A 72,089-nucleotide genomic window follows, 5' to 3' on the forward strand; every position below is an offset into this window, starting at 1 on the left:
TCATCTTGCGAGGGAGTTTTCTTGTCGCAAATTCCTCGCTAATGAATTATAAGTATAGCCCTCGCAAATTCCTCGCAAATCCTTCGCAAATTAGGGAGGGAAAATTTTTTCGCTAATCCCTCGCAAACACTACAAGAGTTTTGCGGATTAGCGAGGGAATTTAGCGAGGAAATAGCTTGGATTTATATCCCTCGCTAAATTCCCTCACTAAATAGGAACATTTTACGACCAACCTTTATCTCCTCACAAATCCTTCGCTAAAGTTAGTGCTTATTTAGCGAGGAACTGAAGCCCTCGCAAATGCCTAGCAAATCCCTCTCCAAATTATGACCCAAAATAAAAAAAATTAATTTCTCATCTAGCGAGAGTTTTTTCTTGTCGCAAATCCCTCGCTAATGAGTTATAAGTATATCCCTCGCAAATCCCTTGCAAATCCCTCGCAAATTAGTGAGGGAAAAGTATTGTCGTTAATCCCTCGCAAATAAGAGATTACGTTGCTTGCACTACCCTAAAAAATGTCTCGCAAATTTAGAGAACAAAGTCCTGCAAATTGACTAATATTATCTAATATTTTTTAATTATTGAATATTTAAAAATATTTTTAGAATTATTAAATATTATCTAATATTAATTTTAAAAATTATTAAATATTATCTAATATAATCTATTAAATAAAATTTTTGATTAAAAGATAAATCATACAAATTTTTAGACTTAATTTATTGAATAAGAAATTCAATATATAACGTAATTACATTCATTAAATAACTCATTTAAGAGTTACTTTTAAAGTGACTGGATTTTTACTCATATATTTTTTAAAATCCACATATATATTACAAGAAAACATCCAAACCATATTCCAATTGGATGGTTTTTTTAACTTTCTTGCAACTAGTCCTTTCAGTGTAGTTAGTTCTCGCAAATCAAGCGACAAGTTCTTACGTAGCAGAGTAACATGCCATATTTGGATTTATAATATTATTTAACAAATTTTAAATTGAATTTCAGTCGTAGTTATCCATCAAAGTATTTTAAAATTCCTTCTCGCCATGGCATTTATGCTTTAAAAATTGATGTTCCAATGTGCATTCACCTCTATCATTATGACTAAGATTGGTTCATGCAGGCATAAATTAAAATTATTGTTACATTGACTATAAGATTTTAAGAATATGGTAGAGAATTATGCTTAAAATATAGAAAGGCCAATATGTTGCCTAATATTGTTTAATGAAGTTAAACTACAGCCGTTTAGAGTCTTAGAACTTCTTAGTGGTAATTAAATATGCTACGATTTTAACTTTCTTAAAGTCAAGATCAAAAAGGGAAAATAGGCAAAAAATATTAAAAAAGGTTAATTTTTTTTTAAATTATTTTCAATAAATATGGATGTGCATTCCAATTGGATGGCTGAAAGTGGAAAAAAGAAAAGAAAGACATGAACCGGTGAGTTGATAACTGAGACATTTTATATATTTATTTATTTATTTATTTTGGTGAGTAAAGGATGATAAAACGAAAAAGAAGAAAAGAAAAAATGTAAAAGGGAAGAGAAACATATGTAAAGGAAATGATAACTGAGGCATGGATACAGACAGAAGCCGGTAAAACCCAAGTGCCTTCACTCCTTCTCTCTCTCTGCCGCGGAGGTTAGGGTTTTCTCTGCTTCCAAATTTCTCGCTTCGTTTCACACCTTCACACCATTTTGCATACTCTGATTTCACTTTTTTAATTGCTCGCGTTTCTTGCAATTGCATCTTCAAGATTTTTTTATTTTTATTTTTTAGTATTTCAGCTTTTTAATTGCGTCGGAATGTGTTATTGGTTGAAAATTTGGATCCTCCGTGAGTGGTGCACCTTCACATCGGGGCTTTTAATTCTTTTGTACGGAAATGAGTTTTGCCTTTATTGTTCATTTAGGCCCTGTTTGCATAAAATTTTTAATAAGCACTTGGTTTTCCGTTAGTTAAATTTAGTTTATGTATAAGTTGAAATCACTGGCAGTGAGGGTTTTGAGTAGTTTGTATTTGATTAAGTGAGGACAAAGCTCTTTATTGATATTTAATTATCAATTAGCTCATGAAAATAATTTTTTATAACAAGTATACATCTATGGCCCCCACGTTGAATTTTGTTCTAATGATTGGAAGTGCATGATTTGTTATATTATTGCTTCTTCCTTCAGAGAGTTGTCATTATCAAATTATAAATATCTCTCTCTACCTATCCGGATCTCACCATATCAAATCCAGTTAGCTTCTCCTATTGTGACTACTCACAAAAGACATTTGATTAATCCAAAGGAAAAAGATGCATTCGCAAAAGACATTTGATGTTTACCCATTTTATATAATGGTTAAAGATAGTAAAAAAAATATAAAAAGTTGTATCTCGGGTAAACTGGACAATCACTATTTTATATCAATCTAAGGAAGGCCCAACAAAGCTTATGTGGGTTATTTTATTTTATTTTATTTTATTTTTAGAAAGAGCATTATGTTGTTGTTGTAAAATTTAACATTGATTATTTATTCTTTTGGTATTTCATAATATAAGAATTGTTTGTAACATGTTTAAAATGCTTAATTATTCTTTGACGGCTATTTATCATGGTGAAGCATACGTCAAATCGTCAATTATTGTTGTGGGTCATTTGAATCTGGCTTGACCACCCAAAGCAGTTAACTATAACATGTTCCATAACCGAACAGTTTAGTCACAAGTTCATATTTTACAATCAAGCCACATATATGGTTTTAAAAAATATATGTGAAATTTTCTAGTAATGAACTAAAAAATATCAAGTTTCTATCTGCAGTAAAAGATACTAATAGAACGGAATAGTCGGAAAGATAATGTTAAAAACCTTCTATTATATTAGAACCGTGTCTTCAACTTTAGCAGCTTCCTTTTCTTTTTCATTTTAAAACAGGCACAAGTTTATGTATAATGCACCAATATCTCTAAACATGGTTAAAGATGTTCCATTTATATATAGCCCTGATTTTTTCTAGTTCTTATAATTTCTTTTTGTTTTAAATAGTTCCTCTAATATTTGTTGTCACTTCTTTTGCTCCTACCCGTAATAACAAAAACTAAACACATATTTACTTGCTATTTGTATTAGGAACAGGCACATGGTAGGTCATTTCCAACGTTTTGCACGCTGTGTTCTGTTTTGTGTTGATTTTCTTATAGTAAGTTAAGGGCCACTCTTTGTTCAACTTTTGCAACTGGGGAGTGGGAATGTGGCCCTATATATAGTACAATACTTGCTACAGTATCACAAGTTATGACTACTTAATGGGGAGAAGAAACTTTTTGCGTTTATTTTTGACTTGCTTTCCTGGATTATACATACTATTTGATCTTTTCACCATGTATGGCAACGTTATCTAATGCTAGCTACATAAAAATCTCCCATTATTTTGTCTTCATTTTCAAATTTACTTTCCAAAATTTCCTTCTCAAATTGTTTTCTTAAAAGGGGTAGGAGAGTTTATTCCTAGACCCGCCACATAATTAGAGGCATATCATGTGAAAGACAAAATAGCGAGGGAAAAAAGAGCAAATAGCTAGGAAAATATAGCGAAGGAATAACGAGACAATTGCTAGGGAAATATTGCGAGGGAATAGCGAGATAATTGCTAGGGAAGTATTGCAAGGGAATAGCGAGATAATTGCTAGGGAAATGTTGCGAGGGAATAGCGAGAGAATTGCTAGGAAAATATTGCGAGGGAATAGCGAGAGAATTGCTAGGGAAATATTGCGAGGGAATAGCGCGGAAATTGCTAGGGAAATATTGCGAGGGAATAGCGAGAGAATTGCTAGGGAAATATTGTGAGGGAATAGCGAGAAAATTGCTAGGGAAATATTGCGAGGGAATAGCGAGACAATTGCTAGGGAAATATTGCTAGGGAATAGAGAAGGGTCTGCGAGGGATATTCAGCGAGGGAATTGCAAGGCTTTAGCTAAGAAATATAGTAAGGGAATAGAGAGGGGTTTGTGAGGGAACATTAGCGAGGGATTAGCTACAAATTAGAGAGGGATATTTTGCGACCCCTTAGCGAGGAAATAGCGGGGAAGCTTGACCGCAAATTAGCGAGCAAATAGAAAGCATCCTTAATATAATTAGCGAGGACCTTAGCGAGGGATTGGCGACGGATTTTGCGAGGGATTGGCGACGGATTAAATCCCTCGCTAATTAGCTACCTGTATTTAGCGAGGGAATGGTCTCTCGCAATTTCATCATTATTCCGTCGCAAATCTGATTAGCGAGAGATTAGAGAGGAAATAGCGAGGGAATAGTCCCTCGCTAATATGTAATTTTCTTGTAGTGCCAATTCTGTTGATTGTTCTGATTGCTCTGATCTTCTGTTTGTGCCACATTGGGATAATGTGTGATTTAAGTATGGGGGGAACTATTTTGGTTACATGCTTTTAGGGTTTATTTGTTATTTTAGGTTTTATGTTTAGGTGTTCTGTGCAATTTTGCATGTTTCTCTTTGATTTCTGGGTATTGATAGTTTGTAGGCACTTACTTCATTCTTGGATAGGAGTTTCTTAATACTATATGGTTTGAAATCCCTGTTTTTCTCTGCTTGGAAAGATGATTTTGAGGTTTGAGAGGTTGTTTTAATTGTGACAGATATACCCTGTGTGAGGATTTGAGCCACTCTCTGTTCTTTCTTGTGTTATGCCTCTTGATTGCTTGCACAGTTGCCTTGTCTTGACTCTCTTTGATACTTCTTGATTCACATGCATGTTTGGATATGATTAAGGCATTTTGATTCTCATAAGCCTCTAGCCAAATAAGCTTACCCTGAATTAACTCCTCTGATAACCCCTGCTAAGCCTATTTTCCCTTCTTTGTTTGAAGCTCATTACAAGCCTTAAGCGAAAAACCATGATTACCTTAACCTTAGGGAGTTTTGGAGCTTTGGAATTGTTTTGGGAATAAGTTCTTGAATAAGTGTGGGGGTGTGTGTATGTTTCATTGGATGATGTATATTGGCTAGTTGATTCCTTATGCTGTACATTTTACTTCTCTTCATATTATCTTATCTCATTTCAAATTTTCATGTGTACTGTTCACTATGTACTGTTCGTTTAAAAAATAAAAACAAAAACAAAACAAAACAAAACAAAAAAACAAAAAAAAAAAACAAAAAAACAAAAAAACAAAAAAAAACAAAAAAAACAAAAAACAAAAAAAAAACGAAAAAGAGAAGTTGTTTGAGGCAAGAGAAAGAGGATTGATTATCATAGTGGTCATTAGAGGTTTCTAGGTTTGTTTCTTGTGCGTATTCTTGACTTATTCCCCATCGCTCCTCTAGTTCATCTAGTTTGTAGTTACTTATCCATATATTATCCTCTACCCTGTCCTTGACCTCGTTACAACCCTAAAAAGACCTTCTGATCCTTATGTGCATGTTTATTGGGTGTTCATTTTAGAGGCTTGCCAAGTCTATCTGTGCTTGTTTTTCATGAGTGCTCTAAGAGTATACAGTTGCCCAGACACTTGAGAGATACAGTGATACAGTGCATCTTGTGAGGTTATGTTGCTTTTGATTCACCTCTTGTGCTGATTGATTATCTTGCCATGTTTTGACACTACAACATTTGTTATCTATGGCAACAATAAAAAACGTTGTTGAAAGCCAAAAATCCGTTCCTAAAAGTTTAAGGAACGGTTTGGCAACGGTTTTTCAAGCGTGGATTTATCAACCGTTGCCTATTTCAATATGCAACGGTTTTTTTGGCCTGTGCCCACGATGTCAAAAAAATCGTTACCTAAACTTTCAAGAACGGTTTTCATGATCTTCAATGGCAACGATTTTTTTTTTTTAATTTAAGGCAACACTATTAATTTTTAAAGAACGATTTTAGAAATGTAGTATATTTTTATAGGCAACACTTTTATGACCGTTGCTAGTGACATCAAGGAATATTTTTTTAAGGTTGTCAATGAGATAATATAGGTAACAATTTAGACTAAATTTAAGCTAAAATTTTGTAAATAGTGTCTAAATAAACGCCCAACGTTGTCTAAATTTAAAAATTTAGACTGAATTTAACATTTTTTTAATGTTGTCTAAAATATTGTCTAAATTTTACTTTATCGTGTGAAATCATATATATATAATACGCACCTATAATTATAATACAAATAGTATATTAAACAACTCATATTAATAAGAAGAACTATACATTATTTTGGATTGATAATCCTCTTGTACATCCTCTACTTCAAGAAGACATTTCTCATGTGCCCAATAAAAAAATTGATTTCACCCTCAAAAAATAATAAAACAAATTATAAGGCTAGTCATCCATCCATGTAAGTAACATCATTCAGTCTCTTCATCATCATAAGGCTAATCTTCATTATCAAGTCTTTCCTGCACATAAATATATTTTTTCACTTAGAAAACTTATAGAATTAATCCCCAATCAATCTCCAACAATTAAATGAGTTAAAGCTAGTTATACACAAGAAAACTTTTGTAACTGGTTTGGTATACACAAATGAAATGAATTAAAATATAATTTAGAACTTGACAAAGGAATAAATTATACCTTATCATGACCAGGATAGCAATTTTCTCAGGATATGACCATTCTGGGACTTTGAAATTTTCCAACTGCTTTTATAGGTGTCTTTGTCCACTTGTGAATCTGCTGATCCAGTTAGCATTCCAAAATAACTCTTATTTTCATGCGCTCTTTCTTCAACATATGAATCTATCAATGGGTCACAAAACCTGAATGACAATGAAAGGAAAAAAGGGTTGTTACCACAGCAAGAGCTCCCAAATGTCCAGAACAAAATTTTTGGGAAGCTTGTTCTTCAGACATTTTGTTCATTTGATTACTACATTAGAGAGTCATAGAATTCTGTCACCTTATGGTCAAAAAGTTTTGTTTGACCCATTTTACATGAAAAAAACACAGCTATATTTTCACAAAAGTGAAAAAAATAAAATCACTGGTATACTCTTTTCCTTTTTGGGGTAAAACCATGAGAGTATCTGGACCAATCCTCATTTAGGAGTAGAATCAGGGCTATAGTCTAAAATGCAAGAAAGGGGGTCCCTTAAAAAAAGGCATGTCATTTCTTGGTTAAGCCCTACTCATGAAAATAATAATGTTCACCGTTATCATACCCTCTATAATTCATATTACAAGTTACTTTAAGTGATTAGTGATTATCCAGAGCAATTGAAAATCATGCCTGTAAATTATGCAAATATCTATTCATCATCTGGAAGTGGAACACCTCAATGTTGCTTCTAGCTTTCTACCATTTCATTTCTGTATGTTAAACAAGCCATGCAACAGCCACATAATGTATATTATGAACTAGTTTTTTCCTTATGCATCTCATCATGTATATTATGCACTAAATACCATATAAGTTCATTTATCATGATTATTTTTTTGGTTTGGGACAGGGAATTCATGTAGTTAAGTCTCACAAATAAATTAATAAATAGGGAAATGTATATTGATATTAAACTCACGAGTCAAGTAATTTAAACCAATGTGCCTCTGACTCCTCAATATTTAGGCGAGGGGTGTTCCGCTGACACGGACTTGCAACTTACCATACATTCCTATTCTAGTATTATACAATCCTCCCCCATTAGTTAATTCACTAACACCACACACTACGCACCTCCATTATCAATTTGGAAAACAGCCCACTGCCCACATAAATGCTAATCACACAACAATCATGTCACAATACTATTAAAATATTCCTAGCACTCGTACAACAAATTAAATACAGCAGCTGGAGCAACAATTCACCCAAATTAAATACCCACACAAAAACGATGCCAATTCCATCAAACAAATTAATCAACATTCAATTACCCACAACCAAAATGCCGGAAACCCAAGAACAATCAAATTGCATGAATAATTAACTACGGGCAAAATTAAGCAGCAAGGAAAATGAATCATTAATCAACAAAAAACGAATTAAGGATTTGAACCACAACAACATCGTACCGTGTAGTAGCGCAGACAAGCTACTGTCGCCACCGGCTCGAAACGGGCTTTCGGCATTCGCGAAGGATGGTTGGACTCTTTTATTTGTTTAAAAATATGGATTGCTAGAATGACTTATTCTCAAACTGAGACCTTGTCAAACGAGCAATTTTATTAAAAGGCTCACCAATCCATGTTAATCCCAAGCGGGACCCTCCATGGATTAGCGGTTTTCATAAAAAGGAAGGGTTCATGGAGTCGCCACCAATGTTTTACTCAAAACATTGGAAAAAGAAGTTTAAGGCAATCGATTCAAAAAATCGACTTCGGCCATTATAACCAGAGTCGGGTAAGGGAGTCGGTTACGCGTGGGGAAGGTGTTAGCACCCCACAGCGCCCCTTTCGGGTTCCCTATGACAGATTATTTAACAATTATAGTGCAAAATTACTAAATTACCCCTATTTATTCTAAGCAATTATAAATTAACTATCTACATGATGACAGTTTAATTATGTACACACAGAAAGCGGTAAAAGAAGGGACTTTAAAGAGATAAACCTTTGAAGCGTGCTTTCTTATATATCTTGACAGAAATTGGGAAGCGTTTTGGCGTTCCCTCCCTCTACAAGACTGCTCGCTCTCTCCTAAAAAATAATTTTTGACTTGGAAATCCAATGGATTTCCCTTCGACTTAGTTTGAGACTCAAGCAAAATGCTCAGAACTCAAAAACTTCGTCGGATCAACTCTCCGAGTGATTTCTAGGCAGAGCACTGCTCAAAAAAACCCAGAATACTCAAGAAGAGGGTTAAAACTTAGTCCAAAAGTGTCCAATGACGTCCCATTGACGTCATATTTATAGGGATGAGGCTCAATACGGTTTATGAGGGTCAATACGGTCCGTATTGAAGTTTTGAACTACAATACGGCCGTATTGAATTCAATACGGCCGTATTGAAGTTCAAAAACCTCAATACGGCCGTATTGAAGTTCAGTGCAGCCGTATTGAGTTCAAAAACCTCAATACGGCCGTATTGAAGTTCAGTGCAGCCGCATTGAGTTCAATGCAGCCGTATTGAAGTTCAGAAACTTCAATACGGCCGTATTGAACTTCTGGGAGGCCGTATTGGGCTTCATTCCCTCCACTTTCTTATTTTTTGCTACTCTAAGACCTCTAAACCTACAGATTGTCATCCTAGGGTCTTCCAGGAGTCCTTTCGGCTGACTTTCCTTTGGTCTTCGAGAGTCTTCGAGTCTTATTTCCGACCCGGACAATTTTAGGGGTCTACAGCTGCCCCCCCTTTACTTAGTCGGACGGCCTTTTGGTGTACCGGCTGACAAGTAAAGGAGTTGACCCAATTGTCCGGGTGATGTGCCAACCTTCTGACTTGTAGCGTCTTCCGGTGGAAAATTGTTGAGTAGCCTCTCCAGGTTGTTGCATACCTCGGCGCTTCTGACAACCTCGGTAGCTAAGTTTACCCTCTCCAAGGTCAACTTCACTCGACGCCCGAGCCGGAAGTTGAACACCAACGTGCCTCTGACGACGCTGATGGTTGAGTACCGCCTCTCCAGGCCTAGCCTCACTCGACGCCCGAGCCGGAAGCTAGACACCAGTGTTAACATCACCGATGATTGAGTACTGCCTCTCCAGGCTCTGCTTCGGTTGTTTCTGACGACCTAGGCAGCTAAGTTTACCCTCTCCAGGGTCAACTTCACTCGACGCCCGAGCTGGAAGTTGAACACCAACGTGCCTCTGACGACGCTGATGGTTGAGTACCGCCTCTCCAGGCCTAGCCTCACTCGACGCCCGAGCCGGAAGCTAGACACCAGTGTTAACATCACTGATGATTGAGTACCGCCTCTCCAGGCTCTGCTTCGGTTGTTTCTGACGACCTAGGCAGCTAAGTTTACCCTCTCCAGGGTCAACTTCACTCGACGCCCGAGCCGGAAGTTGAACACCAACGTGCCTTTGACGACGCTGATGGTTGAGTACCGCCTCTCCAGGCCTAGCCTCACTCGACGCCCGAGCCGGAAGCTAGACACCAGTGTTAACATCACTGATGATTGAGTACCGCCTCTCCAGGCTCTGCTTCGGTTGTTTCTGACGACCTAGGCAGCTAAGTTTTTCCCTCTCCAGGGTCAACTTCACTCGACGCCCGAGCCGGAAGTTGAACACCAACGTGCCTTTGACGACGCTGATGGTTGAGTACCGCCTCTCCAGGCCCTGCCTCTTAACATGAGGTAGTTGAGTATCGCCTCTCCAGGCCCTGCCTCTTAACATTCAGCAGTTGAGTATTGCCTCTCCAGGCCCTGCCTCTTAACATTCAGCAGTTGAGTATCGCCTCTCCAGGCCCTGCCTCTTAACATTCGGCAGTGTGAGTTTACCCTCTCCAGGGTTTTGAGATGATTTTTGTCTCCACAGTCCACGATGCTGCTTCGACGGTTTTTCTGATTTTGTGCCGCTGAGGGCTGGATAACGCAGGGATCCGTCTAGGGGATGTGCAGTCATTCATAGGTTCCTGTGCCCCAACTTGCATTGCATTGTTGGTACCCATGGGGAATTTCTGACTCCTTGGGGTGTAGACACAGATGCTCTCTCTCTGAGTTGAGCGATGCCTTACGATTGGCTGACGTCCTTTGACGTTGTGGAGTATCCCGATTATCCTTATTCAGTGACTCTTTTGGATTTTCTGATTTTTGCTGCCTCTGTGTAGGCTGTTATCCGCTGGGGATTCTGGATGTTGATTTTTGATTAGCCTCTTCTGTTAGGCGGATCATCTTGACGCTTGATTTTTGGCTGAAAGCCGATTTCCACTTGGGGAATGGTTTATTGATTTTCTTTTTTGGATTTTCCTTTTTGTAGGAATGCCTCTTGAGTAGGCGACTGGGGATTTAGGGATCTTATGTATCCCAGAGTATTATTTAGGAAGCCTCTACAGGCTTAGACTCACTCAATGCCTGAGTTGGAGAGCTATCTTCCACTGAGGAAGTTTTAAGTCCTTTGACTGAATATTTTGCTTTGGATGATCGCGCTTCCATTGGGGATTTTTGCTGATCTTGGTTTAATAGCTTTCACTGGGGAATTTGGCCTGTGAGTGGAAGCTGAGATATCTCTGGGGAGTATTATTTCGGCGAGCCTTTCCAGGCTCAATTATTCTGAGAGAGTATTATTTCGGCAAGCCTCTCCAGGCTCAGTTATTCTGTGGGAGTATTGTTTCGGCAAGCCTCTCCAGGCTCAGTTATTCTGTGGGAGTATTGTTTCGGCAAGCCTCTCCAGGCTCAATTATTCTGCATGAGTATTGTTTCGGCAAGCCTCTCCAGGCTCAATTATTCTGTACGAGGCGATTGATTTTCTAAATCTTTTGCCTTTTTTGTCGTTTTTGGCTTTTTCTGTATTTTTTGCCTTTTTGTCATTTTTTTGGCTTTTTCTGTATTTTTGCCTTTTCTGTTGATTTGCGGCTTTTTCTGTTGACCGCTGCCATACACAAGCAATTTTTCCTATTTTCTATTTTATGCAATTGCCTCATGATAAGGTCTTTGAATGTGCAACTAATGTGTGTGATGCACAAATGCAAGTTTTATTATTTAATGTTTTTAGAAAAATGAATGGCTCTCCCTATCCTCCTTTTCTTGGAGGAATTTCTGTCATCGACGTGAGGGAATATTTTTGTGAGCCTTTTATGCAGGAGATTATGGATTTTATAGGAACCCCTCCAATTTTCTTTATTTGACCGATTATTAAGAGAGTTTCATACAATTTTTGAAACATCAATTTAGAGGCATAATCACATGGTCAAGAGAGAAAAGAAACAAATGGATATTTTATTTGATATTCAAAAATGTTTTTACAGAAAGATTTGCAAAGGGAATTTCTGAAGAATGGCTGGCCAAGGTGGGCTATTTATACACTTGGCTTAAACAATCATATCTGTAATTGTCGCTCTTCCCGTTCCCCTAGCTGCTTCGGGTGAGATGCCTGAGCCAGGAGTGTAGACACTGCAAGACGCTTGCTTCTAGAAGATAACCACATGAATCGCCTTTCGGTTTTCGATTCAAGTGATCGTTGCTTGCTTTATTTTTATGTCTTATTCTTTTGCCCCTAACTTTTGCCTAGGACGTATCCTAGCGGGGATAATTTTGCCTTTGTTTTGCCTAGTACCCTTGTACTGGCGGGCTTTTTGTTTTGCCCTAACTTTTGCCTAGGATGCCCTTTTTCGGGTTTTCATCCTAGCGGGCTTATGCAAGCAACGTCTTCAAGCATAATACTTCTTTACCACGTCGGCATTGACTGGGTATCGAAGTTCTTCTCCATCTATGTCTGTGAGGATCAATGCTCCTCCGGAGAAGGCTCGCTTCACCACGTATGGTCCTTCGTAATTCGGGGCCCACTTTCCGATTTTGTCCTTTTGGGCTGGTAGTAATTTCTTCATTACCAGCTCTCCCTCATGATAGACTCGAGGGTGGACTTTCTTGTCAAAAGCCCTTTTGATCTTTCTTTGATAGGCTTGACCATGGCATATGGCGTTCAGCCGTTTTTCTTCAATAAGGTTTAACTGGTCATATCGGCTTTGAACCCATTCTGCCTCGGAAAGTTTCGCTTCCATGATTACCCTTAGAGAAGGTATCTCAACTTCAACAGGCAAGACCGCCTCCATCCCATAAACGAGGGAGAATGGAGTAGCTCCTGTGGATGTGCGCACTGAAGTCCTGTATCCATGGAGAGCGAAAGGTAGCATCTCATGCCAGTCTTTGAATGAGACAACCATCTTTTGCACTATCTTCTTGATATTTTTATTGGCTGCCTCGACTGCCCCATTCATCTTTGGTCGATATGGGGAAGAGTTGTGGTGTTGGATCTTGAACTCTTGGCACAGTTCTTCCACCATCTTGTTATTTAGATTGGATCCATTATCAGTGATGATCTTATCGGGAATACCGTATCTGCATATAATGTTTTTTCTGATGAAGGACGTTACCACCTTTCGGGTCACATGAGCATACGATGTCGCTTCTACCCATTTGGTGAAATAATCAATGGCCACCAGGATGAATCTATGTCCATTGGATGCCTTTGGTTCGATGGGTCCAATAACATCCATGCCCCACATTGCAAATGGCCAAGGTGAAGCCAATACATTGAGTGGCGTTGGTGGGACATGAATATTGTCGGCATATGCTTGACATTTGTGGCATTTCCGAACGTACTGGTAACAGTCTCCTTCCATGGTCGACCAATAATATCCAGCCCTGAGGATCTTCTTAGCCATTGCGGGCCCGGGAATGTGGGTACCGAAAACCCCCTCATGAACTTCTTTGATCATGTTTTGAGCTTCAACTTGGTCTACACATCTCAACAAGACCGAGTCATAATTTTTCTTGTAGAGGGTTTCGCCGACTAGCAAAAATCCCATGGCCCTTCTTCGGATATGCTTCTTATCATTATTACTAGCCATATCAGGATATTCCCCTTTTGTCAAATATTGCTTGATGTCATGGAACCATGGATGATCATCAACTACTTCATCTATCAGAAGGCAAAACGCTTGCTTATCATGCCTCCGGATATTGATGATGGGCATTTCATGCTCATTATCCAAGGCGAACATTGATGATAGTGTGGCAAGAGCGTCGGCAAACTGATTTTCCTCCCTTGGAATGTATTCAAAGATGACACTTTGGAAGAGTTGTATCAAATCTTTGATGTGCTCAACATATGGTATCAATTTGGGATTTCGGACTTCCCATTCACCTCGTAATTGGTAGATGACTAGGGCCGAATCACCAAATACTTTGAGCTTTAGGATACCATTGTTGATGGCTGCTTGGATTCCCAACGCGCAAGCCTCGTATTCTGCCATATTGTTTGTACAATCGAAGTTGAGTCTTGCCGTTATGGGAATGTGTTTTCCTTGTGGAGAGATTAGCACTGTGCCAATCCCTCGTCCAAGCATGTTGGAGGCTCCATCAAAATACATGGTCCATGCATCATCTTTAAGCTCTTCATGTTGTAGATGCATTATATGCTCATCGGGGAAATCATCCTGAAGGGATTGGTAGTCATTGGTCGGCCCGTGTGCTAGGTAATCAGCTAGGGTACTGCCCTTGATGGCCTTTTGGGTGACATGTATGATGTCAAATTCTGATAATTGCACTTGCCATCGGGCAATCTTCCCAGTGATTATGGGTTTGTCGAACACATACTTAATTGGGTCCATTTTGGAAACCAACCAAGTAGTATGCCTAATCATATACTGCCTGAGCCTTTGTGTTGCCCATGCTAACGCGCAGCACGTCTTTTCTAGCGGCGTGTAGCGGGTTTCATAATCAAGAAACTTTTTGCTCAGGTAGTAGATGGCTTGTTCTTTCTTCCTTGTTTCATCTTGTTGTCCTAGCACAGCTCCCATGGACTCATCAAGTACCGTTAGATAGAGGATTAATGGTCTTCCCTCGACAGGTGGCACCAACACTGGTGGATTGGCCAAGCACTGTTTGATCTTATCGAAAGCTTGTTGACAATTCTCATCCCAAGTTTCGGAATGATTCTTGCGCAACAGCTTGAATACCGGTTTGCACGTGTCAGTCAATTGTGCGATGAACCTCGCGACGTAGTTCACCCTGCCGAGGAATCCTCTTATTTCTTTCTCGGTTCTAGGAGGAGGCATTTCCATTATTGCCTTTACTTTATCGGGGTCCACCTCTATGCCTTTTTCACTGACGATGAACCCGAGAAGCTTACTCGACCGAACTCCGAAAGTACACTTAGCCGGGTTTAGCTTAAGCTGATACTTACGAAGCCGATTGAATAATTTTCTCAAATATTGGATGTGGTCCATCTCGTCCTTTGACTTTGCGATCATGTCATCCACGTATACTTCAATTTCTTTGTGGATCATATCGTGGAATAGCGTCACCATCGCTCGTTGGTAGGTGGCACCCGCATTTTTAAGTCCAAAAGGCATCACCCTGTAGCAGAAAGTGCCCCAGGGTGTAATGAAAGAAGTTTTTTCGCGGTCTTCTATATTCATCTTTATTTGATTATACCCCGAGTATCCATCCATAAAGGAATAGAGTGTGTTTGTGGCAGTGTGATCCACAAGTGTATCGATGTGGGGCAAGGGAAAATCGTCCTTTGGACTGGCACGATTCAAATCCCTATAATCAACACACACTCTAACCTTCCCATTCTTTTTGATGACTGGCACAATGTTAGCCAGCCATTCGGGATACTGGGATACAACCAAGAATCCCGCGTCTAATTGTTTTTCTACCTCCTCCTTAATCTTTAAGGACCATTCGGGCTTGATTCGTCGAAGCTTTTGCTTAATGGGTCGAAACCCCTCTTTTAGTGGCAACTTGTGTTCGACGATGTTGGAGTCCAAACCGGGCATATCATGGTACGACCATGCAAATACGTCTTTGTATTCCCTCAACAATTGAATCAATTGCGTTTTTATTTCATCACTGATATGGGTCCCAATATTGACTTCTTGTAACTCTTGACCCTGCCCCAAATTCATGGTCTCCAATTTCTCTTGATATGGCTGGAGTAGACGAGCTTCTTGATCTAGCAGTCTTTACAGATCCGGAGAGATGGTCTCCTCATCACTGTCCGACTCAACCCATTCATCCTTGGCTTTCGGATCCCGATCAGAGCGAACAATCACAGACATAATTATTTACTGGTTCTGTTTAGGTTTAGAATTATTAATATTGATGAGAGAGAGAGAATAGAACAAAATGAGAGAATAATGTATGAAAAATGCCTCTTTATTGATATATGTATGTAAAACTGTACAAAACCCTTATTTACATGAAAAGGTCCTCATGATCTCGGGTACTGATCATGAGTCCCTAAAAGAAAAATGTGGAGGGGCCCTATCATGGCTTGCCCTTCTCTCTACTCCTGTTTTGGCAGAGGGTTCTTGCTCACGTCGGGCGCTGTCGAATCGAAAGTGACCCAACCAGCGTCAATAAGGCTTTGGACTTTGTGCTTGAGAGCTAGGCAGTTCTCCGTTGAATGCCCCGGCGCTCCCGAATGGTATAGACATTTGTCTTGTGGTTTGTACCAATCGGGGTAAGGTGGGTCGATCTTTCTCGGTGGAACATAAGCTAGAAGTTGGGCTTCTACTAGCTTCGGCAGGAGATCGCTATAAGTGGTCGGAAGTTTGTCAAACTTCTTCACAGAGTTGTATTGCGATTTGCCTGACTTCGAAGTGGAAGAAGATGGAGAAATGGTTACAGCGTTGACTCCTCCTTCTTTCTTCTTCCCGAAGGCCTTCTTAGCTTCATATGGTTGGGAAGGCTTAGCCAGCTTCCCACTTTTGAGTCCTTGTTCCACCCTTTCTCCAATGGTGATGATGTCCGAGAAGAGTGTTGTCGTGTTCCCTATCATCTTGTCATAATAGGGACCAGTCAACGAATTGATGAATAAGGACACCGTCTCCTTATCCGACAGCGGGGGCTCTATCTGTGCCGCCAACTCCCTCCAACGTTGGGCGTACGCCTTGAAGGATTCATCGTTCTTTTTACTCAAGGCTTGAAGATCTGACCTATCGGGTGTTAGGTCGATGTTGTATTTGTAGCGCTTGAGAAAGGCGTCGGCCAATTGCCTCCATGTGTGTACTAGATTTCCATTTAGCTGCATATACCAGTTGAGCGCGGTATCAGCCAAGCTCTCTTGGAAGCAGTGGATCAAGAGCTTTTCGTTTGTGGCATATGCAGCCATCTTTCGGCAGTACATGGTGAGATGACTCTTAGGGCAAGTCGATCCCACGTACTTTGGGAAATCCGGCACTTTAAATTTAGGAGGGAATTGGATGTCCCTCACTAAACACATGTCGGCGGCATCTTTGATGTCAAAATCATGCCCCTCCATAGCCCTCAACCGATCCTCTAGGGCGTGGAATTGTTCCTTTGAAACCTCGGGCTCTTTGATTACAATTCCAGCCCCTATAGGTATAGCGTGTGGAGGCTCTTCCTCGTGTTCTTCTTCCTCTCCATGATGGGACTCATGGTCATTGTGGTGTGATCCATGCACATTGTGGTGACGCATGAGCTCCATCATTTGCGCCATCTGTTCTTTGAGCTGAGAGAGCTCGGTTGTGAGCTTCTTATTTTGCTCTTCCAGCGCTTCCATTTTCTTGATTTTCTGCGCGCGCGTGAGGACAGAGAGATGACCAGCCACTTTCTAAAATGAATGTTTATTCTAATTAGCTTATTTATGATATGAATACACTCTTGATGTGAGCTTGATAATCTTTCATCTTTAAGGCGCTGCCTTTTTAAGATGAAAGTTTATCACCCTCCCTAGCCTATGATCTCTCCACAATGGAGAATCTCAATAGTCACGGGTCTCTTTCACTCACATCGAGAGGGTATTAGTGAACCTATAAATGATGATGAGGATGCATGAGGTATTATTGATAATGATGCCTATGCTCCTTACTTTTATTATATTTTCACACATTGGTTTTTCCTCTCATGTCATGACATTTTCATGCATGGGGATTTATTCTTTGACCTTATCACGAGGTTATTTATTAATGCACAAACAATTGCACATAAGCATTTACACAAACAATTCACTCATCCACGAACAGTCACGAGCGAATCACGAGGTAGGGGTATCCTGCAGAAAAGTGCATATTCAAGGTGGTTCTAACTGTTCTCACCGGTCTGAGGCCCCCAAGGTGCCCCCATTATAGGGACCCAATTCCTCTCGTCGTAAGTCGATGGAAAGCTCCAACGCACTGTCGGACTCGAGTTCATGGTTATCACCTTGAGTGATGCTTTTCTGACAACGGTCTACGGGCACCTATAGGCCCATTCGACAACCGGCCGTACTTACATCCACTCCCTATGGCTTACCACTCATGCCCCCGGGTATAGAGGGAACTGTTGTGTGCAAAGGTTCGTGTGCAGTTTTTATTTCAAACAATTGCAGAAAATTAAACAAACGACAGTTATTAAAGCCAAATAAATAAAACATATTATCATACAGGTGAGGGGTAATGAAGTAATTTTAACTATTATTTGTTAAAAATAATCTGTCACTAAATGGGACTGACTCTCGAGGCTTCCCCAGTGGAGTCGCCATCTGTCGCCACCGGCCCGAAACGGGCTTTCGGCATTCGCGAAGGATGGTTGGACTCTTTTATTTGTTTAAAAATATGGATTGCTAGAATGACTTATTCTCAAACTGAGACCTTGTCAAACGAGCAATTTTATTAAAAGGCTCACCAATCCATGTTAATCCCAAGCGGGACCCTCCATGGATTAGCGGTTTTCATAAAAAGGAAGGGTTCATGGAGTCGCCACCAATGTTTTACTCAAAACATTGGAAAAAGAAGTTTAAGGCAATCGATTCAAAAATCGACTTCGGCCATTATAACCAGAGTCGGGTAAGGGAGTCGGTTACGCGTGGGGAAGGTGTTAGCACCCCACAGCGCCCCTTTCGGGTTCCCTATGACAGATTATTTAACAATTATAGTGCAAAATTACTAAATTACCCCTATTTATTCTAAGCAATTATAAATTAACTATCTACATGATGACAGTTTAATTATGTACACACAGAAAGCGGTAAAAGAAGGGACTTTAAAGAGATAAACCTTTGAAGCGTGCTTTCTTATATATCTTGACAGAAATTGGGAAGCGTTTTGGCGTTCCCTCCCTCTACAAGACTGCTCGCTCTCTCCTAAAAAATAATTTTTGACTTGGAAATCCAATGGATTTCCCTTCGACTTAGTTTGAGACTCAAGCAAAATGCTCAGAACTCAAAAACTTCGTCGGATCAACTCTCCGAGTGATTTCTAGGCAGAGCACTGCTCAAAAAAACCCAGAATACTCAAGAAGAGGGTTAAAACTTAGTCCAAAAGTGTCCAATGACGTCCCATTGACGTCATATTTATAGGGATGAGGCTCAATACGGTTTATGAGGGTCAATACGGTCCGTATTGAAGTTTTGAACTACAATACGGCCGTATTGAATTCAATACGGCCGTATTGAAGTTCAAAAACCTCAATACGGCCGTATTGAAGTTCAGTGCAGCCGTATTGAGTTCAAAAACCTCAATACGGCCGTATTGAAGTTCAGTGCAACCTCATTGAGTTCAATGCAGCCGTATTGAAGTTCAGAAACTTCAATACGGCCGTATTGAACTTCTGGGAGGCCGTATTGGGCTTCATTCCCTCCACTTTCTTATTTTTTGCTACTCTAAGACCTCTAAACCTACAGATTGTCATCCTAGGGTCTTCCAGGGTCTTCCAGGAGTCCTTTCGGCTGAATTTCCTTTGGTCTTCGAGAGTCTTCGAGTCTTATTTCCGACCCGGACAATTTTAGGGGTCTACAGCTACCCGCAGACATGTAATCGTAAACGAGCAATTTCTCGTCCTTGGAGAAGTAAAACACTCTGAGAGGAACCACATTCTCGTGCTTAATCTTCCCCAAAGCCTCCATTTGCATCTCGAACTCTTTCTTCGTCACCACGACATCCTTAAGCCTCTTCACCACCACCGTCGTCCCCTCCTCCAGCACCTCCTTGTACGAAGTCCCAACAATCCCTTTCCCCAACACCTCCGCCGAAGCCCTCAACAAATCCTCCAAATTGAAACTGTATATCCCCCCTTCGGAAAACACAAGCTTGTTCCTCTCCGCCTCCGCCTAGCCCCCCGTAATATCCTCCTTCGACGACGACGTCCCCGCCTCCGCTGGCACGGCACGCGCCGCCGCAGTAGCCTCCTTCGGCGGCTTCGCCGGCTACCTTCGCCTAAATTTGGAACAAATTGATTGTGTTTCCAAAGAGGAGGAGAATGATATCGTGTTTCTGGGAGGGTTTCGAGGGTTTCTGAACCAACGAAAAAGATAACCATTTCTAAACTCTCTATTGACGACGTTGTCGAGGGTTTCGAGGGAGGTGGGTCATCACGAGAGGGAGCCCATTCTAAGAGGGCAAATGAGTTTGACGAGATGGAGCGTTCGACGAGAGGGACGAGAGGGACGAGAGGGAACATTCAGAAGAGAGAAGGGGTGTGGGGTTGGGAGATGAGGAAGGGTATGTGAAGAGGTAAGGAAGGGGGTGTGAAGGTATTTTTCTTAGTAGTGCAAGAATAGTTTTGTTAATATTGAAAAGAGAATAGTGCACGCTTTGATCAATTGTTGCCTATATGTATTTTTGGGAACGGTTTTATGATTGTTGTCAAACAAAATGTCAACAGTTTACAAAATTGTTGTCTATATGTGTTTTTGGAAACGGTTTTATGATTGTTGTCAAACAAAATGCTAACAGTTTACAAAATTGTTGCCTATATGTGCTTTTGGGAACGATTTTATGATTGTTGTCAAACAAAATGCCAACAGTTTACAAAATTGTTACTTATTCCATATTTCGAGAACATTTTTTTAGGCGTTGCCTAAAAACTCGTTGCCTAATATAAAAAATGTTGTAGTGTGAAATGCTTGGATGATTTCCATAAGTATTTGGTTTCACTAACTCTTTATGTGTTGGATGTTGCCTACTCCTTATCTTTTCCCAGGATTCATTGAGGATTGTGTAAATCTGTTTGTTTTCTTGTGCGTATTCTTGTTTTTGTTTCTTCATGTTGTGTCACTCTCTTTGCTGTCTTTGGAATTGTTCCTTGCTCTGCTTTTTGATTTTGCCCAGGAGTGCAAAAGGCTAAGTGTGGGGGAATTTGATGAGTCATTATTTTCCCCTATTTTCTTACATTTCTGTACTTATTTTAATCTCTAATTTGTGCTTAATTGTTTATATTCTGCACTGTTTTCTATTTGGGCTTTAATTAGACCGGTAATTCATATTTTAACAAATTTGAACTTTCTGAATCTAATTATTCCAAATTTCATTTTCAAGGCAGTTTAATAATTATCTGGGCTTGGAATTAATTTATGGACTTCAAGTGGAGCTGCCACATCATCTTCCACGTCATCTGCCATGTCAATGCTACACCATTTTCCACCTCAGCATTTATTTTCAATTTTAACTCTATTTTAATGTAACTTGGGTCAGATTTGTATTGATGGGGGCCCAATTTCGTTTTAGGTCAACTGCACCTAGGGTAGGGCTGACTTGGCAGCCATTAAGGAGGAGGCTGATGTGACTAGGTAGGGGGCTGCCTCTCTTTAGTTTTCTGGACGTTTTTCTTTCATGCAGCTACAGTGTTTTTACGTTTCTGGTTCCCTGTTGCTTTCATTTTTGTTTTGTTCTCTTTGAGCTACCATTTTCGTTCTTCTCTTGTCTTCTCTGGTTGTGCTGGTTGTAGAACTTGAATATTTACATTTGAAGAATACATTTCATTTTCGTTTCTCTTCTCTGCCTTGAAATTTCATTTTCGTTTTCGTTTTTATTTCGGTTTGTATTTCCGTTTGTATTTTCGTTTGTGTTTCCGTTTAATGGAATACTAAAAACCCTTGGGGTTGGTTCCTTGAGCAGATTGCAATATCTATTTGAGGTTTTATTTGTATTTGGATATGTGTTCTGCTTGATACCTGTTCATGCTTAATGAATCAGGTTGCTCACAAGTTGCTTAATCTTGTGGGGAGGTTTAATGTTGTATATGTTTGCTTAATTCGTGTAGGGAAATCTTGAGTTAATCTTCGCTTAGTTGGTTAACTCGGATGGAACAAGGATTAAGTTATGAACAGAGAAATCTTTTGAGGACCATGGATAAAAGAGTTGCAATCTGAGCAGGGAACCAATCCGTTTTACTTGCTGTTTTATTTTGTTTTATTGTGTCACCAACTGAAAATATGAAAACAAAACCCCCCCTACTGTGTGTTTAAGCCTTTAACAGTAAAAGAAGATCCTTGGGAGACGACCTAGGAGTTACTTCCTAGTAATACATTTAATTGTATTTATTTGACCGGATACGACTTCGATCACCCCTGAATCCCTTGCCCCTGAATAAACTTCTCTAAGCATCATCTATAACTTTATTATTTTATTTTCAGGTATAAGGTTTGTTTTGTGCAACCCCTTTCCCTCGAAGAAGCCTCTCTGGAAGCATTGGAAGCCTCATTGTGTTGCTTTCGAATAGCAGGTTTGTCTCACCAGGACGTAAGTTTCTGATGAATGTTTAGGGTTTCATCGAGTTTAGGGTGTTTTATGAAATCTGCGTTGTAGGGTTCTTTCTGAGGAATAGTTGAGTTTTCCAATTTTGATGTGGTTCTGTGTTCACATGCACTTTGTTTTCACTTTGGATATCTTTTTGTAATGGGTGGTGCTATGTTGGGAGGTGCTAAAAAGTCAGGTGTTTGACTTCTATTTGGCATAAAGCACATGGTGTTTTCATGGGAAGGTACTGAGTCAACAATCAGCTGTATTTAGTGACTCTAGATTTAGTTTTAGTCGTAAACAAGAAATTGAATGAAGTCAAAGAATTGATTCGTTCCAATTATTGCTGAACATTTTCAATGATTTGATTCTTCAGCTGAAACATTCGGTGAATATATATATTAACTATTCAGTGGAAAATGAGGATTGTCAAAATTCAAAGAGTACTATAGAAAAGTTCTGAAACAGTAACTTGTTATTTGTCCATTCCTTTTCTTAGGTTAACTATAGAAAAAATAAGGGTTCTTTGTCCTTAGCTTATGCCTTGTTCTAATCCTTTTAGGAGATATTATTTGAATTGAGAGTTGTTCTTCAGTACTGAATTTGACTTTACACAATATGAATACATTTGCAGGGGATCAAAGATATTTGGGTCTTTTGTGTCTTTTATGAAGAGCAAGGATTCAAATGATGGAACAGAGCAAGCTTTGGTTTCTGAATTGAGTGCTTTGGATGACCATCTTAAGGCCCACGTACATATGTGAATTTATAATAAACTAATTTTATTTTTGTTAATTTTTTTTTTTTTGTAATTGCTAATTATCGATGCTAATATGCTGGTGGCATGGCCAGGGTCCATATGTTGCTGGGGAGAAAGTCACTGTTGTTGATCTGAGTTTGGCACAAAAACTGTACCATCTAGTGATAACACTTGGCCACTTCAAGAGTTGGAGTGTTCCTGAAAGTTTGGCACATGTCCGCAACTACACCAAGGTATGCAGTTGTTTTCTGCGATGCATGTACTCTTTTGGAATTTACTTAGGTATGTCTTTTTCTTTGCTATTGAACAATGACATTGATTGGTATTTGGTGATTAAAATTTTCTGTGGTCAAACTTGTCATCCCAATATGCTTAAAATTTGTTTAAAACGACTCAAGTATCCCTTTAAACCGTCTGAAAAGAAAAAAGACTAAAGTAAAGAAGTAAACGTAATTGGAAAAGACTGGTCTTTTGGTTTAAGAAAAAACTTGTTTACCAATAAAGAAGTCTAATCCTGATTGTGCATGACAAAAATACTGTGCTACGGCCTACAGTGCACAAAAGGAAATCTATTTTTCTCTTATGAATTGATCCTGCATTGAGTAACATAAATCTCTAATTTTCTCCTCAAATAATATTTGAAACATCAATTTGATCCTTAAAAGATTAGTACAAGAATTTAATTATTCAATGATTTTTGTCATCAAGATGTACTATTTATTCAAACTGAATTGATGTCAGTCAATGAAAAAAATTTAATTATAGGCAATCTCTCAAGAAACAAAAATAACAAGCAAAAAATCATAGCAGATCAAATTGAGGGTTGCTTGAGAACTATCATGAAAGAAGTTGGTGTCCTAGATTTATTACTAATGCCTCTTTCGTGATATTCATCTATATCTAAAATTTGAAGTGCATATTTGACTGATTTCATATATTGCTACTACACAGCCCTTAAATGGGCTAATTGGAGCATATTATAAACTGAAACTAAACCTTATATGCTTGAAGTTTGAAAACTTTAACTCAAAAGTTACCGAAGTCTCATGAGTTCACCTAATTTCCTTGGTCAGTCAGAGTTAAAAACCTTTCTTACAATTTAGACTTGAGTATTGATGTATTCTAAGTCCATATCATCAACTTGAATCTTTTCACTACTACAAAAATATTAATCTACATCACCATAATCTGTTCACACTTCACAGGCCACTATAAGGTGCAGAATTTAATATGTAAAAACTTGTCATTTTGAGGCTATCTACTTCAAGTGGATTGTGTAACTATGGATGTTTCTTGTCTTAAAATATTAATGCTTCCTTACTATTCCTTACAATTTCAGAATGAATTCTAAGAGATGTTTCACCAGCCCATAAAACATTCAAGTTCTAATCAATCCTGCTCGCTTCCTTCTATTTAAACTATACAGTAAATATATATCAAAAAAGTCATCAATGCAAGTCATTTTGAATTGCTGAACTTAGGCAATGGCTCTACAAGCATTAACAAAATCTTGTGCACATATGAATCCAAGGGAAAATAATGGCATTCAAAGCAAAATCAAACAATACAACTGACTCAAAAGAACTTGACCCATCAAATAATACTCTCCCTCAATTCTGACTACAAATCCTGTGTCTCTGGAACTTGGCAACAACACTGCAAACTTAACATAACCCTCTGACTCAATAGAAATCACAAACTTTTTTGTTTCTGTACTAAAAAACATGCAGGAAAGATTTGCCAAAATAGCAGAGTTTATAATTGCCAAACGCTGTTTCATTTCACGCAATAACAGAATTTGAATTTATTACTAATTTAATTAATAGCCACTAATCTAATTTGTTAGTTCAGAAAATAAATTTATAGGGTAATGTAACTAAACATTTAATTACTTAAGCACCGATCTATGCATCTTAGAAAATAACTCTATAGGCTAATTTAACCAAACATTGAATTAGAGTAAATGCTTTTATAAAGTTATTTAATTATAAATTATCACGTGTATAAATTTATAACTTCCTCTATCTCAATATTTGTCATTTTAACTTTTCAAGTTAGCATTAATAATATTTTTCTATTTATGCCTTTAATATTAAGGTTTTCTCTCATATATTTATTACTTTTTATAAATTCAAATAAGATTAGTTTTATAAAATTATTATTTTCTTTGGTTTCTGAATTGAGTGCTTTGGATGACCATCTTAAGGCCCACATACATATGTGAATTTATAATAAACTAATTTTATTTTTGTTAATTTTTTTTTTTTTTGTAATGGCTAATTATCGTTGCTAATATGCTGGTGGCATGGCCAGGGTCCATATGTTGCTGGGGAGAAAGTCACTGCTGTTGATCTGAGTTTGGCACCAAAATTGTACCATCTAGTGATAACACTTGGCCACTTCAAGAGTTGGAGTGTTCCTGAAAGTTTGGCACATGTCCACAACTACACCAAGGTATGCGATTGTTTTCTGCGATGCATGTACTCTTTTGGAATTTACTTAGGTGTGTCTTTTGCTTTGCTATTGAACAGTGACATTGATTGGTATTTGGTGATGAAAATTTTCTGTGGTCAAACTTGTCATCCCAATATGCTTAAAATTTCTTTAAAACAACTCAAGTATCCCTTTAAACCGACTGAAAAGAAAAAAGACTAAAGTAAAATAGTAAACGCAATTGGAAAAGACTGGTCTTTTGGTTTAAGAAAAAACTTATTTACCAATAAAGAAGTCTAATCTTGATTGTACATGACAAAAATACTGTGCTACGGCCTACAATGCACAAAAGGCAATCTATTTTTCTCTTGTGAATTGATCCTGCATTGAGTAACGTAAATCTCTAATTTTCTCCTCAAATAATATTTGAAACATCAATTTGATCCTTAAAAGATTAGTAGAAGAATTTAATTATTTAATGATTTTTGTCATCAAGATGTACTATTACTTCAAACTGAATTGATGTCACTCAATGAAAAAAATTCAATTATAGGCAATCTCTCAAGAAACAAAAATAACAAGCAAAAAATCATAGCAGTCAGACTTAAAAACCTTTCTTACAATTTAGACTTGGGTAATGATGTATTCTAAGTCCATATCATCAACTTGAATCTTTTCACTACTACAAAAATATTAATCTACATCACCATAATCTGTTCACACTTCACAGGCCACTATAAGGCGCAGAATTTAATATGTAAAAACTTGTCATTTTGAGGCTATCTACTTCAAGTGGATTGTGTAACTATGGATGTTTCTTGTCCCAAAATATTAATGCTTCCTTGCTATTCCTTACAATTTCAGAATGAATTCTAAGAGATGTTTCACCAGCCCATAAAACATTCAAGTTCTAATCAATCCTGCCATTTATGTTATGCATAAATTGATGACTAATTTACTGGACTCTGTTGCAGTTTTAGAACTTAACAAATACCAACAGTAAGATCTAAAGGGCATTGATCTCTATTCTCTGTTCTTTTATCATCTCTACCAATAATTAATGCACTATAATGATTGATATAGCTGGCCTATGTGAATTACAGCATGGTGTTATTTTTCCTATTCACAAGTCATAGTGGTTGTAGCCAAAGATCCTACCCTGGCAAAATATGAAAAATTGTGTTTTTATATTTAATTTCTACTAACAATTTTTAGATATTTCTCATGACTAGGATATGGATGCAATTCATTGTCCTGACTAGCATATTAAGAACAATCTTTAACAACAAGTTGTATTTTGAATATCTTGTGATATAAATGGAATCCCTAACTAGCATAAATCTTAAACTTGATTTTGATTTGGCAAGAAGTGTGCAGAGGGTGATACTTCTCTTCTTGACATCCATTAGTCAACACATCTAGTTTGTGATATCTTCTTAGTAAGGTACCTTAAACTCAATTATATTTATGTTGTTTATTTACCTAGTTGAAGAAATGAGATGAATTTTTTTTATGTAGTTGATGAAATAAGATGACTTATATTTGGATCTTTTACCCACTTAGATAATTAAAATAATATGTTCAAATAACATTGAATTAATGTATGGTTTGCTCTTGTACTATATAGAGAGACCATAACTACTCAATTGTGTAAATAAATTTGATTCACAGAAGAAGAAAAATGGATCGTAGTTGGATAAATGCAAGAAGAATCACTGATGAGTATCAAAATGGGGTTGAACAGTTTTTGGAATCTGCTCAACAAAATCGAGCAGATTTGAATGGAAAATTTTATTGTCCTTGCATTAATTGTTTAAATGGGAGACGACGTGTAATTTACGAAATACGGGACCATCTTATTTGTGATGGGTTTTTAACGAGCTATACAACATGGATATGGCATGGTGAAGATAAAGAAACTTAAACTGTGGCCCAAACTGAGCAAGGTGATGTACAAATGGAAGATCAAATAGAAGACATGATTCGTGATGTGGGACAAGAGTTTTTCCAGCAAGCACAATCACATGTGTATGATACTTTAAAAAGTGACTCAGAGACACCTTTGTTTCCTGATTGTACAACCTTCACACGATTATCAGCAGTGTTGAGATTAATGAACTTGAAGGCAAAATATGGGTGGAGTGATAAAAGTTTCACAGAGTTGCTTGAGTTGTTGAAGTTAATGCTTCCAAAAGACAACACGTTGCCAGATCGTTATTATGAGGCGAAAAAGGTTTTGTGTCCGATGGGTCTACAGTATAAGAAAATACATGCATGCCCTAATGATTGCATATTGTATAGAAAAGAGTTTTAATCATTGCACAAATGTCCTCGTTGTGGGTTGTCACGGTATAAAGTGAACGATGATAGTCGTAGTACTAGTAGTGATGAAGATGTAGTTGACAAGGGGCCTCCAGCGAAGGTGTTATGGTATCTTCCAATTATTCCAAGGTTCAAGCGATTGTTTGCTAATGCAACTGATGCAATGAACCTTACATGGCATGCAGACAATAGAAAATGTGATGGCATGCTTCGCCATCCAGCTGATTCCCCACAATGGAAAAAAATTGATGGTTTGTTTCCACATTTTGGTAGTGAGGCAAGAAACCTTAGGCTCGGCCTTTCTTCAGATGGAATGAATCCTTTTGGAAACTTAAGCACCAACCATAGTTCATGGCCTGTTCTCCTTTCAATTTTCAATTTGCCTCCTTGGTTGTGCATGAAGAGAAAATATGTAATATTGTGTATGATGATTGCAGGCCCAAAACAATCAGGAAATGACATAGATGTTTACCTAAGTCCTTTGATCGAGCACTTGAGAATTTTGTGGGAAGAAGGGGTTGATGTATTTGATGGGTATCGTCAACAGAGTTTCAAGCTAAAAGCAATGATATTTTGTACTATTAATGATTTTCCAGCATATGGGAACTTGAGTGGATATAGTGTTAAAGGACATCACGCATGCCCTATCTATGAAAAACAAACAAGCTACCTACAATTGAAGCATGGAAAGAAAACTGTCTACACTAGGCATCAAAAATTTCTCAAACCTAATCACCCATATCGAAGATTGAAAAAAGCTTTTAATGGATGTCAAGAACATTAAATTGCACCCACACCCTTAACTGGTGAGCAAGTTTATGATCAGGTTAAGGACATACATATTATATTTGGAAAGACCCAAAAGAAGTCAATTGAGAAGAAGTTGTGGAAGAAGAGGTCCATATTTTTTGATCTTCCATATTGGCGCCATCTAGATGTTAGACATTGCATAGATGTTATGCATGTGGAGAAAAATGTATGTGATAGTGTAATAGGCACACTTTTAAACATCAAAGGCAAGACAAAGGATGGACTCAATGCTCGTCAAGATTTGTTAGAGATAGGTATACGTGAACAGTTACATCCAAAGTTAGAAGGTAAGCGTACATATTTGCCTCCAGCATGTCATACTTTGTCAAGAAAAGAGAAAATAAGTTTTTGTTAATGCCTACGAGGTGTGAAAGTTCCACAGGGATACTCTTCAAATGTTAAGAGCCTTGTATCATGGAATGATCTTAAACTGGTTGGCTTAAAATCTCACGATTGTCACGTTTTGATGCAACAACTTTTACTTGTGGCTATACGTGGCATTTTGCCTAATAATGTTAGAAGTGTGTTAACTCGTTTGTGCTTCTTTTTCAATGCTATATGTTCTAAAGTCATTGACCCTAACAAGTTGGATGAGTTGGAAAATGAGTCTATTATTATCCTATGTCAATTGGAGATGTATTTTCCTCTGAGTTTTTTTGACATCATGATTCACTTGATTGTTCATCTAGTTAGGGAGATCAGATTGTGTGGCCCTATTTATTTACGATGGATGTACCCAGTTGAGCGCTACATGAAGATTTTAAAAGGGTATAGCAAGAATCCATACCGTCCCGAAGCATCTATTGTTGAAAGGTACATTGAAGAAGAAGCTATTGAATTTTGTTTAGATTACATGTCTAAAGCAAAACCAGTAGGGATTCCCAAGTCTCGTTATGAGGATAGAATTGAAGGCAAGGGTACAAAAGGCCTAAAAGTTAAATTTATTCTTCGAAAGGAATTACTTCAGGCACATTTGTATATATTGAACAACACTGAGGAGGTTCTCCCTTACATATCTGAGCACCAAGCCTTTTTGAAGAAAAATAACCCTAGAATGAATGAAAAATCGTTGGTCAATGAGCATAACAAGACATTCTTAAAATGGTTTAAAGAAAAATTCTTTAGTGATGACAGTGCTTCTGACTCATTAAAATGTCTTGCAAATGAGCCTAAATATAATGTCTTTACTTATACTGGATATGATATCAATAATTTTTCATTTTACACAAAGTCACAAGATGATAACAGTACCATGCAGAATAGTGGGGTTACTCTTCAGGCTCAATCTATGCATTTTTCTAGTAGAAATGATAAAAATCCTATTGTGGCATCCACAAGTTACTATGGAGTCATTGAAGACATTTGGGAGATCAGTTATGGTACATTTAAAGTTCCTGTTTTTAAGTGCAAGTGGGTTGATATTAACATTGGTGTGCGAACCGATGAAATGGGATTTACAATGGTAGACCTTAGCAAGGTGGGTCATAAGGATGAACCTTTCATCATGGCAAACCAAGCAACACAAGTATTTTATGTCAAAGATCCTATTGATGAAAGGTGGTCTGTGGTTCTACAAGGTAGAAGTGTACACAATCTTGACGATTCAACAATTGAGTTTGGGGAGAGTTTTTCTTTCTCAACACGTATGCCAACTAACAACGAAGAAATTGAACAAGATGACGTTCATGCCACTCGTAATGACCATGATGAAGGCATATGGGAAAACATTATTATCTAATTACCACATTAAGTTATGTATATCTTGATGTATACTTTAATATTCTATTTATCATTTTATTTCATGCTTTTAATTAGTTTTATTACTTATTTTGCAATTGACCTTGGTTTTTATTTTTTTCAAAACAGATACATGGATACTCAATTTGATCCACAAGATTCCCCTGCTCCTCAAGGCTCCCCTACTCCTCAAGGCTCCCCTGCTCCTCAAGGCTCCACTGCTCCTTAAGGCTCCACTGCTCCTCAAGGCTCCGATGCTCCTACACCCCCTGCATCACAGACTATATCTAAGAAAAAGAGGAAGCCGACATGAATGAAAACTTTAGCCCGTAGGCGCATGAATGGGGCAAAAATATCACTTGACATGAATCCCACTACTGGGATAGTTTCAGGGCCAAACAAAGTCCAATTTGCAAGTTATCTAGGAACCCTTGCTCGAGACAAGATTAGTATTTTTGTTCCTTCTTGGAAAGAAGTTCCACAGACTACTAAAAACATGATTTAGCGGGATATATTGGTATTTCCATTATCTTTACATAATTTGACAAAATTATGATTATTTTTAATGTTATTATTATTAATTGTTTAATCTAAAATTGTTTTGTAGGAATTGTATGACATTAGTGATACTACAGTATTAAAGAGGAAAATGCTTTCAGTTGTTGCTACAAAATTTAGGCAACACAAGTATTATCTTACCAGGGAATGGGTACATGGGAAACACAAGGGTAAAAGCCCGTGTGATGAGTATAATATTGACCCTGAAGAATGGGAGAAATTCAAAGAAATTCGGAATGACCCTTCTTGGAAGGTAAATTGTGTTTATTTTTTTTTTTGTAAAATGTATATTAAATTTGTAATTTTATTTCACTTTTAATTATCGTTTTATTAAATTATTGTAGCTTGTAAGAAAAAAAGCACAGGATATCCAGAAACTCAATAATGCACCCCACCTATTGTCTCGTGGGGGTTATGAGCTACTTGTGAGAAATTATATGAAAAGAGAACTTGAACGACTTAAGGAGTTAGCAATACAATTTGGTGCTAGTGAGAATGTAGTCATTGATCCTCCACCTCCTCCTCCACGCCATAGGTTGTGGAACATGGCTCGCACAAAAAGCTCTGGAGAGATGACTTCTGAGTCTGCTAGTCAAATTGCACAAAAAAGTGTAAGTATTTTCTTATAAAATTAATCTCTATGTATTTGAAGATTTATTGTAGATTTTTTTTATTTACGGATATATTATAAACAAAATTTGTTTATTGTAGAATGTAACACCCCAGCAACCCGCATGTGGATATTGTCCGCTTTGGCCGCAGCCCTCACGGTTTTGCTTCTCGCAATGGCACGCATGCCACCCCAAAACGCGTCCACACAAGGAAGGTATCCACACCCATATATATGGCATGCTTCGTTCTCCTTCCTAACCGATGTGGGACTTCACAATCCACCCCCCTCAAGGGAGTCCAGCGCCCTCGCTGGCACACCGGCCCGGGTCCCGGCTCTGATACCAAATGTAACATCCCAGCAACTCGCATGTGGATATTGTCCGCTTTGGCCGCAGCCCTCACGGTTTTGCTTCTGGCAATGGCACGCATGCCACCCCAAAACGCGTCCACACAAGGAAGGTATCCACACCCATATATATGGCATGCTTCGTTCTCCTTCCTAACCGATGTGGGACTTCACAATCCACCCCCCTCAAGGGAGTCCAGCGCCTGTCGCCACCGGCCCGAAACGGGCTTTCGGCATTCGCGAAGGATGGTTGGACTCTTTTATTTTGGTTTTGAAAATGTATTGGATTATTAGAATGACTTGTTCTCAAACTGAGACCTTGTCGATCTTATCCAATTTATTTATTAAAAGTCTCACTAATCCATATTAATCCCAAGCGGGACCCTCCATGGTTTAGTGGTTTTCGCAAAAGGAGGGTTCGTGGAGTCGCCACCAATGTTTTACTCAAAACATTGGAAAAAGGGATAAGGCAATTGATTTAAAAATCAACTTTGGCCGCTACAACCAGAGTTGGGTAAGGGAGTCGGTTACGCGTGGGGAAGGTGTTAGCACCCCACGGCGCCCCTTTCGGGTTCCCTATGACAGATTATTTTTAAAAGAACAGTATAAAATTACTAAATTACCCCTATTTATTCTAAGCAATTATAAATTGACTATCTACATGATGACAGTTTAAATATGCACACAGAAAGCAGTAGAAGGAAGGATTGAAGGGAAACCTCTTGAAGCGTGCTTTTATATATTGAAAGAACTGGGAAGCGTTTTGGCGTTCCCTCGCTCTACAAGCCCGCTCCTCGCTCTCCTAGAACAAAATTTTTACTAAGGGAATCAAAAAGATTTCCCCTCGACTAGGTTCGATCCTCAAGCAAAATGGCTCGGGGCTCAAGAACTTCGTCGGATCGACTCCCAGAGAGATTTCTAGGGCAGAACACTGCTCAAAAACCCCAGAATACTCAAGGAGGGAGTCAAAACTGTGTGAAAAAGTCCCGAATGACGTCCAATTGACGTCATATTTATAGGGAATAGGCGCAATACGGCCTACAGGGCCAATACGGCCGTATTGAAATTTTTGAACTTCAATACGGTCGTATTGGAGTTCAATACGGTCGTATTGAAAGTCAGAAATTTCAATACACCCGTATTGAGTTCGCAGCGGTCGTATTGAAGTGTCAATACGGTCGTACTGAATTCAGTACGGCCGTATTGAAGCTTCAATACGACCGTATTAAGTTCAGTACGGCCGTATTGGGCTTTTTCCCTCCACTTCTCTATTTTGAGCTATTCTAAGACCTCTAGACCTACAGAGAACCCTCCTAGGGCCTTCCAGGAGTCCTTCTGGCTGATCTTCCTTCAGTCTTCGAGAGTCTTCAAGCTTTATTTCCGACCCGGACAATTTTAGGGGTCTACAGCTGCCCCCCCTTTACTTAGTCGGACGGTCTTTTGGTGTACCGGCTGACAAGTAAAGGAGTTGACCCAATTGTCCGGGTGATGTGCCAACCTTCTGACTTGTAGCGTCTTCCGGTGGAAAATTATAGAGTAGCCTCTCCAGGTTGTTGCATACCTCGGCGCTTCTAACAACCTCGGTAGCTAAGTTCAACACCAACGTGCCTCTGACGACGCTGATGGCTGAGTATTGTCTCTCCAGACCTTGAGTATTGTCTCTCCAGACCTTGAGTATTGTCTCTCCAGACCTTGAGTACTGCCTCTCCAGACCTTGTTTGAGTGCTGTCTCTCCAGACTCTGTTTGAGTACCGTCTCTCCAGACCTTGTTTGAGTATCGTCTCTCCAGACTTTGTTTGAGTACCGTCTCTCCAGACTTTGAGTACTGTCTCTCCAGACTTCGTTTGAGTATTGTCTCTCCAGACCTTGTTTGAGTACCGTCTCTCCAGACCTTGTTTGAGTCCCGTCTCTCCAGACCTTGTTTGAGTACTGTCTCTCCAGACTTTGTTCGAGTACCGTCTCTCCAGACTTTGTTCGAGTACCGTCTCTCCAGACTTTGTTCGAGTACCGTCTCTCCAGACCTGTGTATACCTCGGTGCTCTCGACAACTGGGTAGCTGAGTATTGCCTTTTAGGCTTTGAGATGATTTTGTCTCCACAGTCCACGATGCTGCTTCGACGGTTTTTCTGATTTTGTGCCACTGAGGGCTGGATAACGCAGGGATCCGTCTAGGGGATGTGCAGTCATTCACAGGTTCCTGTGCCCCAACTTGCATTGCATTGTTGGTACCCATGGGGAATTTCTGACTCCTTGGGGTGTAGACACAGATGCTCTTTCTCTCTGAGTTGAGCGATGCCTTATGTTTGGCTGACGTCCTTTGACGTTGGTGGAGTATCCCGGTTCATCCTTATTCGGGTATCTTTTTTTGATTTTCTGATTTTTGCTGCCTCTGTGTAGGCTGTTATCCGCTGGGGATTCTGGATGTTGATTTTGATTAGCCTCTTCTGTTAGGCGTATCGGCTTGACGTTCGATGTTTGGCTAAGAGCCGGATTCCACTTGGGGAATACTTATTGATATTTTTGATTTTCTTCTCCTTTTTGCAGGGATGCCTCTTGAGTAGGCGATTGGGGATTTGGGGATCTTATTGTATCCCAGAGTATTATTTAGGAAGCCTCTACAGGCTTAGCCTCGCTCAGTGCTTTGAGTCGGAGAGCTATCTTCCACTGAGGAAGTGTTAAGTCCTTTGACTTGTATATACTGTTTGGATGATCGCACTTCCATTGGGGATTGCGTCGATTTTGCTTTGATAGCTCTCGCTGGGGATTTTTCCGTGAGCTCGAGCTGAGGTTCCCTCTGGGGAGTATTATTTCTGCGAGCCTCTCCAGGCTCAGTTATTCTGCATACTGTGGAGGATGTGGAGTATTATTTTGGTAAGCCTCTCCGGGCTTAGTTATTCGGTATTGTTTGTTGGATTTTCTATATCCTTGCCTTTTTTATTTTCGGCTTTTTCTGTACTTTGCCTTTTCTTCTGATTTGGCTTTTTCTGTATTTTGCCTTTTTTATGTTTTTGGCTTTTGCTGTACAGAAATTAAAAGTGCTAAAGAAATTAAATTCAGTTATTATGAGAGAGTATTATTTCGGCAAGCCTCTCCAGGCTCAGTTATTCTGAAGGAGTATTATTTTGACAAGCCTCTCCAGGCTCAATTATTCTGTGGGAGTATTGTTTCGGCAAGCCTCTCCAGGCTCAATTATTCTGTACGAGTATTATTTCGGCAAGCCTCTCCAGGCTCAGTTATTCTGAGAGAGTATTATTTCGGCGAGCCTCTCCAGGCTCAGTTATTTTGAGAGTATTCTTTCGGCAAGCCTCTCCAGGCTCAGTTATTCTGTATGACGCTGTTGATTTTCTGAATCTTTGCATTTTGTTTGCTGCTGTCATACACAAGCAATTTTCTATTTTTCTATTTTATGCAGTTGCCTCATGATAAGGTCTTTGAATGTGCAACTAATGTGTGTGTGATGCACAAATGCAATGCAATTTTTTATTTTTGTTCATTTATTTAGAAAAGTGAGTGGCTCTCCCTATCCTCTTCTTCTTGGAGGACTTTCTGTCATTGACGCGAGGGAGTGCAGGAGATTATGGATTTTACAGGAACCCCTCCAATTTTCTTTTATTGACCGATTATTAAGAGTTTCGTACAATTTTTAGAAACATCAATTTAAAGGCATAATCACAAGGTCAAGAAAGAAAAGAAACAAATGGATATTTTATTGATATTCACAAATGTTTATACAGAAAGATTTACAAAGGGAATTTCTGAAGAATGGCTGGCCGAGGTGGGCTATACATTTTTGGCTTTAAACAATTATATCTGTAATTGCTGCTCTTCCCGTTTCCCTAGTTGTTTCGGGTGAGATGCCTGAGCCAGGAGTGTAGATACTGCAAGACGCTTGCTTCTAGAAGATTATCACTTGAACCGCCTTTCGGTTTTCGGTTCAAGTGATCGTTGCTTGCTTTGCTTTTACATCTTATTCTTTTGCCCCCTAACTTTTGCCTAGGACGTATCCTAGCGGGGATAATTTGCCTTTGTCTTGCCTAGTACCCTTGTACTGGCGGGCTTTTTGTTTTGCCCTAACTTTTGCCTAGGATGCCCTTTTTGGGTTTTCATCCTAGCGGGCTGATGCAAGCAACGTCTTCAAGCATAATACTTCTTTACCACGTCAGCGTTGACTGGGTATCGAAGTTCTTCTCCGTCCATGTCTGTGAGAATCAATGCTCCTCCGGAGAAGGCTCGTTTTACCACGTATGGTCCTCCGTGATTTGGGGCACACTTTCCGATTTTGCCCTTTTTGAGTTGGTAGTAATTTCTTCATTACCACTCTCCCTCATGGTAGACTCGAGGGTGGACTTTCTTGTCAAAAGCCTTTTTGATCTTCCTCTGATAGGCTTGACCATGGCATATGGCGTTCAGCCGTTTCTTTTTGATAGGGTTCAACTGGTCATGTCGGCTTTGAACCCTTTCTGCCTCGGAAAGTTTTGTTTTCACGATTACCCTTAGAGAAGGTATCTCGACTTCGACGAGTAAAACTGCCTCCATCTCATAGATGAGGGAGAATGGAGTAGCTCCTGCAGACGTGCGTACTGAAGTCCTGTAGCCATGAAGAGCGAAGGGTAACATCTCATGCCAGTCTTTAAATGAGACAACCATCTTTTGCACTATTTTCTTGATGCTCTTATTGGTTGCCTCGACTGTCCCATTCATCTTTGGCCGATATGGGGAAGAGTTGTGTTGGATCTTTGAATTCTTGGCACAGTTCTTCCACCATTTGGTTGTTCAGATCAGTGATGATTTATTTCTCCATGCTTCCACTAGATTATTCTAAAATCTTTTGGGACAAGAGAGAAAAGAAGGGAAAGATATTTTTTATTCTGAAGTTTGTGTTTTAGAGGGGATTATTTTATTTTTTGAAAAATGGTTTTTGTAAGAATGGTTAGCCGAGGTAGGCTTATGTGTTTAGGCTTGTTCGATTAAACACTTTATGAAGTTAAGCACATCTTTGTTATTAATGATTGTGCTTTGACAACTTGGATAGCTTTTCTTGAGCCCTTTGTTGAATTCAATTGATGGTACCATCATGGATTTATTTTTGTTTTTCTTTTGCCCTAACTTTTGCCTAAAACATCCATTTGTGGAGTTTTAGCGGGCTTTTGTTTTTGTTCATTATTTTGTAACCCTAACTTTTGCCTAGGTCACCCTTTTGTGGGATTCCTAGCGGGTCTTTTGCTTTTATTTTGTAACCCTAACTTTTGCCTAGGTCACCCTTTTGTGGGATTCCTAGCGGGTCTTTTTATCTTTAGGATTTCTTTATCCATGATGGCACTTATTGAGGCCAAGAAAAGGTGCTCCAAGTTAACACACACACTTCCACATAAAAATGATGTGGGTTTATTATTATTAAGATGATTTTAACCTCATTCATGTTTATTCAAACAGGGTTAAAAAATGTGGTTTAGAATTTTATTATAAGCAAGAAAAGAAGCAATGAGAAAGAATGATTTTAATATAATCATAGTGGAAGCATGTGTCCTTATTTCATCACTGATATGGGTCCCAATGTTGACCTCTTTTATCTCTCGGTCATGCCCCAAATTCACGGTTTCGAATTTCTCTTGACGAGCTTCTTGATCTAGCAATCTTTGCAGATCCGGAGAAGTGGTTTCCTCATCACTGTCCAACTCAACCCTTTCACCTTCGGATCCCGGTCAGAGCGAACAATTACAGACATAATTATTTTATTGGTTCTGTTTAGGTTTAGAATTATTAATATTGATGAGGAAAGAGAGAAAAGAACAAAAGAGAGAGTGATGTGTGAAATGCCTCTTTATTGATATATGTAAAATGTACAAAAACCCTTATTTACATGAAAAGGTTCTCATGATCTCGGGTACTGATCATGAGTCCCTAAAAGAGAAATATGAAGGGGCCCTATTGTGGCTTGCCGTTCTCTACTCCTGCTTTGGTAGAGGATTCTTGCTCACGTCGGGCGCTGTCGAATCGAAGGTGACCCACCCGGCATCAATAAGGTTTTGGACCTTGTATTTGAGAGCTAGGCATCTCTCTGTTGAATGCCCCGGTGCCCCCGAATGGTATAAACATTTGTCTTGTGGCTTGTACCAATCGGGGTAAGGTGGATCGATCTTCCTTGGTGGAACATGAGCTAGAAGTTTGGCTTCTACTAGCTTCGGAAGGAGATCGCTATAAGTGGTCGGAAGTTTATCAAACTTCTTCACAGGGATGAATTGCGATCTCCCTGACTTCGAAGTGGAAGAAGCCGAGGATATGGTTATAGCATTGACTCCTCCCTCATTCTTCTTCTTGAAAGTCTTCTTAGCCTCGAATGATTGGGAAGGCTTAGCTAGCTTCCCACTTTTCAATCCTTGTTCCACCCTTTCCCCAATGGTGATGATGTCCGAGAAGAGTGTCGTTGTGTTCCCTATCATTTTATCGTAATAGGGACCAGTCAACGAGTTGATGAATAAGGACACCGTCTCTTTATCCGACAGCGGGGGCTCTATCTGTGCCGCCAACTCCCTCCAACGTTGGGCGTACGCCTTGAAAGATTCATCATTATTTTTGCTCAAGGCTTGAAGATCTGACCTATCGGGTGTTAGGTCGATGTTGTATTTGTAGCGCTTGAGGAAGGCGTCGGCCAACTGCCTCCATGTGTGAACTAGATTTCCATCTAGTTGCATATACCAGTTAAGTGCAGTTTCAGCTAAGCTCTCTTGAAAGCAGTGGATCAAGAGCTTTTCATTTGTGGCATATGCAGCCATCTTGCGACAGTACATGGTGAGATGACTTTTAGGGCAAGTCGATCCCACGTACTTTGGGAAATCTGGCACTTTAAATTTAGGAGGGAATTGAATGTCCCTCACTAAACACATGTCGGCGGCGTCCTTAATGTCAAAGTCATGCCCCTCCATAGCCCTTAGCCGATCCTCGAGGGCATGGAATTGTTCCTTTGAGACCTCGGGCTCTTTTATAATAATTCCTGCCCCAAGGGGTACGGCGTTTGGAGGATCTTTTTCATGCTCTTCTTCCTCTCCCTCATGATGGGACCCATGATCACTATGATGAGAATCATGGATATTGTGATGACGCATGAGTTCCATCATTTGCGCCATCTGCTCTTTATGCTGTGAAAGCTCGGTTGTGAGCTTCTTGTTTTGCTCCTCCAATGCTTCCATTTTCTTGATTTTCCGTGCGCACGTAAGGACAGAGAGATGACCAGCCACTTTCTAAAATGAATGTTTAGTTAGTTTATTTTATGGAATGCATACACTCTTTAACATGAGCTTGATAAACCTCCATCTTTAAGGCGCTGCCTTTTTAAGACGGAAGTTTACCACCCTTCTTTATCTATGATTTCTCCCCAACGGAGAATCTCTATAGTCATGGGTCTCTTTCACTCATGTCAAGAGGTATTGGTGATCCTAAAATGTATGTTTTCATGAGGATGCATGATGTCTTATTGGTAATGATGTACATGCTCCTCACTTTTATTATATTTTCACACATGGTCTTTCCTCTCATGTCATGGTTTTTTATGCATGGGGATTATTTTTAGACCTTATCACGAGGTTATTTATTAATGCACAAACAATTGCACATAAGCATTTACACAAACAATTCACTCATCCACGAACAGTCACGAGCAAATTACGAGGTAGGGGTCTCCTGCAGAAAAGTGCATATTCAAGGAGGATCTAACTGTTCTCACTTGGTCAAAGGCCCCCAAGGTGCCCCCATTATAGGGACCCAATTCCTCTTGTCGTAGGTCGATGGAAAGTTCCAACGCACCGTCGGACTCAAGTTCATGGTTATCACCTTGAGTGATGTTTTCCGACAACGGTCTCATAGGCTCCTATAAACCCATCAACCGGCCGTACTAACATCCACTCCCTATGGATTACCACTCATGCCCCCGGGTATAGAGGGAACTGTTGTGTGCAAAGGTTTGTGTGCAATTTTATTTCAAACATTTGCGGAAAATTAAACATACAACAGTTATTAAAGCCAAATAGATAAACATGTTATCATACAAGTGAGGGGTAATAAAGTAATTTTAACTATTTATTTGTTAAAAATAATCTGTCACTAAATGGGACTGACTCTCTAGACTTCCCCAGTGGAGTCGCCATCTGTCGCCACCGGCCCGAAACGGGCTTTCGGCATTCGCGAAGGATGGTTGGACTCTTTTATTTTGGTTTTGAAAATGTATTGGATTATTAGAATGACTTGTTCTCAAACTGAGACCTTGTCGATCTTATCCAATTTATTTATTAAAAGTCTCACTAATCCATATTAATCCCAAGCGGGACCCTCCATGGTTTAGTGGTTTTCGCAAAAGGAGGGTTCGTGGAGTCGCCACCAATGTTTTACTCAAAACATTGGAAAAAGGGATAAGGCAATTGATTTAAAAATCAACTTTGGCCGCTACAACCAGAGTTGGGTAAGGGAGTCGGTTACGCGTGGGGAAGGTGTTAGCACCCCACGGCGCCCCTTTCGGGTTCCCTATGACAGATTATTTTTAAAAGAACAGTATAAAATTACTAAATTACCCCTATTTATTCTAAGCAATTATAAATTGACTATCTACATGATGACAGTTTAAATATGCACACAGAAAGCAGTAGAAGGAAGGATTGAAGGGAAACCTCTTGAAGCGTGCTTTTATATATTGAAAGAACTGGGAAGCGTTTTGGCGTTCCCTCGCTCTACAAGCCCGCTCCTCGCTCTCCTAGAACAAAATTTTTACTAAGGGAATCAAAAAGATTTCCCCTCGACTAGGTTCGATCCTCAAGCAAAATGGCTCGGGGCTCAAGAACTTCGTCGGATCGACTCCCAGAGAGATTTCTAGGGCAGAACACTGCTCAAAAACCCCAGAATACTCAAGGAGGGAGTCAAAACTGTGTGAAAAAGTCCCGAATGACGTCCAATTGACGTCATATTTATAGGGAATAGGCGCAATACGGCCTACAGGGCCAATACGGCCGTATTGAAATTTTTGAACTTCAATACGGTCGTATTGGAGTTCAATACGGTCGTATTGAAAGTCAGAAATTTCAATACGCCCGTATTGAGTTCGCAGCGGTCGTATTGAAGTGTCAATACGGTCGTACTGAATTCAGTACGGCCGTATTGAAGCTTCAATACGACCGTATTAAGTTCAGTACGGCCGTATTGGGCTTTTTCCCTCCACTTCTTTATTTTGAGCTATTCTAAGACCTCTAGACCTACAGAGAACCCTCCTAGGGCCTTCCAGGAGTCCTTCTGGCTGATCTTCCTTCAGTCTTCGAGAGTCTTCAAGCTTTATTTCCGACCCGGACAATTTTAGGGGTCTACAGCGCCCTCGCTGGCACACCGGCCCGGGTCCCGGCTTTGATACCAAATGTAACACCCCAGCAACCCGCATGTGGATATTGTCCGCTTTGGCCGCAGCCCTCACGGTTTTGCTTCTGGCAATGGCACGCATGCCACCCCAAAACGCGTCCACACAAGGAAGGTATCCACACCCATATATATGGCATGCTTCGTTCTCCTTCCTAACCGATGTGGGACTTCACATAGAATGTGTTGGAGGAGCAAGAATCACAAGGTTCATTTATTCCTGAAGGCCGTCAGGATATATTAAATACTGCCCTTGGACGACCAGAGCATCCTGGTCGTGTTCGTATAGCTGGGGTTGGTGTTAATATTGGTAATTACTTTGGACCATTATCACAGGGGTCATCCTTTTCTAGATTGAGCCCACAGGATCTTGAAGCTCTAACACAACAAATATATGTACGGGTCACAAAAGATTTTATGGAAAAGTACCCAAATATGAGTATTGCACAGTCACAGGATGTTCCTCTAGTTGAGGTAGATCATGCTATCGTGGCCCGTGTTAGCACTAAAGGCAGTTGTCAAACTCCTTCAACTGCTACTGTTCCTGGTAATCCCTTTGGAGATGAGGTTCATGTTGATATCTCCAATAAGTGTGAGTTATGCATTGAGGGGATTCCTCCGCTTGTAGTGGCCATTGGTAGAGTTTGTGAGGGGAGTTCAACTATACACAACGTGCCTTTGACAAATGATTTTGTCAAGGTGGTCATTGAGGAAGTTCAAGATTCTAATGCTCGAGTTCCCATACCTACTTCAGAGGTTCAGCTGGTTGGGCAGGCCTTAAAAACTTTCATTGCATGGCTGAGACATCTTGTCAGACCTATTTCAACCACGGTATATATTTTTTCCTATTTTTTCATTATTACTAACTTTAATTACAAATACATATTGTTTATTCATATTAATGTTTGATGTTTGATTTATTTTATAGGATATTCATCGAGCAAATAAACGAGTTCCATCTATTAATAGGTCAGAACCCAATGGTGATCCTATCACTGGGTTACGTGAGGCATTAAAGTCCTTACTTTATGGATAACCATTTCAGGTGACTTGACTAACTAATATAAAGACTATTTAACTTATTTATATTTTAAGTTTGCTACTTACCCAAGTTCCCAATTTCAGGTGATATGTCCTGCAAGTTTATTTGGGATCAGCGATGATGATTTTACGTTGTATATTTCATTTCAAGATATATATGAATTATTACAACGTGAAGCAATGCTTAACATCTCAATTATACAATTATGGATGTTGTAAGTACACAATTAATGTCATTATCTATTTAATTATGATTTCCTTCACTATTAATTTTTTCTTTTGTATGTATTTTAGATATTTGAATCGTAAAATTGAAGAACTCAATCATGGTGACTTGTATGGATTTCTTAAGCCCCAATCAATTCAAAAATCCGGGAATAAAAAAGCGGAGTCTCAAAATTATATCATTGAAAGGTTACAAAATTCACCCAAGCAAATTTACTTTGCTCCTTACGTTGATCAGTAAGTGCATCTTTGTGAACTCCATTTAATTTGTGTATTTATGTATCTATTGTATAACTAATTGTGCCTAAATGTAGAAATCATTGGCAGTTATTGGTTCTCTGTCCGGCAAAGAATGTTGCTGTTTGGTTTTGTTCTTTCCATCGTAAGCCAAATGTTCAAATAAAAAATTTAATTAAAAGGTAAAATTTAGTTTCAAACAGGTATTTATTTTATGCTCTTTGTTATAAATTTTAACCATCTAACTTACATTCATTTATTTTCTTAGTGTTATGGTTGTCTATAATGTCATGGGGGGTAGATCTACAGCACAACCAAAGAACCTAGATTGGATTTATCCCATGGTAATTGATTTGTAACCTCAATATGCCTAAAATTTTTTTTATTAGCTTAAATTAAAAATTACTTATACAACTCAATCTAATTTTCATTTTAGAGTAATCAACAAGAAGGAGGTTACGAATGTGGATATTATGTGATGAATTGGATGTTAGACATAATTGAAGGGGAAGTAACAAATGATTGGATTGAGGTAATGTAATTATTTTACTTTTACTATCATTAATTAATTTATTTACATGATTTTTATGTAACTAATATATTATACTGTATGTTACAGCTTTTTGATGATGTTGCACCATTGCTGGAAACCAAATTGGAAGACATTCGAAGTCAATGGGCAACCTTCTTTTTAGAAAAATTTAGAAATAGAGCATGATTTTTAGTTTAATTAGGATTGTTTTACAATTTTCTCTAGATTGATACACTACTTATTAGTAAAGGCACCTAAACCTGCCCATTTTCAGAGCACCAAAAAAATGGTGTTGATTGTGCATCATGTATATCCTCCTATACTCAAGTGGATACTCTTAATTGCTCTGCGCAGCCTCTCATCATCACTATCATATTTCATCTTTTTCAATGTTCGAGAATGCATGTATATTTTCATTAAGTTGAGTACATTTATATTATCATGATGTTTGCAATCTGATTGTGTTAATTTGCTTATTACTATTGTTGCTGCTGCTAAAATTTAGGAAACCATCCTATGTATGTGAGGTGAGGGGTGAGAATAAGTTGAGTACGTTTACCGTTGTTGTAACGTGTGAGGTGAGGTGTCTCAGAAAGTATAATGCACACAATTCCAATGGACAAGTGCTTTCTCCAAATGCAACGTGTGAGGTGAGGTGTCTCACAAAGTATAATGCCCAACAGTAAGGTTATTGCTTTGTTAAGGTCACAGGTTCAAGTCTTGTGCACTAGGTTACCCTTTTAATATTATCTTGTGCATTTATATAGAATAATGAAATCATTTTTTTTACCTTGAAAGACAATGTACTATCCGCAGTAGCAACAAGCTAAGAACATGCATGCTTTAAGGATGCATAACCCTACTGAGACGCATATGATGATGCATGGAGGCAATGGAACTGGTGATTTAGGACTTGTTCTTTCAGCTGATGCTAAGCCTAGACTAAAATGGACACTAGATCTTCATGAACGGTTCATAGAAGCAGTCAATCAACTTGGAGGAGCAGACAGTGAGTCTATGCACACAATACAAAAATTGTGAATCAGAAAATGGTTATTTTGAAGCTAACTTATTCTTTCTCTGCAGAAGCTACACCAAAAACAGTATTGAAACTGATAGGGATTCCTGGACTTACTCTCTACCATTTAAAGAGTCATCTTCAGGTAACATGTTATTTCAATGAATGACCAATATAATTAATATAAGATGTATTTAATTTTGGCCATATTATTTATTTAAATTTTCAGTTTAATTATGATAATGTTATGTACAGATTGCAATTCAAGTAGTGAAAGTGAACACCAAGACACATGATGGTACTAGTTACTTGTAAATAGTTGGTTACTTGATTTGGATTTTTTATGTTCCTTTCAAGACATGAAAACAAAATCAATCTTTTTAAACTTAGCCAAAGAATCAGTTTAATAGAACCCGCTCACTATTCTGTTGTAACTGGTAAACTAATTACCTTTTGTAATAGATTGGCACTCATAGGGCAAAGACTGCTGAAATGATTTGTATTGTCTTATTTTTGCATATATATTTTATGTGATTAGTTATTAATTTATCTTTGATAGCAGAAATACAGGATTAGTAAAAATATGCACGGATAAACCAATACTGGTAACAATAAAATTGGTGAGGGAGCATTTTCTTTTTTAATTTTCTTTACATGTATTTCATAAGCAGAATATGAACTAAGCAGGACCTATCTTTTTCCAAGCATTAATTTTTGAAAATGAATTTCTCTTACCAGCATCAACCACAGAAGCAACAGGCAGAATGTCAGAAGCAAGTGGAATTCAAATGAAACATTTAAACATAGGCCTCCAGACAAGGGTGAAATCATCAAAGAACACACAGTCACTCAATTAGATTTAGAAATTGTACTATGAATGACTTTTGAGAGTCTGTTAAGAGCCGTTGTTTTTGTTTTGGCTCTTGGTTCAATGTTTTCATTTTGGCTCTTGGTTCAATGTTTTCATTATTTTGTAATGATTTTATTCTGGGAAATGCTTCTATATAGCAGCTGGCAGAGCACTTAGAAATGGTTCAACAAACATGGATTTCCTGCTTGCTTTGGGAACTACAACATCCTATATTTATTCTGTTTGTGCTCTTCTGTATGGTGCCTTTACTGGATTTTGGTCTCCAATATACTTTGAAACAAGTGCTATGCTTATAACATTTGTATTGTTGGGCAAGTATTTGGTGTGCCTTGTTTTCTTCACAGAAAATGAAAGTGAAACTACTTCTGTTTTGTTTATTTTATACTTAGGCTCAAAACTTGTCAATTAGGGGTGTTTTATATTTCATTAAATCTGCTTGATTAACAAACAAACTTGATTTCTGAATTTTCAAGTATTTTAACATATATTTTTGTTTGTAGGTTATCATGATTATATGTCATTCCTGTGTTTGAGATATATATATATATATATATATATATATATATATATGTTTATTACAGGTAACCAGAAAAAATCTAAAAAATAAATAATTTTTTTTTAAATTACAATCTACATCGGTTGTCAATAGAATCGATGTAGATTTGTGCACAAATCTACATCAGTTTTACTGGAAATCGATGTAGATTGGTATGCAAAATCTACATCGGTTTTTCTGACAACCGATGTAGATTTGTGTACATCTCCCTATTCTACATCGGTTTTCAAACCGATGTAGATGACCTATTTGAACCGATGTAGATGATAGATCTTGTAGTAGTGTGGTTTACCTAAACTCAAGTTTGGAAAGGACAAACTATGTGATGCTTGTCAAAAGAGCAAGCAAGTGAAGGCTAACTTTAAAAGCAAAAATCATATTTCCACAACTAGACCTTTGCAATTAATTCACATGGATTTGTTTGGTCCTTCAAGAACCATGAGCTTAGGTGGAAACTACTATGGTTTAGTGATTGTTGATGACTACTCAAGATACACATGGGTTATGTTTCTTGCAAACAAAAATGATTCTTTTAATGCTTTTAGAAAATTTGCCAAGATTGTTCAAAATGAGAAGTGTTCAAACATCACCTCTATAAGAAGTGATCATGGAGGTGAGTTTCAAAACATAATGTTTCAAAAATTCTGTGAGGAACATGGTATAAACCATAATTTCTCAGCACCTAGGAAACCTCAACAAAATGGGGTTGTTGAGAGGAAAAATAGGTCCTTAGAAGAACTTGCTAGAACAATGTTGAATGAAACAAACTTGCCAAAATATTTTGGGCTGATGCTATTAACACAGCTTGTCATGTGTTAAACAAAGTTTTGATTCGGCCTATATTAAAGAAAACACCCTATGAAATTTACAATGGAAGGAAGCCTAACATTTCATACTTTAGAGTGTTTGGGTGTAAGTGCTATGTGCTGAATAATGGGAAAGAGCAACTTGGAAAGTTTGATGCAAAGGCTGATGAGGCAATCTTTCTAGGATACTCTACAAATAGTAAAGTTTATAGAATCTATAACAAGAGAACTCTAGTTGTAGAAGAATCTGTCCATGTGGTATTTGATTAGTCTAATAAACAAGAGACAAGGCAAACTGAAATTGAAGATTTAACTGAGTTGCTTGATCAACCCCTATTGGAGAATGAACCAAATGAAGAGCCTAAGGAGAGTGAATTACAGGAGAAAGCAAAGGAAACATGTGAACAATTTCCCAAGGAATGGAAAACTTTTAGAGACTTATCAATGGATAACATAATTGGAAATATTGGTAAGGGAGTTTCAACTAGGAGTGCTAGTAAAAATATTTGCAACACTATGGCATTTGTGTCACAAGTTGAACCTAAGAGCATTGATGAAGCACTAAAAGATGAACATTGGTTAATGGCAATGCAAGAGGAACTAAATCAGTTTGAAAGGAATGAAGTTTGGGATTTAGTGCCATTACCAAAAGATTATCCAATTATTGGAACCAAGTGGGTTTTTAGAAATAAGCTTGATGAATCAGGGATAATTCTAAGAAATAAGGCAAGACTAGTGGCTAAAGGGTATAATAAAGAAGAGGGAATTGACTATGATGAGACTTTCGCCCCTGTAGCAAGGATATAAGCCATTAGATTACTTCTTTCTTATTCTTCTATAAAGAATTTCAAGCTTTATCAAATGGATGTGAAAAGTGCTTTCCTCAATGGGTTGATACAAGAGGAAGTGTATGTGGAACAACCACCAGGCTTTGTGGACTTTAAGAATCCTAATCATGTGTACAAGCTCAAAAAGGCACTCTATGGCTTGAAGCAACCTCCTAGATCATGGTATGACAGGTTAAGCAAATTTTTGATTGAGAATGACTATGAAAGAGGGAAGGTGGATAATACATTGTTTGTCAAGAAGTTTAAAAATGATACAATGTATGTACAAATTTATGTGTATGATATTGTATTTGGATCTACAAATACCTCTTTATGAAAATAATTTGCTAAAACTATGCAAGGAGAATTTGAAATGTCAATGATGGGAGAGCTCACATTCTTTTTGGGGTTACAAATCAAACAAATGCATGATGGAATTTTCATAAGTCAAAGCAAGTATTGCAATGAACTTTTGAAAAAGTTTGGTATGGAAGGGTGTAAGGAGGTTGCCACACCTGTATCAAATAATTGCAATCTTGACTTAGATGAGAAAGGAATAGCTGTTGATAGTTCAAAGTATAGAGGCATTATTGGATCACTTTTGTACTTGACAGCAAGTAGGCCTGATATAATGTTTCTTGTGTGCCTATGTGCAAGATTTCAAGCTAATCCTAAAGAATCTCACATGAAGAGTGTGAAGAGAATTCTTAAATATTTGAAAGGTACAACCAATGTAGGTTTGTGGTATCCAAAGGGTGTCTCACTTAGTCTGATAGGCTACTCAGATTCAGACTATTCTGGGTGTAGACTAGATAGAAAGAGCACAAGTGGAACTTGTCACCTACTAGGTAGTGCACTTGTTTCATGGCATAGCAAAAAGCAAGCTTGTGTTGCTTTAAGTACAGCTGAGGCTGAGTATATAGCTGCTGGAAGTTGTTGTGCTCAAATTCTTTGGATGAAACAACAATTAAGAGATTATGGAGTTGAGCTGAATAAAATTCCTTTGAGGTGTGACAACACAATTGCAATAAATTTGACCAAGAATCCAATTTTGCACTCTAGGACAAAGCATATTGAGATAAGACACCACTTTTTGAGAGATCATGTTCAAATGAATGATTGTGTTGTAGAGTTTGTAGAGACTAGCAAACAACTAGCTGATATTTTTACAAAACCTCTACCAAGGTAAGGATTCAACCAATTGAGAATTGAATTAGGGATAATCAATGAATCATGCTTGAATTGATTATGCTTTGAGAGTGATAGTTAGAGATGTTTAGAAGGGAGTATTCAAGTGGCAAATTAGACTTGGTGTAACTTGAGAGGTAAAAATTTCTGAGAAGCAAAACTTCTTTGGAATAACCGATTATCTTAAAATATAATCGATTATCTTAAGTAAACCCATGATAATAATCGATTATTTGGGTAATAATCGATTATTTGGGACATGAAGAATTCCAAGAGCCACTGGAATAATCGATTATTTGGGGAATAATCGATTATCTGGCAAGAAGAATCTAAAGAGTCACTGTAATAACCGATTATCTTGGGAAATAATCGATTATCTGAGAAGTGGAATCTGAGAAGTCACTGGAATAATCGATTATTATGAAAATAATCGATTATTTGGGCTGTGTTAGGAGAAATTACTCTCTGTAATAATCGATTATATTGAAAATAATCGATTATCCATATCAGATTACGTTTTTAAAGGTTTTTGCTGATGCAAATAATTGATTATTTGCATAAATAATCGATTATCTGGGCGGTTTTTGAAATTCCTGAAGCGTTTGAACCGTTATCTACGCGCCAACTCTTAAAACCACCCACTCAGAACTGCTAGGGCATAAAACATTTCTCACAACTTCTCTTCTCTCATTTTCTCTCATTTTCTCTCATTTTCTCTCATTTTCTCTCAACACACAAACCCTAACTCTCTCAAACCCTCTCAAATCTCTCATTTTCTTCATCTTCTTCAATACCCATTAATGGCATCTTCATCAAAGAGACCAAAGAAGCTTGAAGTGAGGGGGAGAAAACGTCCTCTACCCTCTGGGCAACTGATTTCAAAGTGGTTTCCAGATGAGAAGACTCAAGAATACTACTTTGAGTGGTACGCTGGGCGGAGAATCATTCCTCCGAAGACTCTTAAGCTTGAATGATTTAAGAATGAGGGTTTTAGTTTCTCAACCCTTCTAGAGCACCAAGAACTGAGCAAGTTTTTGGAAATGGAGGGCCCTTATTATCCTGAGCTGATCAGGTTATTTCTCTGTTTTGCCACAAGCAATGAGGGCATCATGCAATCGGTGGTGAAAGGAAAAATGATTCAGTTGGACGGGCCAACGTTGAAGGCTGCTGCGGGGCTAAGTGGTTCTGGACGAGAGAAACCCCAATCGTTCAATTTTGGGGATTTTGAAGAGCTGACTACCTTCTAGGACTGTCAAAGGAACCCGGTGAACACCAACTATGAGAAGTTCCTGGCGGGAGGTATGAAAAAGAATTCCCGCTTAATTTCTTTCATTATTGCCTGGATGTTAAAACCTCGATTACATAATCATGCTCAAATGTCAAGGGATGACATTTTACTTATGCATTTTATTAAAAAGAAAATCAAAATTGATTGGGTATCAGTCGTCAATGACTGTATGTGGAAGGCAAGGCGGAAGGAAGATGGCCCAATTCCTTATGCTCTTTTGTTGTCCAAGATTTTTGAAAATGCTGGTGTAGATTTAACAGGGGAAAGAAAAATTGTTTTACATGCTTCGAACAAGATAGAGAAGTCTTCTTTGCATCACATGGGGATGCTTAAACAGGAAGACAAATGGGTATTCAAAGGAGATGTACCCCTGACTCCTGAACCAGCAACCGATGAAGATGGTGTTCCATCACACGACGAGAATCAGCCACCACAGGTGGAAGCTGAACCTGGCAGAGAATCAGAAGCTGAACCAAAACCGTTCTCACCATTTGAGCAAGTCATCATAAATAAACTTGATGCGATGATGGAAATGTCGAGAAGGCATGAATCTTTGTTTTCTGGTATTCTTGACAGGTTTGATGAGCTTGATCATGAGGTGAAGTTGCTCAAGACTCACCTTGGCATACCGGAAGATGAAGATTGATCTTTGTTCTTTTTTTTATGCTTAGTTTTAATTAGGAGTTTAAATTCTGTTGTTGAACAAGTATTTTCAATATTGTTGTAATAGTCTAAGTTTGGAACGATATTAATGCTTTTTGTCATTGAACAATTTGAATTCTGATGAAATTTGGAGTTTATTTTGCTGATTTGTTGTTTTGGATGTGGCATCAAATTCTGTTTTGGATAGTTGATGCTATGATGCTTTGGTTTTGAGCATATGTGTTGATGTTCTATTTTTAAAATTTGCTGATTGGTGAGCCAGTTGAGTCATGGTTGATTGCTGGTTGGAATGCTCTGTTTTTGACATTATGTTAATGTTTTTGGATTGAATTATTCTGAATTATGGTTTATAGCTTGTACTCAATTCATATTGCTGCACAAATAATTTTGACTTGGATATTGCTGTTCACAAAGATTGTGAAGCATGGCTTATATTGTTTTTGATAATGCCAAAGGGGGAGAAAAGGTTGTGTGTGCATAGTTGTTGTTTTTGCAGGTAGTGTGTTTGTGTGTGTGTATTGTGCAGGTTTTGTATGTTGGAATTAAAGGCACAATTGGAAAGGTTGGAGCACAATAGCTTGGATTGTTATGATTTGAGTCATGGGTTGTCATCATCAAAAAGGGGGAGATTATTGAGCTTAGGAGAGATTGAAGCTTAAAGAAGTTTTTGATGATCACAACATGTGTGTACAACAACAACTTATGATCACAACATGTGTGTACAACAACAACTTGGAAGCACAAAAACAAAGTCAAAGAAAATGTCAAAGAAAATGCTATGTAATAAGAATTAGTGTATAAATTGTTTAGTTTGATGTGTATGTTGTGTGCATGAGCAAAATCTATATCTAAGCTAAGTAGAGAGTGTATGATGATGACTTAAAAAGAAGTTTTAAAAGCTAACTCAAAATAATCGATTATCATTAAATATAATCGATTATTCCAGCAACAGGAAAAATGGGATGCCTTGCTGCAATAATCGATTATTTGCCAAAATAATCGATTATCCCATAAATGACTCTCTGGAATAATCGATTATCCAGCAAAATAATTGATTATATTGTTCTTGGTTGGTTTCAAGAAAACCTGAAGAACAAAATAATCGATTATTCTTTAAAATAATTGATTATCTGGGTCTGAGACTTTTATAAATAGTTTGAACTTTTAGAAACTTCAGACAAGAGTTAGAACTAATAATCAAATTGAGAAAAGGGTTTTTGTGGAGTCTTTGTGACCATCTTGGAGAGTTTTCTTTGTGAAATCCAAGAGTAAAAACGTTTGTGAAAAACTTTGTTAGAGGATCATCAACATCATCAAATTCTTGAAAGGGGAAGATTAAGATTTGCTTCTGAATTCTAGGTGAATTTGTTCCTTTATTCTGTGTGAATACTTGTAAAATCATGAGAAGGGTTTCTCAAGTGGTAAGGTTTCTTGTAGTGGGTTTCTACAAGGGGTGTTTTCTTGGGGTCAAGAAAGTGGTTATCTTTTGTGTTGAAGTATATGCATGTGTGTGCTTGTAAACCTTCTTCCTTGAGATAGTGGAACAAAATCTTGATCAGGTGATAATTAAGGACTGGATGTAGGTCACATGTGGAGTGGCTGAACCAGTATAAAAGACTTGTGCAATCTTCTTCTACCTTATCTTTTACTTAGTAATTTCTTGGTTGGACATTAAAGAAGATAATTCTTGATTAACATGTGTGTGTGAATACTGATGGTTTAATCTGAATTTAATGCATTACATTTGAACCTCATTATTTTGTAATCAAGAAAGCATATTGCATTCATACCTTTATAACAAGTCTTTGAAGAAACTTCATTGAAAATTCAGTCTTAGAAAAGTTTAAGTGAAATAAAGATCCTAAATACTCTGATAATTTTTAAAGGGTCATAGAATCCAATTCACCCCCCTCTTGGATTGTTCCATTCTTTTCTAACAAAGGGAACTAGACGACTTTCAACAAGACTCTAACATTAATCTTGTTTGGAATAATCTTTTTTCCTTTTCATGACAGGGTGGTAGACAACGCTGCAATTGACGCTTTCTTTGCTTGGGATGTACACTCGAAAAGCCCTATACCTGTCGTCCTTGCCGACACTCTTATTGCAATCGACTTCTACAACCAGAAATTAGGGAAATAGATGAGATGTTGCAACTCGCTCCTTTATATTTAGGCATATACTCATTTTTTCGCCAAGAACCATATGGGAAAGCTACCTGATCCTTTGAAAAGTTTCCTAGAATTCCTGCACCAAGGAAGTATGCCATGGCATGGAAAGTCGAGATGGAAGATTGTACCAAAGACGTCGTCACGTGGATGTGTCCATGGTTTTGGCCGAGCTAAGTGTTAATCTGATGTTGTAGATTCCCTAATCAACCTTTTATGGGATTAAGAGGATGCATAGCCTATTCTCCAAAGCTGGTGTTGATGGCATCCTTGCTTGCATTGATGGAATGGTTGATCAATGTGTGGACACAGTGACTTCTTGGATCAAGTCCCTCAAGGGTGGCATCAAGTTTGGAGAAGGAATATGGTGGAATAGGAAGAAATGGAGAGTGGGGTGAAGGTGTTTGATGAAAGGTTTGAAAGGGTACTGTAGGGCTTGGCTCACTCCAAGGTAGTTGAAGGCCACTTCTAGGATTTTTCTCTCAAGGTGGAAATAGGAATGGTGGTGGCTGAAAATAGCCAAGGGTGACTAAGGATGATATAAAGGCACAAAGGCTCTCTCTATATTCAATATCCAAAGTATTTACAAGGTGAATGGTTTAGGGTATTTACAGGGAGGGAGCATTTAGGGTTGCATTTGGGAGTGTATGGCCAAAAATGAAATGCCAAATGCACTTCAAATGAAACCCAAATTAACCTTAGATGCTACTTGGTGGCCAAGGATGGAATCTTTGGGTTTGGCTAAGCTACAACTAGGTGCATGATAAAACCATGCAACCTAGGTGCCCTCCACTTGGGCCTAACCCTTGCCAAGTCCAAAAATAAATTCAATGCTCACCAAAAATACGTCTAGGCCTATTTTCTCACCTTAATAAAATACCCTAGTCCAAAAATAAAATCCTATAATCTAAGGCACCCCATAATACAAGGGTAAAATAGGAAATACAAGTGAAAATAAATCCTATGACTAAAATACCCCAAATACAAGGGTAAAATGGGAAATACAAGTATAATAAATCCTATGTCTAAGATACCCAAAATACAAGGGTAAAAAAGGGAAAATTAAAGACAAGGGAAAAATAGGCATAAAAGATAAATTCTATGCTAATAAGGCTTATGAGATTGATTATTATCCTTTAACCACAAGAGGCATGTCTCTAGGGGTGTTAGCTCCCCTATCTTCTTCCAATCTCCTAGCCATGGACCTATTGGTGGGTCCCACATGAAGCTCCAAGAATGGTCCTCCATCAGGTGTTAAGGCAGCTCGGGAGAACAAAGACCTTACCAAACCAAGAAGATCTTGGAGGGATTTACTTCTTCTACACCTTAGGGCAACAATCACAGATTGATGTCAGAAAGGAGGCTTGGATTAGGCTACTTTACTTCAGAGATGACAAGCTCGACAAGCCTCAAATAGCTTCTCAGATGATTATCAGGAATGGGGAAGCCAAAGCGGATCCACATGTATGACCAAATCGGCAGACCAAAGCGAGCAACATCAAACCAACTCCTCGACCAAGAGGATGGAAATTCTAGAAGCCTAGATAAAAGCCTTAAAAGAAAAGGATGAGGAATCCAAAATATATATTGATAGTTTGCAAAGGAAATGCAAGAAAAAAGACATGGAGATCGAGAGACCTACAGATGAATGTGCCAACAAAAATTCACATTCGATGAAAACTCCAAGAGTCAATCTAGATAAACAACTCGTGGAAGCCTTATCAAATATGGCACAACTCGAGGTCAAACTATAGGGAGAGACGTTGGCAAAATAACGAGCACAAAAATAGTTATCTAAGGCTCATTCAAAGATTCAATCTTGGTGGGAGATCATGCAAGAACGAGCCACAATCATTTCCAATTTTTGACAAAAAGAAGAAAAAGGGCTCGAGCTGCTAAAAAAAATTACCCATCAAAGAGACTAGGCTCTAGAAGAAGTTCAAGAGCTAAAAATGATGATCGAATACTATCAAGAAAAGGGCAAGGAATTATGGTCAACCTGTGATAACATGAATAGGGCAATCCACAAGTAGCTGGGGGAAATGAAGAGACATGTCTTAGAGGCCGAAGACAACTTACCTATGCATTAGCCCAATGTAAGTTTCTTCAGACTTCTACAATTTTGTCAAAACATACTGAAATGCATTGTATGAAGAATGTTCACTAAGCAAACAAATCAATAAGAATGATATTTGTTGAATTCCTCAATTGTCTATGCATCCTATACTGCATTTCATTTAGAACACATGCCTTTTCTAGTAAGCTCATAAAGAATAGAAAGGGAAATATAATGTGTGCATGTCAATCAAATAATGTAATCACTTGTCATCAAATGCAAATCTAAAACATCACATCGGGGGAGCACTTCATGAAAGGTCGGAAAGCACACAGGAAACGAAGGGCAAAACATGCCTAAGTTGACCATCTGAGTGCCAAGTCCTTTCCCGCATGAAATCGACAAGGTAGTGCCATGGATCTATGACGTGCAAAGCCCGTTGTCATTGGATTCATCAAATATTACTAGAATCGGAGGAATGACTAGGAGTGGACGTATTTATACTCCCAAAGACTTAGAAAAAAAGTCCCCAAAAGGAAAGGATAAAGAAGAGAAAAGAATAGAGCTCGACAAGGAAGATGAATTCCTCAAATTCATTTGACAAAGCGAATAATCTACCATCGATCAACTTAATCATACCCCAACAAAAATTACTTTGCTTTCGTTGATCATGAGCTCGGAACCACCCCGAAAGGCTCTGTTGAAAGTCTTGAACGAAGCCTACGTTGCACACCATATATCCCAAGACAAATTTGAAGGGATCGTAAGTCACATCACGACTAACGATCACTTGACCTTCACCGACGATGAGATACCAAATGGTCGACTGAACCATAATAAACCCTTACATATATCTGTAAAATGTAAGGAGTTTCTCATCGCCAAAGTCTTGGTAGATAATGGGTCTTCTTTGAACGTGTTACCTAAAAGTACCTTCGACAATCTAATGGTCAAAGAAACTCAAATGAAACCAAGCAATATGATCGTTCGAGCTTTCGACGGATCTTGAAGGGAAGTTATGGGAGAAGTTATCTTACCCATCCAAGTAGGACCTACCGTTTTCAACATGGAATTCCAAGTAATGGATATCGCTCTTGATTATAGCTGTCTACTCAAAAGGCTGTGGATACATTAGGCAAGAGCAGTACCTTCCACACTTCATCAAAAGGTCAAGTTCGTAGTAGATGACAAGCTAGTAGTCATTCAAGCAGAGGAGGATATGATTATTAGTAAACCATTGACCATTTTGTATGTAGATGCAGCCGAAGAAGCAATAGAAATAGCCTTCCAAGCATTGGAAATCACTCATGTGAAAAAAATCACAAACAAGAAGAACTCGACAGTGTAAAGTTTGTTAAAAAATGGCTACTGACCAGGGCAGGGGCTCGGTAAGAACACCCAAGGAATAAAAGAATTACGAAACTACATAAGCAATATAGGGCGGCGAGGTTTGGGATATGAACCAACAACGGAGCTCGGAAAGGAAAAGCCAACCACCCCTCCACTATATGAGATTTTTTAGAGCGCCGGTATCCGAGCAAGCAGAGGAACAACCTTGGTGATTAGATCAACTAGGCCCCTTTGAAAGGATAGTTTTCACATATTCTTGTGTATGAATAATGAAATCGGGGCTGGCCTTGGGCCCTCGAGCTACATTAAAAGGGGCATGTATAAATCAAGATTTAATTTTTAATGCCATGCTTTTTTTTATCCATATCACTTATTTTTCCTTTTCTCTACTATAAGACTCAATAAATAACCCACAATAAAGGAAGCACGTCCGGCATAGGGACATCATTTGAACGATAACCTTATAATAAAATCTTGAAAGCGTAACTGGGGTTAATAAAACAAAGAAAGAATCCTATATCTCAAAAGAACGCTGCAAAATGATGATGATGAGCCCAACAGGAAACCCACTAAAGGGAGATGCACAAAAAACCTAGGATAAGGTCCACTAGGGGACCCAAAACCAAAATGGTAACCTAGGAAAAAGTAAGGATCAAAAGAAAAAATTTCTTCTAGGAAACACATCGCATGTAACCTTGGCAAAAGTTAGGATGATAAAGTAGCAACTTGAGTCAAAAACTGAAAGGCATCTCAGGGGGGATGATTCAATCAAAGCACGACCCCAAGACATCACTCGATCTCTAAAAAATGAAAATCTAAGTACAACAACAATTTCCCTACAACGGATATGTCTTGTTTATTAGCCTAAACACTAGCCAACCTCGGCTAGTCGTTCTGCTAAAAAACATTTCTAAAAAAAATTCCCTTCTAAAAACTTATGCAAAAATATACTTGTAAATATCCCATTCCACCCTTTCCTACATGTCATTTAGATAATGTTGAGAGATACACGGAAAACTGCACAGTGAATACTCACGTGGAACGGTTAAAACATATTTTGAAAATAGGGTCGAGGAACATTTTAACCAAGATATTGTTCACAACAAACAATGAGAGGCAAAATGGGGACAAAAGGAATATTTCTCGGTAATCAATGAGTCATCTAAGTACACAAATAGATTTGATTTCCCAAAAGTAAAAATGAACTTGCATTTTAGGACAAAAATTTCATGCATGCTACAGTGCCTTATGGAAGGGTTTTAGTATAAAAAAAGGGAGAACGGTCCATTTGGGACCAAAATGCCCCGTTCCAAAAGCATGTATATCAGAACGGGCCGTTCCTATTAAAGCCCATCCAGAACGGCCTTTTCCAAACATGGAACAAGCCATTCTCGTGAAAGCCAATGAGGAATGCCCCATTCTTAAGCCCGAAACATGTTTTTCCACATGGAGAACGTGTCGTTCGATGACTAGAATGGCCCGTTCCACGCCATTTACCCATGAAAATGGTAGTTGCCCCTCATAATCCCCATTCATTTCCCTAAAACCCCCACACTTTCTCCATAGAACTTTAGGCATTTTTACACACATTCATCATCATGCATAGAGGCAATTCTTCCCACGGTCGAGGCAAGAGGTTTTGCATATCACCTCCACCACCACCGCCAGTCGTATAGCCACCACTACTGTAATCGTATAGCCACCATCGCTGCTAGCTGCACAGCCACCACCATTGGTTCTCAGGCCGCCCCGCTATGAATGATGTATTGCTCAAACAGATATAGTGTTTGAGTAGTGTTGACTTCATGTTTGGGCGACAGCTCAACTTTCCCATCCTCAAGTAGGTGGGACTCTTTGGGAGAGTCCAGGACCACCTTACAGCTATTCGGTAGGAATTTTTTATTGGAGCCACTCGATCGAGATTACCGAGAGGCCACGATCGAATTCTTGGCATCTATCAAGATGTACACAGCTACAACACTAGAGGGGCCAGACGTGCAGATAGTCCTATTCTGGATGGGTGGAGCCTACCATATCATTATCTTTGTAGAGTTCAACCAGAAAACTAGTTTTGTCTCAGAGGAGCAGTTAGCGACGCTAGATTACAGTGAGAGCCTTCTCTTCCCCAGGTACGACTCTACTATAGATGACATATGGTGGGAGCTCACCAGCCAGGCGGTCATGCCTAGGACCGCTAATGTTGAGCTTAGAGGAACCTGAACTTGATGAGGTCAAGATTATCTCTGAAGCTTAAAAGAGTTTTGATGATCACAAAATGTGTGTCAAGGACAACAACAAACAACAACAACTTAGAAGACAAAAACAAAGTCAAAGAAAATGCTATGTAATAGGGATTAGTATATAAATTGTTTTGAATGAGTTTATATGTTGTGTGTGTGCTGTGTGCATAAGAAAAATCTATATCTAAACTAATTAGAGAGTGTGTGATGATGAGTTAAAAAGACTAGAAAGTTATTTTGAGACTTAAAACGAAGTTTTGAAAACTAACTCAAAATAATCGATTATCATTAAATATAATCGATTATTCCAGCAACAGGCAGAATGGGATGCCTTGCTGCAATAATCGATTATTTGCCAAATAATCGATTATCCCAGAAATAACTCTCTGGAATAATCGATTATCTAGCAAAATAATCGATTATATTGTTCTTGGTTGGTTTCCAAAAAACCTGAAGAACAAAATAATCGATTATTCTTTAAAATAATCGATTATCTGGGTCTAAAACTTTTATAAATAGTTTGAACTTTTTGAAACTTCAGACAAGAGTTAGAACTGAGAATCAAATTTAGAAAAGCTTTTTTGTGGAGTCATTGTGACCATCTTGTAATGTTTTCTTTGTGAATCCAAGAAGAAAAACGTTTGTGAAAAACTTTGAGAAATGATCTTCATCATCATCACATTCTTGAAAGGGGAAGATTAAGATTTGCTTCTGAATTCCAGGTGAATTCGTTCCTTTATTCTTTGTGAATACGTGTAAAAATCTTGAGAAGGGTTTCTCAAGTGGTAAGGATTCTTGTAGTGGGTTTCTACAAGGGGTGCTTTCTTGGGGTCAAGAAAGTGGTTATCTTTAGTGTTGAAGTATATGCATGTGTGGTATTCTTGTAAACCTTCTTCATTGAGATAGTGGAACAAATCTTGATCAGGTGCTGATTGAGGACTAGATGTAGGTCACATGTGGAGTGGCTGAACCAGTATAAAAGACTTGTGCAATCTTCTTCTACCTTTATCTTTTACTTTGAGTAATATCTTGGTTGAACATTAAAGAAGATAATTCTTGATTAACGTGTGTGTGTGAATATTGATGGTTTAATCTGAATTAGAGCATTACATTTGAACCTCATTATTTTGTAATCAAGAAAGCATATAGCATTCATTTTTCTATAAGCAAGTCTTTGAAGAAACTTCATTGAAAATTCAGTCTTAGAAAAGTTTAAGTGAAATAAAGATCCTAAATAATCTGAAACTTTTTAAAGGGTCATAGAATCCAATTCACCCCCCCCTCTTGGATTGTGCCATTCTTTTCTAACAGCTAAGGCCTCAAGGATTAGAGATCTAACACTCCTTGTGGTCCACAAGCTGATGATAGGGACCATCCATGGACGTTACCAGAGCCCAGGTTCCATTACATAGAGGGATCTCTTTCCTCTATATTGTATGTCTTAGGGGATTCGATGCAATCCAGACCTTTCTTTCTTTGCCATGTATAGGACTACGGCGAGAGATCGGGCACAACAGGTCACATCAGGTACATAGTAGTTGAGTCGATGCTTGCACAAGTGGATGAGCACTACAAGATCATCGACATAGATTTAGAGATCGGTCCAGATCTTCGCCCCATTGATGCATTCACCCTCAAATCTATGGGCATCATCGAGCCTTCCCAAGGTGGGTATACGGTCATAGAGGAGATCAATGTAGATGATATACTATTTGACGATATCCCTGAGTTGCAACTACAATAGCAGCAGCCACCACAGCTAAAACAGGAGCACCCGGTACATCAACAGTCGCATGTAGAGGTGGATACCCAGGCCCTCCACTAGTAGATCGAGAGATGGCAGTAGAGCTTTGACAGCCGTCTCATAGGCATACAAGAGGAGATGCGTCACCAGCATCATTAGCAACAATAGTGGCATGAATAGATGATGGCCTAGCTATAGAGGCGATTCCTGGATCCTCTGGTTGAGGACTAGACTAGTGATAGGACATTTTATCTTTTATTGCATGTTTATCTCAGCATTATACTTTGAAAGTATATCTTATTTATGAGATTATATTTTTGTGCCTATATGTCTATTCCTTTTCAAGAATACAAATATGTAAAACACATAAAAAAAGAAATAAAGATGCAGGAAAAATAAAAGGCAAACAATACTAAAACAAGAAAAAGGAAAAATGCTCATACCAAAAAAAGTCAAGGCCAATAAAAAAAATAAACAAAAGGAATACAGGGAAGTCCTCAACCCGGGGATCAGCTTACAAGAAAGGAGCAAGGTCCCCTCACAATAATGATTAGATCAGACACTTGGACAAGGTCAAGCAAATCCACATCGATGTCGTAACAGTCGATCATCAACAAAGAAGAGCCACAACACCCAAACAGAAAATGCTTGGAGTGGCATCATAATACTCACTTGGTAAAGAAACATAGAATTATCGCCACACACATATCCTCAAGGAATACGCTTGGAGAGGCATCACAATACTCACATGACAGGAACATCACCATAATCCCTACCACCCATCTTATTCCCTAATTAAGACGCCTAGTGAGGCACTACAATACTCACCTAGTGGGGCATCACACATCCCATTAGCCCTAACCCAAAAACAAAGGGCATCACAGGCATTCCTTTACTTGTCAACCTGAGGGGAATCCCAAAACACCAGTAAGAGCACATTGTCGAGTTCCTGAAGTACAAGAGCATAAAAGGTTGCTAGACCCTCAAAACCAGTACAAGAGCAGAAAAGGTTGTTTGACCCTTAAAACTAGTACAAGACCGAAAAAGGTTGCTAGACCCTCAAAACTATTACAAGAGCGGAAAAGGTTGTTAAACCCTCAAAACTAATATAAGAGCAGAAAAGGTTGTTTGATCCTCAAAGCTAGTACAAGAGCATAAAAGGTTGTTAGACCCTCAAAAATAGTATAAGAGCGAAAAAGGTTGTTGGACCCTCAAAACCAGTACAAGAGCAGAAAAGGTTGCTAGACCCTAAAAACTTGTACAATCTCGAAACCCGAAAATTTTCGATCTCGCAACCTATGATTTAGACATCCTTTTGAAAATCTCATCAATTAAGGAATGCCCGAACACCAGACTAATCCTTAATTAATGGTTTTGAAAAATAGGTTCTTGGAGTCGCCACCAATGTTTTACTCAAAACATTAGAAAAAGAAAAGGTTTTTAAAAGTCCAATAATGGCCTTGATAACCAGAATTAGGTTCATGGGGCGATTACATGTAGGGAAGGTATTAAGCACCCCTACAATGCCCTTAATCGGTACCCTGTGATGAAGTTAGCATTATAAAAAAATGATAATATAAATATCGAATCCCCTTTTATTATGACTATTTACATGCTTGAAATTTAAATTAGACAATTGACTCTAAAATGTCTACATGATTGCTTTTATTATAATAATGTTTATCAAAGATAAGAAATAAAAGAGAGAGAAGAAGATTGATTAAAATACCTTTTGAAAGACTGATCGAAGCCGTATCCGGTCAAATAAAAATAATTAAATGCAGTACTGGGAAGTTTTCCTAGGTTGTCTCCCAAGAACTGTCTTTTTCTGTCAAAGGCTTAAACACACGAAGTAGGGGGGGTTTCGTTCAGATTTTTTTAGTTTATAACACAATAAGACACAATAAAACGCAATAAAACGCATGTAGCACAACAAATGAAAAACAGATTGGCTCCCTGTTCAGATTGCAACTCTTTTATCCCTGGTTCTCAAAACATTTCTCTGTTCATAACTTAATCCTTGTTCCATCTAAGTTAACCAACTAAGCAAAGATTAACTCAGGATTTCCCTACATGAATTAAGCAAACGTATACCACATTAAACCTCCCCACAAGATTAAGCAACCTGTGAGTAACCTGATTCATTAAACATGAACAGGTGTCAAAAACGTTTCAATGCAGAGGTTCAATGAAGAAGAACAAAGCAAAACACAGATACATATAAGAATAAAACCTCAAATAGAGATTACAATCTGCTCAAGGAGCCAACCCCAAGGGTTTTAGCTTTCCATTCAACAGAAATGAAAATGAAAATGAAAATGCAAGGAAGAAGGAGAAGAAAATGAAACTAAAAATCTGTATTTTCAACAAAAATGTAAACTCAAAATACAACCAGCAAAACCAAACGTGACTGGCAGCAAAAATGTGAAGAATAGAGAGAAGAAAACAGAGAGGAAGCGAAAAACGCAAAACAACAAAGGGAAGGAAGCCCTCAAAACGTGGTCACATCAGAATTAATGTTAGTGGCTGCCAAGTCAGCCCTAACCTAGACTCCTATGACCTAAAACAAAATTGGGCCCCCTCTGGATGTGTATGGCCCGAAAATGAATAATACAAGGTTAACAAAAATGTAAGTATGTTGCTGATGTGTGTAGACCCCTAAAATTGTCCGGGTCGGAAATAAAACTCGAAGACCCTCAAAGATCGAAGGAAAGTCAGCCAGAAGGACTCCTAGAAGACCATGGGATGGCTATCTGTAGGTTTAGAGGTCTTAGAGTAGCTTAAAATAAGGAAATGGAGGGAATGAAGCCCAATACGGCCGTACTAAACTTAATACGGCCGTATTGAAGCTTCAACGCGGCCGCAGTGAACTCAATACGGCGTATTGAAGTTTCTGAAACTTCAATACGGCCGTACTGAAATCAATACGGCCGTATTGAAGCTTCAATACAGCCGCAGTGAACTCAATACGGGCGCATTGAAATTTCTGAATTTCAATACGGCCGTACTGAACTCAATACGACCGTATTGAAGTTCAAAAATTTCAATACGGCCGTATTGATTCTGTAGCCCGTATTGCGCCTATTCCCTATAAATATGACGTCAATTGGACGTCATTCCACACTTTTGAACATAGTTTCAACCCTCTCCTTGAGTATTCTGGGGTTTTTGAGCAGTGTTCTGCCCTAGAAATCACTCGGAGAGTTGATCCGACAAAGTTCTTGAGCCCCGAGCCATTTTGCTTGAGGATCGAACCTAGTCGAAGGGAAATCCTCCGGATTTCCGTAGTCAAAATTTTATAGGAGGGAGCGAGCGGGCTTGTAGAGCGAGGGAACGCCAAAAAGCTTCCCAGTTTTACGAAATATATAAAAGCACGCTTCAAAGGTTTCTTCTTCAAAATCCTTCCTTTTACTGCTTTCTGTGTGCATATTTAAACTGTCATCATGTAGATAGTTAATTCATAATCGTTTAGAATAAATAGGGGTAATTTAATAATTTTGTACTATTATTTTTAGAAATAATCTGTCATAGGGAACCCGAAAGGGGCGTTGTGGGGTGCTAACACCTTCCCCATACGTAACCGACTCCCTTACCCGACTCTGGTTGTAATGGCCGAAGTCGATTTTTGAATCGATTGCCTTATCCCTTTTTCCAATGTTTTGAGTAAAACATTGGTGGCGACTCCAAAGAACCCTCCTTTTGCGAAAACCACTAATCCATGGAGGGTCCCGCTTGGGATTAATATGGATTGGTGAGTGTAGACCCCTAAAATTGTCCGGGTCGGAAATAAAGCTTGAAGACTCTCGAAGACTGAAGGAAGATCAACCAGAAGGACTCCTGGAAGGCCCTAGGAGGGTTCTCTGTAGGTCTAGAGGTCTTAGAATAGCTCAAAATAAGGAAGTGGAGGGAATGAAGCCCAATACGGCCGTACTGAACTTAATACGGCCGTATTGAAGCTTCAATACGGCCGCAGTGAACTCAATACGGCCGTATTGAAGTTTCTGAAACTTCAATACGGCCGTACTGAAATCAATACGGCCGTATTGAAGCTTCAATACAGCCGCAGTGAACTCAATACGGCCGTATTGAAATTTCTGAATTTCAATACGGCCGTATTGAAGTTCAAAAATTTCAATACGGCCGTATTGCTCCTGTAGGCCGTATTGCGCCTATTCCCTATAAATATGACGTCAATTGGACGTCATTCCACACTTTTGGAGATAGTTTTAACCCTCTCCTTGAGTATTCTGGGGTTTTTGAGCAGTGTTCTGCCCCTAGAAATCACTCGGAGAGTTGATCCGACAAAGTTTTTGAGCCCCGAGCCATTTTGCTTGAGGATCAAACCTAGTCGAAGGGAAATCCTCCGGATTTCCATAGTTAAAAGTTTTTAGGAAGGAGCGAGCGAGCTTGTAGAGTGAGGGAACGCCAAAAAGCTTTCCCAGTTTTACTCAATATATAAAAGCACGCTTCAAGAGGTTTCTTCTTAAATCCTTCCTTTTACTGCTTTCTGTGTGCATATTTAAACTTTCATCATGTAGATAATTAATAATCGCTTATAATAAATAGGGGTAATTTAGTAATTTTACGCTGTTATTTTAGAAAATAATCTGTCATAGGGAACCCGAAAGGGGCGCTGTGGGGTGCTAACACCTTCCCCACGCGTAACCGACTCCCTTACCCGACTCTGGTTGTAATGGCCAAAGTTGATTTATAAAATCAATTGCCTTATCCCTTTTTCCAATGTTTTGAGTAAAACATTGGTGGCGACTCCACGAACCCTCCTTTTGCGAAAACCACTAATCCATGGAGGGTCCCGCTTGGGATTAATATGGATTGGTGAATCATTTAATAAAATTGCTCGTTTGACAAGGTCTCAGTTTGAGAATACGTCATTCTAGCAATCCATATTTTTAAATAATTAAACGAGTCCAACCATCCTTCGCGAATGCCGAAAGCCCGTTTGGGCCGGTGGCGACAGATGGCGACTCCACTGGGGAAGCTTCGAGAGTCAGTCCCATTTAGTGACAGATTATTTTTAACAAATAATAGTTAAAATTACTTCATTACCCCTTGCTTGTATGATAACATGCTTTATATATTTGGCTTTAAATAACTGTTGTTTGTTTAAATTTCCGCAATTGTTTGAAATAAAAATTGCACACAACAGTTCCCTCTATACCCGGGGGCATGAGTGGTAATCCATAGGGAGTGGATGTTAGTACGGCCGGTTGAATGGGTCTATAGGAGCCTACGAGACCGTTGTCGGAAAAACATCACTCAAGGTGATAACCATGAACTTGAGTCCGACAGTGCGTTGGAGCTTTCCATCGACTTACGACGAGAGGAATTGGGTCCCTATAATGGGGGCACCTTGGGGGCCTTTGACCAAGTGAGAACAGTTAGATCCTCCTTGAATATGCACTTTTCTGCAGGAGACCCCTACCTCGTGATTCGCTCGTGACTGTTCGTGGATGAGTGAATTGTTTGTGCATTGTTTATGTGAAATTGTTTGAGCATACATTGCATTTCTTTAAACATACAACATTCCTATTCTTTTAAAAATAAGAATAAATAGGAATAAGAATCTTCCATTATACGGTGTTAACATCTACCTTCATCACATTCATATAGGTAGTTTCCCTTTTTACCCAAAAAATACAAAAAATACAAAAAATATAATAAATAAAAATACCCAAAAAAGAAAAAAGGGTTATTTATCCAAACCAAGCAATATCATGCATCATCTTAGGGACATCCCGAAAACATGATAAGGCTTAGTTCAATAAACACAATGCATGCATATTCATCGCCATCATCTCATATCATGCATATAGATCATGGAGGGATCTAGGAGTCATTCATACATCTCTCCTAGTAATCCATTAATAAACATTAATAAAAAGAAAGGATTAGTCGATGCGTATGTTCAAAGAATGGATCGCACGCCGTTCGTTATCAAGTGTAAGCCAACAACCGTGCCAATCGAGCGCACATCAACTCCGTTGTTGGTAATCAAGACGAATAAAGGGGAAGGTCCGACACCATTAAGGATCACAGTCCCAAGGCCTTTCCCTTACAAATCAAAAAAGGCTGTGCCGTGGATATACGACATCCACTCTTCTGCCGACAGCGATATCTCCAACATCGCTGGACTTGGGGGCATGACTAGGAGTGGCAGGATCTACACTCCCGAAGATCTTCATGACAAAGCTCCCAAGAATAAAGGGAAATAAAAAGAAGAAAAAACCGAGGAAAATAAGGAATCCGAGGAGGAGACAGACAAACTGTTAAAATATATCCGACAGAGCGAGTACTCCATCATGGATCAACTTCATAAGACGCCAGCAAAGATTACTCTGTTGTCGTTGATCCTATGCTCCGAACCGCATCGGCAAGCTCTGTTGAAAGTCTTGAACGAGGCATACGTGTCGCACACTATCTCCCAAGACAAGTTTGAGGGGATTGTTAGTCACATCAAGGCTAATGATCACCTCACCTTCATCGATGAAGAAATCCCCACCGAGGGATCAAACCACAACAAGCCCTTGCACATCTCTATAAAGTGCAAGGAGTATCACATCGCTAAAGTCTTGGTAGATAATGGATCTTCCTTGAACGTAATGCCAAAAAGAACACTCGAGCAAGTGGCAATCAAGGGAGTCCAAATGCGCCCGAGCAACATGATCGTTCGAGCTTTCGACGGCTCTAAAAGAGAAGTGGTGGGAGAAGTCAATCTTCCAATCCAAATTGGACCCACTGTCTTTAATGTCGAATTCCAAGTGATGGATATTACTCCTGCATACAGCTGTCTCCTCGGCCGACCTTGGATTCATGATGCGAAAGCTGTACCCTCTACGCTCCACCAGAAAGTCAAGTTCATAGTGGGTGACAAACTGGTGACTGTACAAGCTGAAGATGACATACTCATCAGCAAGCCATCCAACATACCTTATGTGGAGGCAACAGAGGAAGCTTTGGAAACCGCCTTCCAAGCATTGGAAATTGCCGATGTTGAAACGTTTCCCCGAGAAATGAAGAAGGTAGCTCATATGCTCATAAAGAACGGATACTTGCCAGGACAAGGATTAGGCAAGGACTCCCAAGGAATCCCGGAGCTACCCATTATCAAGGACAATCCGGGGAAACAAGGGTTAAGATACAACCCTAACAAAGATCAAAGGACGAAGAGGAACCAAGATCCTTCTCGACGTTCTTTAAGCCAGATCTTTAGGAAGGCCGGTTCACAATCGTCAAAGCCGGTTGTCGTCATCAAGTGTCCTTTTCCTTCTAATAGGGATGTGTAAATTCAGTGACTATTAGAGATCACTCCTCGGGGACAGCCCGACCCCCGAGCCTCGATAGGGCACATGTTTCCACTATGATTATAATAAAATCATTCATTACTATTTCTTATTGCTTCTTTTCTCGCTTGCAATAAAATTCTAGACCGCGTTATTTAACCCTGTTTGAATAAACATGAATGAGGTTAAAATCGTCTTAAAAATCAATAAACCCACATCATTTTGTGTGGAAGTGTGCATGACAACTTGGAGCACCTTTTCTTGGCATCAATAAGTGCCATCATGAATAAAAAGAAATCCTAAAAATATAAAAGAAGCTCGGCAGGAAACCCAAAAAGGGGGCTGCGCAAAAATAAGAGCATAAGACCCGCTAGGAATCCCACGAAAAGGGTGACCTAGGCAAAAGTTAGGGTTGAAAAAATGAACAAAGACAAAAGCTCGCTAAGACATCACAAATGGGTGTTTTAGGCAAAAGTTAGGGCCGTCAAATAAAAAAAAAAAAAAAAAGAAAAAACAAAACAAATCCATGATGGTACCATCAATTGAATTCAACAAAGGGGCTCAAGAAAAGCTATCCAAGTTGTCAAAGCACAATCATTAATAACAAAGATGTGCTTAACCTCATAAGTGTTTAAACAAACAAACCTAAACACAATAAGCCTACCTTGGCCATCCATGCTTACAAAAACCATTTTTCAAAAATAAAATAATCCCCTCTAAAACACAGACTTTTGAAAATATATCCTTTCCTTCTTTTCTCTCTTGTCCCAACGATTTTTGAATAATCTAGTGGAAACATGGAGATATAGTGGTCAATAGGAGGGTTGACACATCTTCTAAAGAAAGGGAAGAATCATTTGGTTGATGACACCAAAATCAAAATACGCATCATTCCTCGGTTACAGAAATCGGCAGCACACAACCCGTCTAGAGGAATGGCAAAAATCCAAACAGAGAAACGCATCGGTTAATTCTTTTGAAAAGTGAATCAAATAGAATTAGGTGCATCATACTGCATACATGCATACAGATGATAGGTGTAATGGAAGATCACTTATTCTCTGTTTATTGAAAAAAAACAAACAAAAAAAACAAAAAATATATAAACTTCAGAAAAAACAATGCTCCCGTACCATGTTCAGTACACCCGTACTAAAATTGGGGTTATGAACAAATTTTTAACTCAAACATGGGCGTACTGAAATGGATGCGGCCGTATTGGCCATAAAGAAATTTTCAAAGACCTCGTCATGAGGCAATTGCATAAAATAGAAAAAATAGAAAAAATTGCTTGTGTATGACAGCAGCAAACAAAATGCAAAGATTCAGAAAATCAACAGCGTCATACAGAATAACTGAGCCTGGAGAGGCTTGCCGAAAGAATACTCTCAGAATAACTGAGCCTGGAGAGGCTTGCCGAAAGAATACTCTCAGAATAACTGAGCCTGGAGAGGCTTGCCGAAAGAATACTCTCAGAATAACTGAGCCTGGAGAGGCTTGCCGAAACAATACTCCCACAGAATAACTGAGCCTGGAGAGGCTTGTCGAAATAATACTCTCTCAAAATAACTGAGCCTGGAGAGGCTTGCCGAAATAATACTCTTTCAGAATAACTGAGCCTGGAGAGGCTCGCCGAAATAATACTCTCAAAATAACTGAGCCTGGAGAGGCTCGCCGAAATAATACTCTCTCAGAATAACTGAGACATTTCTGTACAGAAAAAGCCGAAAAACAACAAAAAAGGCAAAAATACAGAAAAAGCCAAAAAATGACAAAAAAAAGGCAAACATACAGAAAAAGTCAAAAGTCGACAAAAAAAAGACAAAGATTTCACATCTTTCAGAATAACTGAGCCTGGAGAGGCTCGCCGAAATAATACTCTCAGAATAATTGAGCCTGGAGAGGCTTGCTGAAATAATACTCTTTCAGAATAATTGAGCCTGGAGAGGCTTGCAGAAATAATACTTCCTCAGAATAATTGAGCCTGGAGAGGCTCGCCAAAATAATACTCCACATCAAAGAATAATTGAGCCTGGAGAGGCTCGCAGAAATAATACTCCCCAGAGAAACCTCAACTCAAGCTCACGGAACGAATCCCCAGCAAGAGCTATCAAAGCAAGATCGACGACATTCCCAATGGAAGCACGATCACCCAAGCAGTATATCTAGTCAAAGGACTTAAAACTTCCTCAGTGGAAGATAGCTCTCTGACTCAAGCGCTGAGTGAGGCTAAGCCTGCAGAGGCTTCCTAAATAATACTCTGGGATACATAAGATCCCACATTCCCCAGTCGCCTACTCAGAGGCATCCCTGCAAAAGGAGAAAAATCAAAAAAAACATCAATAACCATTCCCCAAGCGGAATTTGGCACTCAGCCGAACACTGAACTTCAAATCCCCAGTCGCCTACTCAAGAGGCACCCCTTCAAAAAGAGAAAAAATCAAAAAGATCAATAACCATTCCCCAAGAGGAATTCGGCATTCAGCCAATCATCAAACATCAAGATAATTCGCCTATTCAGAGGCACTCTTTCAAAAAAGAGAAAAAATCGAAAAGATCAATAATCATTCCCCAAGCGGAATCCGGCTCTCAGCCTATCATTGAACATCAAGATGATCTGCCTAACAGAAGAGGCCAATCACAACCAATGACAAAATCCCCTGGCGGATAACAGCCTACACAGAGGCAACAAAATCCAAAAATTAAAAAGAGTTACCCGAATAAGGATAACCGGGATACTCCACCAACGTCCAAAGGACGTCAGCCAATCATAAGGCACTGCTCATCTCAGAAAGAGCATCTTCGTGTCTACACCCCAAGGAAACAGAAATTCCTCAATGGGCGCCAACTACTCAATGGAAAGTTGGGACACAAGAACCTATGAGTAACTGCACATCCCCTAGACGGATCCCTGCGTTATCCAGCCCTCAGTGGCACAAAAATCAAAAACAATCGTCAAAGCAGCATCGTGGACTGTGGAGACAAAATCAACATCCAGAATCCCCAGCGGATAACAGCCTACACAGAGGCAGCAAAAATCAGAAAATCAAAAAGAGATACCCGAATAAGGATAAACCGGGATACTCCACCAACGTCAAAGGACGTCAGCCAAACATAAGGCATCGCTCAACTCAAAGAGAGAGCATCTGTGTCCACACCCCAAGGATTCAGAAATTCCCCATGGGTACCAACAATGCAATGCAAGTTGGGGCACAGGAACCTATGAATGACTGCACATCCCCTAGACGGATCCCTGCGTTATCCAGCCCTCAGCGGCACAAAATCAGAAAAAACTGTCGAAGCAGCATAGTGGACTGTGGAGACAAAAATCATCTCAAATCCCTGGAGAGGGTAAACTCGCATTGCCGAAGTGATCAGAAGACACGGACGCAGTCCCTGGAGAGGGCAAACTCAGCTGCCGATGTTAAGACGCAGTCCCTGGAGAAGGTAAACTCACCTGCCGATGTTAAGACGCAGGCCTGGAGAGGCAATACTCAACTGCTGAATGTTAAGAGGCAGGACCTGGAGAGGGTAAACTCAACTGCTGAATGTTAAGAGGCAGGACCTGGAGAGGGTAAACTCACACTGCTGAATATTAAGAGGCAGGACCTGGAGAGGGTAAACTCACACTGCTGAATGTTAAGAGGCAGGACCTGGAGAGGGTAAACTCAACTGCTGAATGTTAAGAGGCAGGACCTGGAGAGGGTAAACTCACACTGCTGAATGTTAAGAGGCAGGACCTGGAGAGGGTAAACTCACACTGCTGAATGTTAAGAGGCAGGACCTGGAGAGGGTAAACTCACACTGCTGAATGTTAAGAGGCAGGACCTGGAGAGGGTAAACTCACACTGCTGAATGTTAAGAGGCAGGACCTGAAGAGGGTAAACTTAGCTACCGAGGTTGTCAGGAGCGCCGAGGTATGCAACAACCTGGAGAGGTTACTCAACAATTTTCCACCGGAAGACGCTACAAGTCAGAAGGTCGGCGCATCACCCGGACAATTGGGTCAACTCCTTTACTTGTCAGCCGGTACACCAAAAGACCGTTTGACTAAGTAAAGGGGGGGCAGCTGTAGACCCCTAAAATTGTCCGGGTCGGAAATAAAGCTTGAAGACTCTCGAAGACTGAAGGAAGATCAGCCAGAAGGACTCCTGGAAGGCCCTAGGAGGGTTCTCTGTAGGTCTAGAGGTCTTAGAATAGCTCAAAATAAGGAAGTGGAGGGAATGAAGCCCAATACGGCCGTACTGAACTTAATACGGCCGTATTGAAGCTTCAATACGGCCGCAGTGAACTCAATACGGCGTATTGAAGTTTCTGAAACTTCAATACGGCCGTACTGAAATCAATACGGCCGTATTGAAGCTTCAATACAGCCGTATTGAACTCAATACGGCCGTATTGAAATTTCTGAATTTCAATACGGCCGTATTGAACTCAATACGGCCGTATTGAAGTTCAAAAATTTCAATACGGCCGTATTGCTCCTGTAGGCCGTATTGCGCCTATTCCCTATAAATATGACGTCAATTGGACGTCATTCCACACTTTTGGAGATAGTTTTAACCCTCTCCTTGAGTATTCTGGGGTTTTTGAGCAGTGTTCTGCCCTAGAAATCACTCGGAGAGTTGATCCGACAAAGTTTTTGAGCCCCGAGCCATTTTGCTTGAGGATCAAACCTAGTCGAAGGGAAATCCTCCGGATTTCCATAGTTAAAAGTTTTTAGGAAGGAGCGAGCGAGCTTGTAGAGCGAGGGAACGCCAAAAAGCTTTCCCAGTTTTACTCAATATATAAAAGCACGCTTCAAGAGGTTTCTTCTTAAATCCTTCCTTTTACTGCTTTCTGTGTGCATATTTAAACTGTCATCATGTAGATAATTAATAATCGCTTATAATAAATAGGGGTAATTTAGTAATTTTACGCTGTTATTTTAGAAAATAATCTGTC

General features: G+C 39.0%; 3 protein-coding genes across 4 annotated transcripts; all 3 read left to right on the forward strand.

The window, feature by feature from the left end:
- Window positions 1–1,451: 1,451 nt before the first annotated feature.
- LOC109794377 (uncharacterized) lies at window positions 1,452–45,415 on the forward strand. Of its 2 annotated transcripts, XM_083062080.1 has the most exons (11): window positions 1,452–1,652; window positions 20,867–21,117; window positions 21,964–22,052; window positions 22,701–22,818; window positions 22,919–23,059; window positions 25,140–25,280; window positions 42,370–42,537; window positions 42,615–42,719; window positions 42,806–42,881; window positions 42,974–43,069; window positions 43,157–45,415. In XM_083062080.1, the coding sequence occupies exons 6-11, from the start codon at window positions 25,261–25,263 to the stop codon at window positions 43,253–43,255; spliced, it is 564 nt and encodes a 187-aa protein (XP_082918206.1). In that variant the 5' UTR covers window positions 1,452–1,652; window positions 20,867–21,117; window positions 21,964–22,052; window positions 22,701–22,818; window positions 22,919–23,059; window positions 25,140–25,260; the 3' UTR covers window positions 43,256–45,415. The 2 variants fall into 2 exon arrangements, with proteins under 2 accessions (XP_082918206.1, XP_082918201.1); XM_083062075.1 differs by lacking the exons at window positions 1,452–1,652; window positions 20,867–21,117; window positions 21,964–22,052; ... (1 more) ...; window positions 22,919–23,059; window positions 25,140–25,280 and adding exons at window positions 33,236–41,865; window positions 41,963–42,079; window positions 42,160–42,290.
- LOC145950655 (uncharacterized) lies at window positions 25,295–33,189 on the forward strand. The gene is made up of 5 exons (XM_083062063.1): window positions 25,295–26,703; window positions 30,258–30,645; window positions 30,736–30,939; window positions 31,031–31,297; window positions 31,398–33,189. Exons 3-5 carry the CDS (start codon window positions 30,778–30,780, stop codon window positions 31,554–31,556), a joined length of 588 nt encoding a protein of 195 aa, XP_082918189.1. The 5' UTR covers window positions 25,295–26,703; window positions 30,258–30,645; window positions 30,736–30,777; the 3' UTR covers window positions 31,557–33,189.
- LOC145950654 (uncharacterized) lies at window positions 26,987–30,234 on the forward strand. The gene has a single exon (XM_083062062.1). The coding sequence runs from the start codon at window positions 28,858–28,860 to the stop codon at window positions 30,127–30,129; it is 1,272 nt and encodes a 423-aa protein (XP_082918188.1). The 5' UTR covers window positions 26,987–28,857; the 3' UTR covers window positions 30,130–30,234.
- Window positions 45,416–72,089: the final 26,674 nt, after the last annotated feature.

The sequence above is a fragment of the Cajanus cajan genome, chromosome 1 (genome assembly GCF_000230855.2).
Source record: "Cajanus cajan strain Asha chromosome 1, NIPB_CcT2T_4, whole genome shotgun sequence".
Lineage (NCBI taxonomy): Eukaryota > Viridiplantae > Streptophyta > Magnoliopsida > Fabales > Fabaceae > Cajanus > Cajanus cajan.

What these genes read in the sequence shown, in the direction of transcription:
- LOC145950654 (XM_083062062.1), top strand. Translation starts at nt 28,858, where the DNA reads ATGCAACAACTTTTACTTGTGGCTATACGTGGCATTTTGCCTAATAAT.
- LOC145950655 (XM_083062063.1), top strand. Translation starts at nt 30,778, where the DNA reads ATGCTTTCAGTTGTTGCTACAAAATTTAGGCAACACAAGTATTATCTT. An exon ending in GGAATGACCCTTCTTGGAAG is followed by an intron (nt 30,940 to 31,030) that starts GTAAATTGTGTT and finishes AAATTATTGTAG; the next exon opens with CTTGTAAGAAAAAAAGCACA. An exon ending in GTCAAATTGCACAAAAAAGT is followed by an intron (nt 31,298 to 31,397) that starts GTAAGTATTTTC and finishes TGTTTATTGTAG; the next exon opens with AATGTAACACCCCAGCAACC.
- LOC109794377 (XM_083062075.1), top strand. Translation starts at nt 42,256, where the DNA reads ATGCTTAACATCTCAATTATACAATTATGGATGTT. An exon ending in ATTATACAATTATGGATGTT is followed by an intron (nt 42,291 to 42,369) that starts GTAAGTACACAA and finishes TATGTATTTTAG; the next exon opens with ATATTTGAATCGTAAAATTG. An exon ending in ATAAAAAATTTAATTAAAAG is followed by an intron (nt 42,720 to 42,805) that starts GTAAAATTTAGT and finishes TTATTTTCTTAG; the next exon opens with TGTTATGGTTGTCTATAATG.